Source organism: Sturnira hondurensis, unplaced genomic scaffold (genome assembly GCF_014824575.4).
Source record: "Sturnira hondurensis isolate 20B ecotype Veracruz unplaced genomic scaffold, ASM1482457v3 Scaffold0024805, whole genome shotgun sequence".
Classification (NCBI taxonomy): Eukaryota; Metazoa; Chordata; class Mammalia; order Chiroptera; family Phyllostomidae; genus Sturnira; species Sturnira hondurensis.
Genome location: NW_028097436.1, coordinates 127670 through 199758, shown reverse-complemented (window position 1 = coordinate 199758; position 72089 = coordinate 127670). Strand labels below are relative to the sequence as shown.

Below are 72089 nucleotides of genomic sequence, written 5' to 3'. Positions count from 1 at the left end.
GGCAGCTGAGGCAGAGAGGATATATCACAAGCCAGTGGGTGGCTGGAGGACCAGATGGGTGAGGCAGTAGCTGGTGGTCCTACATTTGCATGCAGATAACCAGGAAGAAAACTGGGAGTGAGACAGACCACACAACCCAGAGTTTCAGCATGAGAAAAGAAAACTTCAAAACCTATGGTTATAAAAACATGTAGTGGTTGCGGCAGTGGGAGAAACTCCCAGCCTCACAGGAGAGTTCCTTAGAGAGACCCAGAGGGTCCTAGAACATACACAAGCCCACCCACCCAGGAATCAGCACCAGAGGGGCCCAATTTGCTTGTGGGTAGCAAGGGCAGTGACTGAAAGCTGGCTGAGAGCTGAGCAAGTGGCACTGCTCCCTCTCAGACCCCTCCCCTCCAGACAGCACTACAATGTAGCAGTGTGGATTGCCCAACCCTGGCAAATACCTTAGGTTCATCCCTTAGAATGTAATGGTGTGCCAAGACAAAAAATGTGGCCCAAACGAAAGAACAGATCAGAGCTCCAAAAATAGAACTAAGTGATGAAGCCAATCTATCAGATGTACAGTTCAAAATCCTGATAATCAGGATGCTCACAGAACTGGTTGAGTATGGCTGAAAAATAGAGGAAAAAGTGAAGGCTGTGCAAAGTGAAATAAAGGAAAATATACAGGGAATCAACAGTGACAGGAAGGAAACCAAGTTCAAATCAATGATTTGGAACATGAGGAAGAAATAAACATTCAACCAGAATAGAATGAAGAAACAAGTATTCAAAAAAAAAGTAGGAAAGGCTTAGGAACCTCTGGGACAACTTAAAACGTTTCAACATCCAAACCATAGGGGTGCCAGAGGGAGAAAAGGAAGAACAAGAACTTGAAAACTTATTTGAACAAAGTGAAGGAGAACTTCTCTAATCTGACAAAGGAAATAGACTTCCAGGAAGACCAGGAAGCTCAGAGTCCCAAAGAAGTCAGACCCAAGGAAGCACACACCAAGGTACATCATACTTACCTTACCCAAGATTAAAGATAAGGAGAGAATCTTTGAAGTAGCAGAAAAAAAGGAGAGTTACCTACACAGGAGTTTCCATAAGACTATCAGCTGATTTCTCAGAAGAAACCTGGCAGACAAGAAAAGGCTGGAGAGAAATATTCCAAGTCATGAAAGGCAAGGAACTACATCCAAGATGACTCTATCCAGCAAAACTATCATTTACAATGGAAGAACAGATAAAGTGCATCCCAGATAAGGTCAAGTTAAAAGAAAGGAGTTTATCATCACCAAGCCCATATTATATGAAATATTAAAGGGACTTATCTAAGAAAAAAAGATGATAAAAAATATGATCAGTAAAAAGACAACAAACTCACAGCAGTCAACAACTGAACCTAAAAAAAAAAAAGCAAAGCAAACAACTAGAACAGAAACAGAATCACAGAAAAGGAGATCACATGGAGGGTTATCAGCAGGTAGGGGGAGAATGGGGGTGAATGTTACATGGAATAAAAAACATAAGTGGTAGGTAGAAAATAGAGAAGGGGAGGTTAAGAACAGTATAGTAAATAAAGAAGCCAAAGAACTTGTATGTACAATCCATGGACATGAACTAAGATGTGGAGGGGAATGTGGGTGGGAGAAGGGGTACAGGGCAGAGAGGAATGAATTGGATAAATAAGCAACTGTAATAACATAATCAATAAAATATATTTTTTAAAAATAAAAAGGTAAAATGTAAAATCAATATGTATATCCTTGCTTGAAGATAAAAATAATAATAATAAAGATAAAAATAAAGTAAAATCCTGCTTCCTGGGTCAATGCTAGAGCAGCAGAACCATTCAAGGGTGAGCAGGGGGCTCTGCCCAATCAGCAGTCTCCCTGGACAGCCACTGTGCTGCCCCTGAGGTTCACTGATGGTGAAGTGCATGGCTCGAGCCCTCTCAGGTGATACGAGAATATAAATTTGTGAAGAGTCCTCACAAAATTAAAAACAGAGTTGCTATATGATTCAGCAATTCTACTTCTGGGTATTTATCCAAAGGAAATGAAAACACTAGCTTGAAAAAATATATACACCCTCAAGTTTATTACAGCATAATTTACTGTAGCTAAGATTTGGGAACAACATAAGGGCTGATGCACATACGAATGCATGGATGAAGATGATGTGAAATACATATACACACACACACAATTTTATATGTATGTGTGTGTATAACTGTAAAATTTCTTTCTTCTTCAAGAAGCAGGTTGAANGGTGAAGTGCATGGCTCGAGCCCTCTCAGGTGATACGAGAATATAAATTTGTGAAGAGTCCTCACAAAATTAAAAACAGAGTTGCTATATGATTCAGCAATTCTACTTCTGGGTATTTATCCAAAGGAAATGAAAACACTAGCTTGAAAATATATATACACCCTCAAGTTTATTACAGCATAATTTACTGTAGCTAAGATTTGGGAACAACATAAGGGCCAATGCACATACGAATGCATGGATGAAGATGATGTGAAATACATATACACACACACACACAATTTTATATGTATGTGTGTGTATAACTGTAAGATTTCTTTCTTCTTCAAGAAGCAGGTTGAATAATGTTAATATATATTCCATTTAACATATAGAAAAGTCATATGTATTAAATAGGATTTATGTATACATGAAACAGAATATTATTCAGCCATAGAAAGAAAGAAATCTAGCAGTTTTTACGTGAATGGACTTTGAGAGCATTATGCTAAGTGAAGTAAGTGAGACAGAAAAAGACAAATCCAGTATAATCTCCATGATATACGAATCTTTAAAAAAAATGCATAGAGACAGAAAACAGCTTGCTTGCTGCAAAAGGCAGGAGTGGAGGTGGCAAAAATGCATGGAAGGGGTCAAAAAATACAACTGTCAGTTATAAACTAACTAAATTGTGAGGCTGGGCTGTAAGATACAGCATAGCAACTAAAGTAAATAATACGGCAATGTATACGTTTTTAATGCATTTTATTGATTATGCTATTACAGTTGTCCCATTCCCCCCCTTCATTCCCCTCCACCCTGCACGCCCTCTCCCACCCACATTCCCCTCCCTTTAGTTCATGTCCATGTGTCATAAATTCTTTAACTTCTACATTTCTCATACTATTTTTGCCCTCCCCGCTGTCTATTTTCTCCCCATGGTCTATGCTACTTATTCTCTGTACCTTTTCTGCTTTTCTCCCCCTCCCACTCTCCTGTTGCTAACCCTCCATGTGATCTTCATTTCTGTGGCTCTGTTCCTGTTCCAGTTGTTATCTTAGTTTACTTTTGTTTTAGGTGTGGTTGTTAATAACTGTGAGTTTGCTGCCTTTTTTATTGTTCATATATTTATCATCTTTTTTCTTAGATAAGTCCCTTTAACATTTCATATAATAAGGGCTTGGTGATGATGAACTCCTTTAACTTGACCTTATGTGAGAAGCACTTTATCTGCCCTTCCAAACTAAATGAAAGCTTTGCTGGCTAGAGCAATCTTGGATGTAGGTCCTTGCCTTTCATGACTTGGAATACTTCTCCCCAACCCCTTCTTGCCTGCAAGGTCTCTTTTGAGAAATCAGCTGACATTCTGATGGGAACTCCTTTGTAGGTGACTGTCTCCTTTTCTCTGTCTACTTTTAAGATTCTCTCAGCTTTAATCTTGGGTAATGTAGTTATGATGTGCCTTACTGTGTCCCTCCTTGGGTCCAACTTCTCTGGGACTCTCTGAGCTTCCTGGACTTCCTAGAAGTCTATTTCCTTTGCCAGATTGGGGAAGTTCTCTTCTATTATTTGTTCAAATAAGTTTTCCACTTGTTGGTCTTCCTTTTCCCCTTCTGGTACCCCTATAATTTGGATGTTGAAACGTTTAAAGATGTCCTGGAGGTTCCTAAGCCTCTCATTTTTTGAATTCTTGTTTCTTCATTCTTTTCAATAGTATTGCATGTAATGTTTGGTTGTTTCTTTCTTTCTTCTGGTCCACTCCATGGATTTGATCTTCAGTTTTCTTCCCATCACTGTTGGTTCCCTGTGTGTTTTTATTTCACTTAGCATAGCCTTCATTTTATCATCTAATTTGTTACCAAATTCAACCAATTCTGTGAGCATCCTGATCACTAGTATTTTGAACTGTGCATTTGATAGATTGGCTATCTCTTGGTTGCTTAGTTGCATTTGTTCCAGGACTTTGATCTGTTCTTCCGTTTGGGCCATTTTTTTGCCTTGTCACACCTGTTATATAGAGAGAGGTGGTGCCTTAGGTGTTCACCAGGGCAGGTCAACCCAGTGGCTGGGTTGTGACGCTGTATATTAGGGAGGGGTCAGAAAGGGAACAATGGCATTTGCTCTGCTCTCTGTTGGATTTCAGTCCCTTCTGCCACTTCCCCCAAGCTAGCTGGTCCCTTCTGGTGCTTATTCCTGTATTGGTGGGCTTGTGTACATTCTAGGATTCTGTGAGTCTCTCCAATGTACTCTGTGAGACTGTACTCCAGCCCCTCTGTGAGGCTGGAGTCTTTTCTAGCACCTCAACCCCCACAAGTGAATTCAATTGGTGTTTTAAGACTTTACTTCCCTGCGCTGGGGTCCTAGATTGCACAGTCTGTCTTGCTCCCCAGTTTTGCCTGGTTTAACTGCACATGAATGTGTGACTGCCCAGTCAGCCTTGCGTGCCTCACTGGGTCTGCCTGCTGCCGCCCCATGCCCGAGGTCTGCCAGCCACCTCCTGCGCACCCAGGGTCCATCAGCTGCTGCCTAGAGCACCCGGGGTCCATAAGCCATTGCTTTTCTTTGCTGAGACCACTCTCTGCCCAGTCATCTGACTCTGTCCTTCCTGGATGAATGTGTCTATTTTAACTCCTTGGTTGTTGGACTTCCATACAGTTCAATTTTCTGTCAGTTCTGGTTGTTTTTTTGTTTCTAAATTTTTGTTGTCCTTATTTTGGTTGTGTGAGGAGGCACAGTGGGTCTACCTACACCTCCATCTTGGCTGGAAGTCTGTAATGTATATTTGAAAGTTAGAGAATAAATCTTTAAAAATACAGATGGTCAACTTCCGCCAAGATGGAGGCATAGGTGGAAACACTGTGCCTTCTCCCACAACCAAGTTTGAATACAACAAAGGTTTGGAGAACAAAGACGCAGCCAAAGAACAGAAAATTGAACTATACGAAAGTCCGACAACAAGAAACCATTCAACTGGGACCGGTAAGAGGGGCAGAGCCAGCAGTGGAGCAGGGTCTGGCAGGAAGGATCCCCCAACCCCAGGCGCCCAGGCAGCCCCGCGTCAGCCAGACCCAGTGAGGGCACAGGGCATCGGGTTGGCTGCGGTCACACATTCACATGCAGATAAACCAGCAGAGTGAGCATGGAGAGGGATCGCGCTGGCCCCAGCGGGCGAGCCCAGCGGCGGAGGGCTGACCACAGTCGCACATTTGCGCACAGTGGGACAGACTGTGCAGATGAAGGCAGTAGTGGGAGGCAGCAGAGGAGGCCACCATTGCTTTCCTTTGACCCCGCCCCCACATACAGCATCACAACCCAGAGACTGAGTGGCCTGGTCCTGGTGAACACCTAGGGCTCTGCTCCTCATACATAACAGGCACGAACAGTCCAAAATAAGGCTCAAGAAGAACTCAAAACCCAAGAGCTGATAACTCTAAGCGAAAAAGATATAGCGAACCTCTCAGATGCACAATTCAAGACACTGGTGATCAGGATGCTCACAGAACTGGTTGATTTTAGCCACAAATTAGAGGAACATATGAAGGTTAAACTAATTGAAATGAAGGGAAATGCACAGGAAACCAATAGTGATGGAAAGGAAACTGGGACTCAAATCAATGGAGTGGACCAGAAAGAAGAACGAAACATCCAACCAGAAAAGAATGAAGAAACAAGAATTCTAAAAAAATGAGGAGAGGCTTAGGAACCTCCAGGACATCTTGAAATGTTCCAACATCCGAATTATAGGGATAACAGAAGGGGAAGAGGAACAGCCATGAGTGGAAAACTTATTTGAACAAATAATAAAGGAGAACTCCCCTAGTCTGGCAAAGGAAATAGACTTCCAGGAAATCCAGGAAGCTCAGAGAGTCCCAAAGAAGTTGGAGCCAAGAAGGAACACACCAAGGCACATCATAATTACATTACCCAAGATTAAAATGAAGGAGAGAATTCTAGAAGCAGCAAGAGACAAGTGAACAGTCACCTACAAAGGAGTTCCCATCAGACTGTCAGCAGATTTCTCAAAAGAGACCTTACAGGCAAGAAGGGGCTGGAAAGAAGTATTCCAAGTCATGAAATCCAAAGACCTACATCCAAGACTGCTCTATCCAGCAAAGCTTTCATTTAGAATGGAAGGGGAGATAAAGTGCTTTTCAGATAAGATCAAATTCAAGTTCATCATCACCAAGCCCTTATTATATGAAATGTTAAAGGGATTTATCTAAGAAAAAGAAGATGAAAAATATGAACAGTGAAAGGACAGCAAACTCACAGTTACTAACAACCACACCTAAAACAAAAGCAAACCAAGAGGACAGCTAGATCAGGAGCGGAACCATAGAAATGAAGAACACATGGAGGGTTAGCAACAGGGGAGTGGGAGGAGGAGAAGGAGGGAGAAGATACAGAAAATAAGTAGCATAGATGGTAGGTAAAAAATAGCCCTGGCTGGTGTAGTTCAGTGGATTGAGTGCGGGCCTGCAAATCAGAGGATCGCGGTTCGATTCCCAGTCAGGGCACATGCCTGGGTTGCAGGCCAGTTGTCTGCAGGCCAACTCCCAGCAGGGGACGCACGAAAGGCAACCATACATTGATGTTTCTCTCCCTCTCTCCTTCCCTTCCCCTCTAAAGATAAATAAATAAAATCTTTAATAAAAAATTGATGGGGGGAGGGCAAGAATAGTAGGGGAAATATAGAATCTAAAGAACTTGAGACACGTGGTCATAAACTAAAGGGGGGGAATGGTGGGGGAGGGGGTATGCAGGGTGGAGGGGAATGAAGAGGGGAGTAGAACAACTGTAATGGTATAATCAATAAAATATTAAATAATAATAATAAATAAAAATAACAGATGGTCAAAAACATATGAAAAGATGCTCAATGTCATTTAATCATCAGAGAGATGCAAATTAAAGCTACAGTGATATATCATCTCATACCAGCCAGAATGGCTGTCATCAATAAATGAACAAAAAGCAAGTGCTGGCAAGGATGTGGAGAAAAGGGAACCCTCGTGCACTGTTGGTGAGAATGGAGATTGGTACAGCCACTGTGAAAAGCAGCATAGAGATATCTCAAAAAATGAAAGATGGAACTGCCTTATGACTCAGAGATTCCACTTCAGAGAATGTATCAAAAGAAACATGAAACACTAACTTGAAAGAATATATGCACTTCTATGTTCACTGCAGTGTTATTTACAATCACCAAAATTTGGAAGCAGCCCAGTGCCCATCAATAAACAAGTAAATAAAAATAATGGGGGAAGGAGGGAAGGGTGTTCAGGAACATCTATAAAGGACACATGGACAAAACCAAAGAAGAGAAGGATCAAGGGTGGGAAGTGGGGATGGCTGGGGTGGGAGAGAGTGTTGGGAGGAAAACGGAGACAACTGTACTTGAACAACAATAAAAAATTAAATTAAATTAAAAAGCTGTGGTATGTATCCAATAGAATATTAGCCATAAAAAAGAATGACAGCATGGATGGGCCTAGAGGGTATTATGCTCAGTGAAATAAGTCCATCAGAGGAAGAAAAATACCATATGATTTGACTTATATGTGGAACCTGAAGAACAAAATAAATAGAGAAAATTTAAGCAGAGAATAAACTAATGGTTGCCAGAAGGAAGGGTGTGGTGGGTGGAAAAGGTGAAGGGATTAGGAAATACAAATTCATATTTATAAAGTATTCACGAGAACATAAAGTACAGCATAGGGAATATATTCAATAATACTCTGATAGCTATGTATGGTGTCAGAAGGGCACTGGCATTATCAAGGGGAACACTCTGTGAAGTATGTGATTGTCTAACCGCTATACTGTACACCTGAAACTAATACAAAATAGTATTGAACGTAAAGTGCAGCTGAAAAATTTAAAAACTTCTAATCACAAGAAGAAAATTATGTAACTGTGTGGTAACTAACATGCACTGGACTTATTGTGGTGGTCATTTTGCAGTATATACTAATATTGAATCAATATGTTACACTCTTGAAACTAATATAATGCCATATCTCAAATACATTTCACTGGAAATCAATCAATTAATTTAAATGCAGTGTTGCTCCTCTAGTATAATGTGGTTTGTGGTTAGTGGTTTTTGTCTTCGCATTGGTAACTAGTAAAAGAAAGAGAAAACCTAGGCATAGACCTACCACATTGATGATGGCCAGCCTTCCACCTTCTCTCCACCTTTAGAAAAATGTACACGGTCGCCTTTGCATGTGTCCTAATGGACACACATATATTAAACCATGACAGTGGCTACTTGCAGGGACATAGGATTGAAGCTGAATGAGGAAGTTAGACCTTCTTATACGTACAATTCTGTATGTATGGATTTTCTCCCATTAGCACACATACAACCTAGAACAAATAATATATGGAGACTTCCAGTCAAGATGGTGGCATAAGTAAACATGGCTCGCCGCCTTGCACAACCCCATCAAAATTACAACGAAAATATAGAACAACCATCACTCAGAACCATCAGAAATCAAGTTGAATGGAAGTCTGACAACTATGGAATCAGAACAGGCTGGTCCCACATCCACATGTATATAAAAATTCAGGAGGGATATCTCAGGAGTGAGAAGTCCCAGCTCCACACCAGGCCCCCTAGCCCAGGGCTCCTGTGCCAGGAAGATAAGTTCCCACAATTTCTGGTTGCAAAGACCAGCAGGGATTGAGTTTATGGAATAGATTTCTGGAATCCCAAGTAGTTCCACTTAAAGAAACCACACACAAACTTACTCAGACCATTTCCTCTGAGCACCAGCACCAGGGTAGCAGCTTGAAAGGCACCAGTGGCACACAGGGAGAAATGGCAGTGTCTGGCGTCAAGGGGAAAGCTAGGGGACAACTTTCTCCCAGACAGAAAGGCGGGCAGAGGCCATTGCCCATTTTCTGAGCCCTCCCCCAACAGAGCCACAGAGACAACAGGCTGGTGCCATATCTGAGACTCCATCAACCTGGCTCACACTCTTTGCTCCATCCTGGAGATCACCTGAGTCTCTGCCCACCCAATTTATAGCTGTTCACAGAGGCTTTTCCATATGAATGGCTGGTCTTGGCTCATACTTCACAACTTCCTAAATCCTTTCAAACAAGCAACAGCTGGCTTCAGTGAGCCCCAGGTCCAGCACTAGTAGCAGGCAGCTCAGATTCACAGCTTGGCTTTGCCTAGGAATCTCCAAGCCCAGCATAAGTAGCAGCCATCTCATATTGCTTTATAGATCAGTCAGGGTGCCCTGGGCAAAGTACAGGTGGGGGCTGACGCTGGCCTGCACCACCAGAGAAACCCCAAGGCCAGCATACCCAGTGGATAGTTACAGACCATGTTGGAGCAGCACCACCCTGACAACGCACAGCTAATCCTCCACAGAGGGTAGAGGTTTATGATCAGTGGTCATAGCCAGTCTTTGAAGCTGATTGGCCTGGGTAAATTTCTCCTATTGATCAGCCAACAGCAACCAAGGCTCAACTACAAGAGGGGAGTTTATTCAGCCCACATGAAGGGCACACCTTGAATACCCAGCTTGGATGATAGGGGAGGCGGTGCCACCGGACATTACAGGACACTTACTACATTAAGCCACACTACCGAGACATGGAATCAAAGAAGCTCAACCTAATACACAGAAACAAACACAGGGAGGCTGCCAAAACAAGGAGACAAAGAAACATGACCCAAATGAAAGAACAGATTAAAACTCCAGAAAAAAAACTAAACAAAATGAAGATAGGCAATCTATCAGATGCAGAGTCTAAAACACTGGTTATAATGATGCTCAAGGAACTTAGTGAGGACCTCAACAGCATAAACGATCCAGTCAGAAATGATTCACTCATTGAAATAAAGAACAATTTACAGGGAAACAACAGTAGAGTGGGTGAAGCCAAGAATCAGATCAGTGATTTGGAACATAAGGACGCAAAAAACAGCCAATCAGAACAAGAAGAAGATAAGAGAATCTAAAAGAAAATGAGGATAGTATAAACTGCCTCTGGGACAACTTCTAGCACTCTAACATTTGTGTCACAGAAGTGCCAGAAAGAGAAGAGAAATAGCCAGAATTTGGAAATGTATTTGAAAAAATAATGAAAGAAAACTTCCCTAATTTGGTGAAGGAAATAGACACGTGGGTCCAGGAAGCACAGAGAGTCCCAAACAAGATGGATACAAAGAGATCCACTCTATGACACATCATAATTAAAATGCCAAAGGTTACAGATAAAGAGAAAATCTTAAAAGCAGCAAGAGAAATGATGTTAGTTACCTACAAGGGATGGGATTTCCAACAACACTGTCAGCTGATTTCTCAAAAGAAATTTTGCAGGCTAGAAGGGATTAGCAAGGAATATTCAATGTCATGAAAAGCAGAGATTTACTATCTAGATTACTCTATGCAGCAAAACTGTCCTCTACAAAGGAAGAGCAGATAAAGAGCGGTCCACACAAGAAAACACTAAAAGAGTGCATCATCATCAAACCATTATTATATGAAATGTTAAAGGGACTTATTTAGGAAAAAGAAGAAGATCAAAACTATGAACAATAAAATGGCAAAAAATACGTATCTATCAACAATTGTATCTACAAAACAAACTAAGCAAACAAGAAGAACAGAGATGGAATCATGGATACGGAGAGTATTTTGATGGTTACCAGATGGGAAGGGGTTTAGGGGAATGGATGAAGAGGTGAGGGGATTAAGAAGTACAAATAGGTAGTTACAGAATAGCCATGGTGATGTAGAGTACAGTATAGGGAATAGAGTAGCCAAAGGACTTATATGCATGACCCATGGGTATGAACAATGAGTGGGGATTGCCTGAGGGAAGGGGTGGTGCTGAGAGGAGGGGGCAAGGGGGAGAAATTCAGGACACCTGTAATAGAATGATCAATAAATATATTTTTTAAAAAGATGCCACAACACAGATAACAAATGATGGCTCCTAAGCTTGGAGTGAAAGGACTGGGTGTTATAACATAAGTCTTGGACCTGAAAGCAGTCATTTTGTTTAGAAATGTAGAAAATTAGAGACTCTAGGCAGAATAAATGCATTTCAAATAAAGCTTGATGATGGACAAAATATAGCTTGTTTGTGGAGCCATTGGGTGTTGACTGATTTCTTCTTAGAATCATAAGTAGGACTGTGACTCCCAGCTCATGACTGTGCTGCTAGAGGCTGCTTCTATCAGAAATGCTGACACTTGCCTATATCATTGCTGGGCTGCAACACAGACTCAGGCAAGTATGTGGAAACACTGAGATCCTGGAAAATACTGCTCAGAAATCGGGTAGTATAGGAAAGAGGGGGAGGAGGTCACCAGAAAGAAAGTTAGCCCACCCTGCTGGGTCCCTGCTGGAGCTTGGCCCTGAAATGGCTTCCGCCTCCCCCTCATTCACAGGGTGCAGCTGGGCAAATGTGCTCTCGATGTGCCTGGGAGCTCCAAGGAGGACACTCCCACCGCCCGAGGTACTCACAGACTGGAGGGTGGTGGGAAAGTGAAGGAAACATGAAATTCTCCTTGAACAAGAGTAATATTAATATTGATACAGAAATGCATCATGAGGATTGTTTGGGGTCAGTGATATCAGCTGGAAAATCACAAGTAGGGAGCAGAAGTTTATATTGGCTTTTTACTGGTTATAATGAGAAGTGCCAGAAAGAGCTACCGCCATCATGTTGGCTTTGCAGAGAGGAAACGGACTGTCAGAACTGGCAATGGTCAGACTTTAGTGTGTGCTCTACTGTGCAAGTCTCCTTGGGGGACGTTGAGATGGATAAAGTGAGATTCCTGCCTCAAGGAACTGAAAATCACATGCACGTTCATCACATCCTCCTTATCCAAAGGGATAAAGATCAACATGTAGGTTTCTCCTGGTCAAAGGCTCTCTGCATTTTGGGAAGCCCAGAAGTCTGAAGACATGGACAGGTGAGAACGCCCCAGAGGAGGCGATGCAGAGGAAAGGCCAGCAAAGGCTGCAGGAGGTATTAGTACAGGACTGACGATGGTGGCAAACCAGGCACCACTCCGCTCTGCCTCCTCTAGATGGTCTTCCATTTGATGTGATGCTCCTTCCTGCTGCTGGATGGACACACCCATGGCACCATCCCATGTGGCTTCATCCTTTTGGACTCTCGGAAAGCATCAGGCTGCAAGTGACCTTGTCTGCAACTGTGTCCATTCTTCACACAGTCACCCTGGTAGGCAACACCACCCCTTATCTTGTGTTCCACCTGGGCCACCCCTCTACAAAACCATGTGCTTCTTCCTCATCCAGCTCCCCTTCTGGGCCTGGGCCTCACCAGCACCTGCACCCCCAGATGCTGGTCAGACTCTGGGACTGCACAAGACTATCAGCTCCACGTTTTCCTGGGACTGGGAGCTGCTGCTGGTCACCACCTCCCAGCACTCTGTGGCCATGTGCTGACCCTGACACTGTGGTTACCATGCACCCACACTGTGCCACAGGCTGGCCTTCTTGGTCTGGGTGAACAGGACTTTTAGCAACTTGGTGCAGTTGCCCGCCACTACGGAGCTGTCCTTCTACCATCACTACCAGGTGGACGACTTTGTGGGGTCCCTGTTCTGATGCACCTGGCCTGTGGGCACACATGCTCAAAAAGCGCCAGATCTCAGGGATCAGGATGGTGTTCCTGGAAGGCTGCTCCTGCTCATCCTTCCCTAAGACATGTGGCGGTGCAGTGCTGGTGTGCGGTCCCCAGGGGCCAGGAACAAGGCTCCCTCAGAACCTGCCCTCCCACCCAGCCCTGAGCTCCTCCACTGCACTCTCCCCACCAGCTGCATGCAGCCCGGAGCCACCTTCCCAGCGGGTGCAGAAATTGCTGACCGCTTTTACACTGCGGTGACCTCCATTCTCACTCTCTTATCTGCTGCACCTTGAGAAACAAGGGCATGAGGGCCTCTCAGGAGGCTCTTAGAACGGAAAGATAGGTTCCGGTGGGCTCAGTGAAGACCCAGCCTCCAAAGACGGCTGCTGTGCGGTTAGTGGCTCCCGGCACTAGGGGGCAGCATCCCACGCGCGGGGTACTCGACCCCAAGCACTGAGGCCGGAGGCGGACCGCAGGGCGACCCACCGTGGACCCTGCGCAGGTGGAGGAGGGTCGTGTGGATCCCCGCGGGGTGCGGGTGGGAAACGCACCACGCCCTTACGTTACAGGAGAATCTACTACAAGGAATTCCGAAGGAGCTGTGGAAGGTGGGCAGGCCGACAGGAGCAGCTGCAGCCTGAGTGTTGGGGAAACACAGGGGAGGACTGGAGCGGCCTGACAACCCTGAGACTTGTAGCTTCCGAGACACGCGTTACTGGGACGCGTGCTGCTGTCTCCGGGAACACCCTCGCCCCCTCCCGCAGAAATCTGACTGGATCTGACTCACTCTGCTGCTGACCCGGTCCACAGCCGGCCAGAAAGAAAAACACTGCTAGGATCAAATAGAAAAAGCATTGCTGGGATCAAATGGGCAAGAGCAGAAAACAGGAAGCAAAGAGGAAAGAGGCAGTCTCCTCCCCAGCACCAGCCAGTGGCCCACCGCTCGCATAACCCCTCCTGGCTGAGGCCCAGCAAGAACACTGCATGCGAAGCAGACCCCAGGTGGCACACTGCTGGCCCTGCCTCACACAAAGCTGACAGGTCCCCGGGCGGGCTTGCAGCTGCGAGACACTGGCTTACCGATTCTCAACACTGCCAAAGGAATCCAGCGTTTGGATTAGAGGAAGGCACGCTGTGGCCGCTTTATGGGTTCCACTCAACGCCATCCCCACATCTCCAGGTGTGGGATAATGAGGAGCAGCAGATATGTGAGTTCTCATTTATGAAACATCCTAAAGAAAACAATAATCTCAAAATGGTTACAATCTTATGACTAAGGCACTGTGTCGCTGTGCTTGCTACACAGGATTTATTTTTAAATAAGCATGGTATTTTGAGATCATTGTAGATGTGCATGCAGCTGTAAGAATTAATGAAGAGATCCGTGAACACATTATCCAGTGTCCACCAATGGTGACACCTTGCAAAATATCATGACCAGCATATTTATATCAATACACAGAAGACACAAAGCATTTCCATTCCAAGAATCCTTTATGTCGCCCTTTACAATCTATTAACCTAAACATATAAGGCCAAAGTGAGCAACAACAAGCATTTATTTGAAATCAAAAAAGAATAGCTATTCAGGAAGCACTGATTCAGGCAGAACCCCAAACGGTTCCAATTAGGGGGTGAAGGCAAGGCATATCTGTGAGAAAGGGAAGGGGAACAGTAACATCATAAAAGGAAAGAATTTCTGCTGTTGCATGTGACGTAACATAATGATGCTATTTAGAAACATTGTTAATTTCAGTCCAGTAATCATGATCCTGTAATCACAACCTCTGCTTTCTGATTATCTTTGCAAACAGGTCTTAGGGACACAATATTACTTAGGCCCCTCCGAAAATTACTTTGCCCTGTTTCAATATCCCAAAGGTCCAAGGCATATGACATGCAAGGGTGTCCTTGTGGGGTGGGAGCTCTGGCTCCATTTTAAAGTGGTTCCATGTACATTCTCTTCTGCAAGCTGCACTGGCTTCCCTCACAGTGCCGTCACTCCCCTCAAAGTCCTGGCAACAACTCGTCTGTTGTGTTTCTACACTTTTGTCAATTCAGGTATTTTCTATAACTAGAATCACAAGGTATGCAACCTTTCAGGGTTGGCTTTTTTCACGCAGCATAATTCCCTGGAGATTCATCCAAGTTGCAGTGTAATCCTTTTATAAATGGTCTGTCCCTTTTACTGCCAAATAGTGTCCCATGGTGGGACACCTGGGTTGCTTTCAGTTTGAGGCCATTATGAATAAAGCTGCTATGAAAACTTATAAATAGGCTTTTGTGTACTTTTAATATATTTTATTGATTATGCTATTACAGCTGTCCCATTTTCCCCCTTCACTCCCCTCCACCCTCCACACCCCCTCCCACCCACATTCCCCCCCTTTAGTTCATGTCCATGCATCATACACACAAGTTCTTTGCCTTTTACTTTTCCCGTACTATTCTTGCCCTCCCCCTGTCTATTTTCTACCTACCACCTATGCTACTTATTCTGTGTATCTTTTCCCCCTTTTCTCCCCTTCCCACTCCCCCATTGCTAACCCTCCATGTGATCTCCATTTCTGTGGTGCTGTTCCTGGTCTAGTTGTTTGCTTAGTTTGCTTTTCTTTTAGGTGTGGTTGTTAATAAATGTGAGTTTGCTGTCAATTTACTGTACATATTTTTATCTTCTTTTCCTTAAATAAATCCCTTTAAGATTTCACATAATAAGGGCTTGGTGATGATAAACTCCTTGAACTTGACCTTGTCTGAGAAGCACTTTATCTGTCCTTCCATTCTAAATGAAAGTTTTGCTGGATAAAGCAATCTTGGCTGTAGGTCTTTGGATTTCATGACTTGGAATACTTCTTTCCAGCCCCTTCTTGCCTGTAAGGTCTCTTTTGAGAAATCCTCTGACAGTCTGATGGGAACTCCTTTGTAGGTGACTGTCCCCGTATCTTTTGTTGCTTCTAGAATCCTCTCCTTTATTTTAATCTTGGCTAATGTAATTATGATGTGCCTTAGTGTGTCCCTGCTTGGGTTCAACTTCTTTGGGACTCTCTGAGCTTCCTGGACTTCCTGGAAGTCTATTTCCTTGGCCAGATTGGGGAAGTTCTCCTGTATTATTTGTTCAAATAACTTTTCCACTTGTTGCTCTTTCTCTTCTCCTTCTGGCACCCCTATGATTTGGATGTTGGAACATTTAAAGATGTTTTGGAGGTTTCTAAGCCTCTCCTCGTTTCTTTTTAAATTCTTGTGTTTTTTTTTCATTCTTTTCTAATTGGATGTTTCTTTCTTCCTTCTGGTTCACTCCATTGATTTGACTTCCAGTTTCCTCCCCATCACTATTGGTTCCATGTACATTTTCCTTTATTTCACTTAGCATAGCCTTCATTTTCTCATCTAATTTGTAACCAAATTCAACCAATTCTGTGTGCATCCTGATTACCAGTGTTTTGAACTGTGCATCTGATAGGTTGGCTACCTCTTCGTCGCTTAGTTGTATTTTTTCTGGAGCTTTGATCTGTTCTTTCATTTGGGCTATTTTTTTTTTTTTTTTGGTCTTGACACACCTGTTAAGTAGTGAGGAGTAGAGCCTTTGGTGTTCACCTGGGTGGGGCAACCCATGTCGCTGTGTTGTGATGCTGTAGGTGGGGAAGTGGTCTGAGAGGGAAAAATGGCGCTTGCTCCACTCTGCAGGATTTCAGTCACTTTCCTCACTTTCCACGAGCAAACTGGGCCCTTCTGGTGCTGATTCTCATGTGGGTAGGTTTGTGTACATTCTAAGACCCTGTGGGTCTCTCCAGTGAACTTTCTTGTTAGGCTGGGAGTTTCTCCTACTGCCTCAACCCCCACAGGTGTTTTCAGTCAGAGGCTTTGAGGATTTATTTCCCTGAGGTAGAGCCCTGGGTTGTGCAGTCTGTCCTGCTCCCCCTTTGTTTCACCTGGTTTATCTGCATGTGAATGTGGGACTGCCCGGTCTGCCAGCTACTGCCTTGCTGAAAGTCCTCTCCACCTTGGCTTTCCAACTCCACCCCTCCTACAGGACTGGATGAATGTTTCTTCTTTCACTCCTTGGTTGTCAGACTTCCATACAGTTGGATTTTCTGCCATTTCTGGTTGTTTTTTGTTTTTAAATTGTTGTTGTCCTTCTTTCAGCTGTGCAAGGAGACACAGTGTGTTTACCTATGCCTCCATCTTGGCCAGAAGTCCTTTTGTGTATTCATTAGGATTGCTGTCTCTGGGATAAATGCTGAGTCATATAGTAAACACAAGTCTAGCTTTGAAAGGACTGATGTATCCTTCCCAAAATGGCTGGACAATTTATTGTCCCCATCAGCAACACATGAGCGATCCCAGTTCTCTGCACCTCCAAGAGCACTTGGTGTTGTCACTATTTTTTTTATTTTAGCCATTCTGACAGATGTACAATGATATCTCACTGTGGTTTTAATTAGAATATTCCTAATGGCTATTAATAATAAACATTTTTCATTGTTTTTAAGCATAACATTTTCAATCATTCTATATTTTGTCTATTTTCTAATTGGCTTTTCTTGATGAGTTAGAGATTTCCTTGTATATTCTAGATATGTCTTTGTCAGACATGTATGTGGTTGAGAAACATTTCCCCGCTGGTATATTGAATTTTCATCATTTTAACAAAAGTCACGCAGTAATGATTTTAAATTTTGATGAAGTCTGATTTACCATTTTTTCCTTTTATGGATCATGCATTCAGTGTCATATTTAAAATCCTTTCACCAAGCTGTAGAAATTTTATTCCATGTTGTTTTTTAAAAGTTTTTTTTTACACTTTAGATGTAACTTCCTGATCCATTTGAAGTTAATTTCTACCCAAAGTTATTGGCTTAAGTAAAGGTTTCTTTATTTAATATCTGGATGTCCAATTGCTCCAGCATTGCTTGTTGAAAAGAGCTTCTTCAGCTTCAAGTCTGTATTTATGCATCCAAAACAAGCAAGCAAACAAACCTGGTGACCTCACTGACATATTGTTCTTGGGTCCTGAGGTCTCCAGCTGGTCTGCCTTCTTCTCTGCTTGGAGTCTTATGCCTGGTTTATATACAATGTGCCCAGTTTTCAGTTGGAAAATTAGGTCATTTTTTTATAAAAGTGTCATTCAACATACAAGGGAGCTCAGAGAGTCCCAAACAAGTTGGACCCAAAGAGGCCCACACCAAGACACATCATAATTAAAATGCCAATGGTTAAAGACAGACGATCTTAAAAGTGGCAAGAGAAAAGCAGTTAGTTACCTACAGGGGAGCTCCCATAAGACTGTCAGCTGATTTCTCAACAGAAACTTTGCAGGCTATAAGGGACTGACAAGAAATATTCAAAGTGTTGAAAAGCAAGGATCTACAACCAAGATTACTCTGCCAGCAAAGCTATCATTTAGAATCAAAAGGCAGATAAAGAACTTCCCAGACAAGAAAAAGCTAATGGAGTTCATCCTTACCAAACCAGTGTTACATAAAATGTTAAAGCATCTTCTTTAAGAAGAAAAAGAAAAGATCATAAATTTGAACAATAAAATGACAATAAATATGTATTTATCAACAATTGAATCTAAAAAACAAAACAAACAAGCACAACCAAAACAGACTGATTGATACAGAAAACAGTCTGATGGTTGCCACATGGGAGGGGGATGGGAGAATGGGTGGAAAAGGTGAAGAGAGTAAGAAGTACAAATTGGTTGTTACAAAATAGTCACAGGGATATAAAGTACAGCATGGAGAGTGTACTCAATAATATTGTAATAACTATGCATTAGATGGGTGCTAGATTTATTGAGATGATCACTTAGTAATACAAATGTCAATCACAAATGTCAACCTGCAACTAATGCAATAATGTATGGCAACTTTAATTGAAAAATAAAATGATTTTTTAAAAAGTAGTTACATTGTGGAATTTTTGTATCTATTTAGATAGTCCTCTGGGTCACTAATGGAGTAAGCCTGGAATCCACCTTGGTTCCTTGTGCCCAGAAGGTTTTTTTTTTCTATTTCAAGCATTGATTTGTTTTTAATACATTTTGTCTGCAGGTTGAAGTGTCTGTACCAGGGAGGCAGTCTGCTGTAGCTCATTTCATGGAGATGCAAAAACCAATATCTAGGTCCAAGTTACTTCCAGTGCTGCCTCTAGACAGGATAAAGAGTTTGCACCCGAATGTGAGTCACATACTGCTTCTTTTACCAAGAAAGCCTTACCTACAAAACAAGAAAAACTGTAAATCAGTGATGTCATTGATTTACATTTTTGTGCAAGCTCCTTCCATCAACAGGCCACACTCTGGGTAGCCGAGGTCTGGTCAGCCATTTGACAGAGGAAGTAGTATTTCCACCTAAGTAGTTAATTCCATGTGGTTGAGTTGCCCCATGTGTAGAGAAGCAATTAGCAATATTTACTGGTGATGTAATGCTATGTAAAGTGTGGTAGATTAAATGCTCCTGGGATGAAGTAAATCCCAGATGATTTCTTATAACTGAAGGCAAACATGCTGGTTCTGCCTCTAAGTGTTAGCTCCATTGATTCTAAAGCCTTCCTTCCTGCAATTTTCAGCCTCCTCTCCAACCACAGCTGACATTTCCACCTTTAGATTTAGGGTAAGCAGACTCCATTTTCCATTCATTATAATCAAATCATTTGGCAAAGAGATTTTTAAATTCATAAAGCAATTTAATTTATCTTTTGTAGTTTAGGTAAATAAGTAAAAAGATCTCTAGGCACTCCTTTTTAAAATCAAAACAAAGAAAACAATTTAATAAATACAACCAGGAACAATAAACATGAATTATTTTATTAGAAAATATCACTCTTACAAAATTAAAAATAAATAAGTTGCTGTCACAAAATTGCAGCATAATATATAGTGAATTCATTCCATTCTGGTCAGTTAAGAAAAAGATGACAGGATGAACAGAACAAAGTAGGGGAACAGACATGAGGGGAAGCAATTTGGAGACAGTGAAAAGAGGAAGAAGAAGATGGACAAAGTGCTTCAGTGAATGAGTTAGTTACACGAAGTCAGCAAGAGGAGCCCATCCTCTAAGTGCTGCACCAAGAGCCACGCCATGGGGACAGTTTTGTGGCTCTTGAGCCTTAGCTTGGGGAAAGGAGAGGCTCCCAGTCTCTCTCAAAGGCACTGGTGGCAAGCGTGCCCTCCCACATGGCTGAGGACTGCAGAGTGCTGGCCTTCCTCCAGGCAGGGCCAGGCTGGAGGCATGCTCCCTCACACTTATGCACCCAGGGCTGGCTGGGCTTGGCCACTGGGGTCTGGCAGCCCCACTGCCAGCACTACCGAGGAGACTCAAAGACAATAGTCAACTCGGGCTTTTCTTCTTGAAGTGTTTCTAATGCGCAGATTGTCTCATAATTGAAATACATTTTACACAACCTGTAAAAGCAAACAGAGAGCCTGGAGTTACACTCTTCAAATGAACACTCTCGGAGCTTTTGCCTTAAACTTCTCAGCTCACTTCCCTTGTTCTTTCACACTTTTCAGTGTTTCAATACTGCACTTCCTACCTAATATGACTTGTGTTCTGTTTGAACCTTCAAGTCTGAAAATGTTTCAACATATGCAATCATAGAGAGAATAGTGTGATGAATCCCCTGTGCCTGTTACACAGGTTTGACAATTAACAGCCAATCCTGTTTCAGTTAAAGACAGTGTGTCACCTATAAATAGCTCATGGAATGACACTAAATGAAGACTTTTTAAACATAACCACAATGCCATCATCACAGCTTAAAACGTTAACAACAATTCTTTAATATCAACATATGTCCAATAGGTTTAAAGTTCTTCAACCTGCCCTGGCTGGTGTAGCTCAGTGGATTGAGCACAGGTCTGTGAACCAAAGGATCGCAGTTCGATTCCCAGTCAGGGCACATGCCTGGGTTGCAGGCCAGTTCCCAGCAGGGCACGCACGAGAGGCAACCATACATTGATATTTCTCTCCCTCTCTCCTTTCCTTCCCCTCTAAAGATAAATAAAATCTTTAGAAAAATAAATAAAATAAAATAAACTCCTTCAACTGTCTGGTCATTTTTTTATATCCTGTTCATTTATCCGGAGCCATATAAAGTCCACACATTGAAATTGCTTGCTATGCTCTCAAGTCTTCTTAAACATAAAATCTTTCTCCCTCTCTTTTTTAAACTTTTCCTTGCCACTTAGCTGAGAAATCATGCTATTTGTCTTGCCTCATTTCTAACAACTGTGACTTGATTTTGTTGTGGATTGAAAGTTTATGTTCCTCCAAAATTTCTATGTTGAAGCCCTAAACTCAATATGCTGGTATTTGAAGATGAGCCTTCAGGAGGTGATTAGGGTTACACAGGTCACTGGGTTGGTCCTCACGATGGAATTAGTGTTCTTCTAGGAGGTGATACAAGTGTTCTCAGTCTCTCTGCCATGAGAGGACACAGCACAAGGGTGCCCACTGCCAGCTCAGAAGAGAGCTTTCCCCAGAAACCAAGCAGGCAGACCCTCGACTGTCCTCCCTCCAGAACTGTGAGAAATGAAGGTCTGTTGCTCAAGGCACCCCATCTGTGCTATTTTTTGTGGCATCCAAGGTGGCAGGACAGGCTGACTGCATCTGTGGATGCCCCAGTCTATCTGGAGCCTGTCCCTTATCCTCAGAGTGACCTTGGGTGCTGGGTCAGTGACCCCATGCAGCAACTGCCTGGTTCATCCTGATCAATCCCTCCCTTTGTTTCTTAGCTCTGGAGCATTTGGCTTTTCCTGTAGCTAAGGTGCTCCACTGTGTTGGACCAAGGATGCAATACTGACTCTAACTTCTGTTCAAACCTGCATTCCAGTCAGTTCTGGCCTTGAGGTCATGGACAAGGTCAGAGGTCCCTGGGTTAATAGAATTTATATTCCTGGGGTAGGACATAGATGACAAACAAAAAAAATGCCTAGTGCACACGACGGTGGTCAACACTGGGCGAAAACAAGAAGGGAAGAAGAAAGTGCACTGGCCTGCTGTTCTCAACAGGATGGCAGGAAATACTTGCTCTGAGGAAGATCATTTGGCAGATCAGTGAGGGGTGTGGGAATGAGGCTCATGGATATCCCAAGGGGAGGGTTCCAGGCAGAGGAAACAGTAGGTGGACGTTCAGGGAGGGCATGTCTGTGTGACAGCACAAGGAGGCCAGTGTGCAAGGAGCAGAAGGAACAGGGCCAGAAGAGGATGAACTTGCAGAACCAGCATGACTAGATCACACAGGTCCTTTGACACTCTCTGTGAATATGACAGGAAGTCCCTGGTACATGTTGGCAGAGGGGACTCCTGTTTCAGATGCACACTCCCTCTTCTGTGGCAAGAAAATAGATGCGGAAGGGTCTGGCAGAAGCCAGCGCAACAATCCAGACAAGAGGTAATGGCAGCCTGAACTGGGGTGAGAACCATGAAGCTGGCACGAGGTGGTCAATGAGTGGGTCTGCTGTGGGAGCAGAGCACACAGGACATGCCTGCAGAGTGGACAAGCAGAAGGGAGGGGGGTATCAAAAGTGGCATCAGCCTTCTCTGGCGTGAGAAGTTCAGACAGTTACCAGACTGAGACTAGGAAGGAGCAGTTTCAGACAGAGTGGAATGGCCCAGATTTGGATCTGAACATTTAAGTCTGGGAGGCTTATCAGACACCCAAGTGGGTGGGGCAGATAAGCATTTGGACATGGTATTCATGGAGATATAAACTGGGGGGGGGGGGGGTATAGCACATGTAGGGTAAAGCCAGAAAACTGGACAATATGTATGAAGGAGAAAATGTAGAGAAGGAAAATGAGATGATGGTTGAGTCCCAGGGAATTCAGCATGTAAATATCAGGACAATGATAAGCAAAAAAGAAGACTGAGCAGAAACAGCTATGAAGTAGGGGGAAATACCAAGGACAGCATGTGGTCTCACCAGCCAAGGAAGGAACCTTGTGCAGTGGGGGTATGGCCTTGGGGATGTGCAGTGGAGGCGTGGCCTTGGGGTGTGCCTTGGGGAGTGTGGCCCAAGGTGCTGACTGTGACACTCATGGAAGCTCTTCCTAGAGAGGTAGGCACCTCTCGAGGGGATCCTGGCACTGAAGGGAGCCAGCGGCTGCCCCACACTGAGCTGGCTGAATGTGATGGAACTTCCTTCCTTGCTGTTTCTGAGGCACTCTCTCTCCTTTAAGAAATCCTCATAAACAAGACCAACAACACCCTCTATGCCAAGACCTTTGCAATCAGGATGAACCGCAGATAGGTCTAGGTCTGCAAAGTCCAAGCCTCTGCAGAGCAACAACTCCATTTGGCTACTTTCTCTGGGCCTCACATTTCTTTCAAGATTGTGAGAGGAAAGTCTTTTCATTCCAACGGACCCTTGAATATTCTCAATGTCTGGATGAAGTAGAATATGTAGTTCATAGCTTCTCTACCCTTTTTATAAAATATCTGCAACAGCTAGCCCAGGCCCAACTTTCACCTGAGTACAAAAAAACCACCTCGGTTTTTGGTAAGTGGCCCTCATACCCTGCAGGGAGCACTTACTGGAGGCTTTTCAGGAGGCAGCTCTGCTGTCTCAGCACTTTGCAGAACAGCATGACCCCAAGATCGCCTAGGTCATTGCTGCCCAGGCTCAGCTGTCTCAGGCTCTGGTTGAAGGTCAGGAGTGTGGAGAGATCCCAACAGCAGTGTGAGGAGAGGCTACAGTTGTCTAGTCTGCAAGAAAGAGAGCAATTCAAAGAAAATGTCCCCTTACCCTCCCCCAGGTCTCCCTGAGCTTGGCCTGTAATGTTTCAAATAAAAAGTGCAGGATGAACTTTTTACAAGCACAGAGTAATTGTATGTGCCATGGTTATTCTTTGCAGATGAGAGTATTTTTTTTCCAGGCTACTGGATTATCCAGATCCAATCAGCAGTAGCAGTTTCTGAATTGATTTTTCCCAAATTTGATGTCCCCCCTGAATTTCCTTAGAGCACAAGATCCACACCATGCACACTGTCTTGTGGTAGAGAGGCTGGTGGTAAGTAGAGCCCCAGACCTCACCATCAGCCACCTGGAGGGAGAGCCCCCCAGCCCCAGCCCCGTGGTTTGGTCACAGCATCACTTCTTAGGTACCGATGATCTCATCATCACTTCCCCAACCCTGACCCCACCATCCTCCCATCATTGTGACAAGCTAAGGAACTTACTCCAACATCTGAAGCTTGCAGTTGGGGTGCAAGAGTCCCTTACACAACAGCTTCACACCCATGTCTCCAAGAGCATTGCCTCGCAGGTAAAGGTGTGTGAGGTTCTGGTTAGCACTGAGCACCGAGGACAGAGCCAGACAACAACCGGATGTAAGGCCCACCTTCACCAGCCTGTAGAGGAAGCAGGACAAGCCCTCAGGGTGCAGCCTTCCTTGGACACCACATGGCTCTTCACCATGGAGCCTCATCTTATCGGAAAAGCTTCATACTTCCTCAGAGAGGTCTGAACCAGCCCCACAGATAACCTGAGGAAGCACAAATCCCTGTCTCTGGTCCCACAAGACACACAAGTGACAGTCTCAGCAGACACTGTGCTGGCGTCGGAAGAAGAGAGAGTAAAAGCAAATTCAGCCAGACACCTCCACAGTCCTCCTCCTCACACAGAGGCCCATAGGCTGGGAATGCTCCTCTTCACTGCTTCTTCCATCTCAGGTAGTTCCATAGCACTGCAGAAACCTGCCTTACTTGATTCTTACATCAGCCAGGCAAGGTGGCCATGCAATAGTCAGTGTTGCATATTTTTTACAGATGAGAAATCTCAGGCTCATAAAATTGTGTGTTTCTCTTAAGGTCAAAGAGCAAGGGTGTGGTGGAGAGGGAGCCCAGATTTAAGCCTTCTAGGGTCACCGCTGCCTGCTGCCCACCTGTCCAGTGTGCTTAGAGCACACTGACTTCGCTATAAGCACCCCTGGAGGCACAAAGGCCTCAGAGTGAATTGCACTCTGTAGCATTAAGGTTTGGATGCACTAGTTGGGTCAAGTGAGCTTGTTTTCTTAGCCAACAAGAGCACGAGGGCCCTGGAATAGAGAGCTGCCACTCCTGCATAGCACTCAGAGGGTGGGACACAGTTACAGAAAGGCACACATGCGAGGCTGGAGACCTTGGTTGAAGAACTTCTCATACAATCACATTTCTTCATACCAGAAGTTTTAATAATCACATGTTGGTGAGCTCTAATGGGTCTGAAAATCAGGAAAAGTGAGAACACAGAAAGAAGTTGTTCAGACCGTGGAGTATGAACAGATTGTCAAGGAAATAAAGTGCTGATCTGCCCCCTGCTCTCCATCTTCCCCTGAGTCAGAGCAAAATAGAAGAGTCAGCAGGATGAAGGAGGAAGTGGACCCAGGAGGGATGAGCAGAAACCAAGCCAGTCACAAGTAGCTTCTAGTAAGCTTTGTCTCCAGCTAAGAAGTTCACCAGAGGTCCTTAGGAAACACGCAGAAGGAATGTGCAGGATTACTAGCTGTTATAGACCTACTGTTTTTATCCCTCTAAAACCCATATGTGAAATTTGTAACTGGCAGTGTGATGGCATTAGGAGGTGGGGCCTTTGGGAGGTTTGATCAGGTCTCCAGTGTGGGGACCTCAACACAGGATAGGTGCCCTTCTAATTAAGACTCCAAGAGCTCCCTCGCCCTACACTGGGAAAGAACCCAGTGGGCAAGTGACTGTGGGCCTGAAGATCCCTCATTTGGAAATGGGTCCTGTGTCAGAGCTGTGATCTTGTGCTTCTGGCCTCCAGAACTGTGAGAAATGAATGTTCACTGGTTAAGCCACCCAGTCTATGGCAGTCTTGTTATGGCAGCTCAAACAGACTAAGAAACCGGCAAAACGGAGAACATCCCAGGATACTGGAGACACACATCAAAAAGGGAAGGAAAGAATATTTTGAAAGTTATAGAATGGCAAATATCACCACTATTTCCAGGAAAAGGACTCAAAGGGACTTTGAAACAGACGTTTGAGGAACATAGTGAAGTGGCAGCAGTCACAAGCAGACGGAGAGGTTGTCGAGAATAACTCACAACTGACTGATCAGAATGTTGGCAATCACTGAAACTGAGGGAAGGCCACACTGCACATAATGAACTGCTGAGAAAACTGAACAAGTGAGTCCTCCCAACCCATCCACTAGGGTCAGAGCATGGCAACCAACACTGTGTATCTTGGTTTCAACTGATCCGTTCAACTGTGCCGCACATTTACTTAGCACAGATATCATTTCATCCACCATATTAAGTTAAAAAATATTGTTTTTCTAAATTTTAATAATGATATACACCTTATGTCAGAAAAAAAAAATCTCACAAAGAAAAACTGAGGAAGATTTTACATTTGTTGAACATTTACTATGTACCTAGTATGGGATGATGACTTTTAATAGAATCAACTCATTGAGTCATTACTAAACCAAGATAGAGGTGCTGTTTTTATTTGTTCTTTTAAGTGGAAAAAAGACAGAGGATGAAAGAAATTACTTCAAGACTGAGAAGAAGGTGCTTCCTAGATGGAAGCTGGGGGTGGGAGAATAAGGGGACCCTCCAGGCCAAGGAAGACAGTGCACAAGGGTGGGGCAGGATGGAAGAGCAGGAAAGGCCCTTAGGACCAAAAATGAATCCATCACTACTAAAAGTAGAGCAGAGGGTGTGGTGGGCAAGAGGGCAGAGCAGCCCACTAGCAGTTGTCAGGGACGGCCTTGCAAGCCCAGGTCAGACACATGCCACCAACTTTAGTCTGACTTTGAAGAAGAACTTGTGAAGAAGGCAGTTTAAGCAAATACTCAAATTTGTCAAATTTGCATTTGAAAGCTTCCTCTGGGGTGTTATGTAAAAGAAACATTACAGGTAGAGGGAAGCAAAAGTTTTTTGTTTCTCATTTTTTTATTTATTAACTAAAATTGTCCTCTTTTTGCTGGCTAATCAGCCTCCTGGATGTCTTGATATTCAACAAGGCGAGGCCTAAGGAACAGGCAGGAACAGGACAAAGGGTGAGGTAGGGAGTGGGTTACAAAGGCTAAAGGATCCTGTAAGTACTCAGTGTAAGACATTTGTATAATGGTGGGGTAAAGAGATAATGGCCTAAAATTCAAGAAGAAAATTTGGAGTTCCAGCCAAGATGGAGGCATAGATAGAAACCCTTCACTTCCTCACACAACCAAAAGAAGAACAACAAACCTAAAATTAATAAACAACCAGAAGTGCCAAAAAGCAAACTGCATGGAACTCTGATAGCCAAGGAATTAAAGATACAGTCAACCAAAACAACCAGACCAGTAAGGCAGCAGACAGAGAGAACCCACAGTGAGGCTTTGGACCATGTGGGCAGAGATGCCTGAACTGGAAACCTGACTCAGAGTTGACTGCAGACTAGGGCTGTTGCACAGTGGGAGAAACTCCCAGTCCCACAGGAGAGTTCATTGGAAAGTGGGGCTAGAGATGAGCAGGGGAGCAGCACTGTTCCCTCTCTGGCCCCTTGCCCACAGGCAGTCTGGCAGTACAGCAAAGAGGGTTGCCCCGCCCTGGTGAATACCTAGGCCCCCCCCCCACTTACAATTTAATAGATGCCCTGAGGCAAAGAAATAGGGCCCAAATGAAAGAAAGAGCAAAACTTCAGAAAAAGAGATAAGGAATGAGGAGATAGCCAACCTATCTGATGGAGACTTTAAAGCCCTGGTAATCAGAATGCTCACAGAACTGATTGAGCTTCATCAAAAAATGAAAGATGCTTAAAATGAAACAAAGCAAAGCACTCAGGGAACCAAGAGTGACAGGAAGGAAAGCAAGACTCAGGTCAATGATTTGGAACAAAAGGAAGAAATAAACATCCAACTGGAACAGAATGAAGAAACAAGAATTCAAAAAAAAAAAAAGAAGAGATACTTAGGAACCTCTGGGACAACTTGAAATGTTCCGATATCTGAATTATAGGGGTGCCAGAAGGAGAATAGCAAGAGCAAGAAATGGAAAACTTATCTGAACAAACAATGAAGAAAAAGTTCCCCAATCTGGTGAAGAAAATAGACTTCCAGGAAGTCAAGGAAGCTCAGGGAGTCCCAAAGAAGTTAGACCCAAAGAGGAACAGATCAAGGCACATCATCATTAAGTTACCTAAGATTAAAATAAAGGGAAAATGTTAAAGGCAGCAAGAGGAAAGGAGAGAGCTACCTACAAAGGAGTCCCCATAAGGCTACCAGCTGATTTCTCCAAAGAAAGATTGCAGGCAAGAAGGGGCTGGAAAGAAGTATCCGAAGTCATGAAAATGACTTGGATAATCCAAGTACATCCAAGATTACTCTATCCAACAAAGCTATCACTTAGAATGGAAGGATAGATAAAGTGCTTCTCAGATAAGGTCAAGTTAAAGGAGTTCATCACCAAGTCCTAATTATATGAAAAATTAAAGAGACTTATTTAAGAAAACAAGATCAAAAATATGATCAGTAAAATGACAACAAACTCACAACTATCAACAAATGAACCTAAAAGAAAAGGAAAACAAAAAATAAGCAACTAGAACAGGAACAGAGTCATAGAAATGGACCTCACATGGAGGGTTTTCAGTGGGGAGGGAGAAGAAAGGAATAGGAGAGAAAAGGTACAGGGAAGAAGAAGCATAATTGGTAGGCATAAAACAGATGGGGAGAGGTAGACTTCCGGCCAAGACTGAGGCATAGGTGGAAACACTGTGCCCCCTCCCACAACCAAATTTAAAGACAGCAAAGTTTTAGAAACAAAAAAGCAGTCAAAAGAGTGAAAATTGAACTGTACAGAAATCTGACAACAACAAACCACTCAGCCAGACTGGTAAGAGGGGCGGAGTCGGCGGAGGAGCAGGGTCGGGCTGGAAAGATCGTTCAGTCCAACCAACCCAGGACCCAGGAATGGAGGCGGAGGTGGTTGGTGGATCCTAGGCGTAGGGTGGTGATGGGCAGACCCAGTGAGGGCACAGGGAGGCTGGCTGACTGTGGTCACACATTTGCATGCAGATAAACCAAGCAAAAGAGTGAACAGTGAGACAGACGGCTCAGGCTAGGGCCCCAGTGGGAACTGGAGCCTTAAAGCACCAACTGGAAAGACTTTCTCAGGGTCGAGGGGCCAGGAGAGGCTCCCAGGCTCACAGAGAGTTCGTTGGAGAGACCCACAGGGTCCTGAAGAGTACACGGACCCCCACACCCAGGAACTAGCACCAGAGGGGCCCAATTTGCTTGTGGGAAGCCACAGAAAGGACAGAAATCTGAGAGAGAGCGGAGCAGAGCAAAGTGCCATTTTTCCCCCTCTCTGACCCCACCCCCACATACAGTGTCACAACCCAGCCACTGGGTCGCCCCGCCCTAGTAAACACCTAGGGTTCTGCCCCTCATAAATAACAGGCTGGAACAAATCAAAACATTATGGCTCAAGAAGAACTCAAAGCCCCAGAGCCTATAATTCTAAGTGACCAAGAAATAGCCAACCTTTCAGATGCACAGTTCAAAACACTGGTGATCAGGATGCTCACAGAATTGGTTGATTTAAGCCACAAATTAGAGGAACATATGAAGGCTAAACTGATTGAAATGAAGGGAAATGCACGGGAAACCAATAGTGATGGAAAGGAAACTGGGACTCAAATCCAGTGAGTGGACCAGAAGGAAGAAGAAAATGACCAAACAGAAAGGTATGAAGAAACAAGAATTCAAAAAAATGAGGAGAGGCTTAGGAACCTCCAGGACATCTTTAAACATTCCAACATCTGAATTATAGGGGTACCAGAAGGGGAAGAGGAACAGCCATGAGTGGAAAACTTATTTGAACAAATAATAAAGGAGAACTTCCCCAGTCTGGCAAAGAAAATAGACTTCTAGGAAATCCAGGAAGCTCAGAGAGTCCCAAAGAAGGTGGACCCAAGAAGGAACACACCAAGGCACATCATAATTACATAGCCAAGATTAAAATGAAGGAGAGAATCCTAGAAGCAGCAAGAGATAAGGGGACACTCACCTACAAAGCAGTTCCCATCAGACTATCAGCTGATTTCTCAAAAGAGACCTTACAGGCAAGAAGGGGCTGGAAAGAAGTATTCCAAGTCATGAAATGCAAGGACCTACATCCAAGATTGCTTTATCCAGCAAAGCTTTCATTTAGAATGGAAGGGCAGATAAAGTGCTTCTCAGATAAGATCAAATTCAAGGAATTCATCATCACCAAGCCCTTATTATATGAAATGTTAAAGGGACTTATCTAAGAATAAGAAGATGAAAAATATGAACAGTGAAAAGACAGCAAACTCACAGTTATTAACAACCACACCTAAAAGAAAAGCAAACTAAGAGGGCAGCTAGATTGGGAGCAGAAACATAGAAATGGAAATCACATGGAGGGTTATCAATAGGGGAGTAGGAGGAAGAGAAGGGGGGAGAAGGTACAGAGAATAAGTAGCATAGACAGTAGGTAGAAAATAGACAGGGGGAGGGCAAGAATAGTATGGGAAATATAGAATCTAAAGAACTTGTGACACATGGACATGAACAAAAGGGGGGAGTGGTGGGGGAGGGGTGTGCAAGGTGGAGGGGAATGAAGGGGGGAATGGGACAGCTGCAATGGCATAATCAATAAAATATATTTAAAAAATAGACGGGGAGAGGTAAAAAAATGGTGTAGGAAACAGAGAACTCAAAGAACTTGGATGTACAACCCATGTACACAAACTAAGCAGGGGGATGCTAGAGGGTTGGGAGATGCAGGGCAGAGGGAGGATAAAGGGAGAAAATTGGGAAACTGTAATAATATAATCAATAAAATATACTTTAAAAAGAAAAAAAATTTGGCTGTACCTAACAAAACATAAATTGCCTGATAGTTTTGCTTCATTAATTCCACTTATGTGAAATCACCTCAAGAGAAATATACATAAAGTTGCATGTACAAATATGCTTTTGTCAGAGTTGTTCGTAATGGTGAAAAACTAGAAACTAATCCAAAGTTTCATCATTCAATAAGTAGCTAAATAAATCACCACAATTGATTCCATGAGATATTTGCCATAGTATTTGCTGGTACGTAGATCAGTACATACCAGCACAGCAATGTAGTCCAATAAAACTAAAAAGCATAACATAAGAAAGCAGTTACATTATGATTCCAGTTTTGACAGAGAGATAGAACATTATGGTTTGAATTGTGCTTCCCCAAAGCTTCATATATTCCTAGCCCCCAGTATTTCAAAATGTGACTTTATTTAGAAATAGTGGCATTGCAGATGTAAATAGTTAAGATGAGGTCATTAAGATGACCCCTATTCCAATGTGAATGGTATTTTTACAAAAAGGGGAAATTCAGACACAAACAGACACAAACCAACTCAGGAGGTACACCATGGAGACATGAAGGCTCAGAGTGGGGTGATGCATCTGGAAGCCAAGGAATGCCAAAGAACACCAGGGAATTGCCAAGAGCTGAAATAGAATCACCAAGCAGGCTCTTCCTCCCAGCCTCAGAAGAAGCCAATGCTGCCAGCACCTTGCACTTTGTCAGCCTTTCACCACTGAGTGACAATAAAATTCAATTGGAACATTCTATACAACAATGGCAAAAACACACATTTTTCTCAAGTGCACATGGAGCATTGATGGGATGAATAATAAGTTAGGCCACATGACAAGTTTTAGCAATTTCAAGAAAACTGAAATTATACCAAGTATCTTCTCTGATTAAAATGATATGAAACTAGAAATGAGTAACAGAAAGAACACTAGAAAATTCAAGAATACAAGAAAATTAAACAACACTCCCAAATAACCAATGGGTCAAAAAAGAAATTATAGGGGTAAAATAGCATCTTGAAACAAACAAAATACTGAAAACACAATATGCCAAAACTTATGGGATGCAGAAAAATTAGTTCTAATAAGAACATCCCTAGCTATAAACATATATATAAAAAACCTAACTTTACACCTCAAATAAATACAAGAGTAGAACAAACTAAGCCCAAACCTACCAAAATTTTTAAATGATTATAGCAAATAAAATAGAGAACAGGAAAACAATAGAAAATTTAACAAAGTAAGAGCAAATTTTTGTAAAGATTAACAAAATTGACAAACCTTTATCTAGACAAACCAAGAAAAATAAGATAGGTGACCCAAATCAACAAAATTATAAATGAAAGAGAAGATATTGCATCTAATACCACAGAAATACAAAAGATCATCAGATGCTACTATGAACAATTATAAGCAACAAATTAGACAACCTAGAAATAAATAGAAAAATTCTTAGAAATATACAACTCACCAATAGTGAATCAAGAAGAAATAGAGAGTCCAAACAGATCAATTTCTAGTAAAAAAAAAACTTAACTAGTAATAAAAAAACTGCCAACATAGAAATGCCCAGAATAAGATGAATGCATTGGTAAATTTTATAAAACATTTAAAGAAGAATTACTGAAATCCTGCCCAAAAAATATCAAAGAGGAAGGAATACTCCCAAATTCATTTTATGAAGCCAGCATTACCCTGGTACTAAATCAGACAAAGACCATAAAACAAAAGAAAACTATAGGTCAATAGCCGTGATGAACATAAATGCAAAAATTCTCAACAAAATACTAGTTAACCAAATTTAAAAGCATTCACCATGATTAAGGAGAATGTATCCCTGGAATGCAAGAATGATTCAAAATATGCAAATAAATGTGATACATCATATTAGTAGAATGCAAGATAAAGATTATGTAGATGAAGAAAAACATTTAACAAAATTCAACATTTATTCATAATAAAAACTTCTAACAAATCAGGTGTAGAAGGAATGTGCCTCAACATCATAAAGTCCATGTATGCCAAGCCCACTGTTAACACCATGCTCAATGGTAAAGGGTTGAAAGGTTTATTTCTAAGATCAAGAACAAGATAAGAGTGTCCACTCTCATCATTTCTATTCAATATATTAGGGGGACCTCCAAAAAACAAAAGTTATTTATTAAAAATTGTGTATTTTTTCTTACATGTTTAAACTTCAGTCACATTCAAAATACCCTCCATTTGATGCAATATACCTCAGAGTCATTTTTTCCACCATTCAAAACAGTTTTTGAAACCCGTCAACTGTGATGCTTTTTACTGCTTCTGCCATTTTTTGCTTCATCTCCTTCATATCAGTAAAACATTTCCCTTTGAGGACTTTATTATCCTGGGGGGAAAAATAATCGCTCCAGGAAATCTGGTGGATAGGGTGGGTGGGGCATGGGAGTCATGCAATTTTTTTAAATCAAAAACTAGTGAACAATTAGCACAGTGGTGGCAAGTGTGCTTGTAAATCATCCATGATGAAACAGGCAAATGTGTTGAAAGAGCCTTCAAAAAAATTTCACTGAAGCTGAACACAGTTTCTCCTGACAATACCAGCTGGTACCCTGATACAGATGAGTTCCTAGAACACTCACCTAGTGGGGAAATCCTGGACTACAACATAATTCCAGTTTTGGGTGATCCCCATCATATTACTGAAAATCCTAGCCAGAGCAATCAGACAAAAAAATAATAATAAAAGACACCAGAATTCAGAGGGAAAGAACTAAATTGCCTCTATTTACAAATGATGTGATATTTTATTTTTAATTGAACTTATTGAGGTGACATTGGTCAGTGAAATTTTATAAGTTTCAGGTATACAATTCTATAATGCATCATCTTTAGTTGGGTCTCATTCCATCACCATTTATCCTCCCTTTACTTTTTTTTCACCTCCCCCCAATACCCTTCCTTCTGACAATCACCACACTGTTATCCACATCCATAAGTCTTTCTCCTTGTTTCTTTGCTTAATCCCTTCACCCATCTCACCCAGTCCCTACCCCCATCCCCTAACAGCAGATGACATGATTTTATCTAGAGAAAATCCTAAAGACTCAACCAAATAACTGGTAGACTTAATCAATGAATCCAGTAAATACAGAATACAAAATCAACATACAAAAGTCAATAACATTTCTATATACTAATAATAAATTATCCAAAAATAAAATAAATGTGAAGACTATCCCATTTATGATAGTATCAAAACCAATAAAATACTTAGGAGTACACTTAACCAAAGAGGTTAAAGATCTCTACACTAAAAACTACAAGACATTGATGAAAGAAATTGAAGATGACACAAGAAATTGAAAGATATTCCTTATTCATAAAGAATTAATATTGTTGTTAAAATGAGTATATTACTTGAAGCCATCTATACACTCAATGCAATTTATATCAAGACTGCAATGCTAATTTTTACAGAAGTTGAAAAAATAATCATAAAATTCTAATGGAACCACAAAGATCCTATGTAGCCAAAGTAATCTTGAGAAAGAATTAAGCTGAAAGCATCATACTTCCTGATTTCAAATTATATAATAAAGCTATAGTCATCAAAACAATATGACACTGGCATAAAAACAGTTACATAGACCAAAGGAACAGAATCAAGAGCCCAGAAATAAACATATGTATTTACAGCAAACTAATGGTTGACAAGGGAGCCAAGAGTAGTCAGTAGAGAAAATACAGTGTCTTCAAAGCTGAACAAGTAGCATTATTCCCTCCTGGACTTCTCCCCCACAGACGGCACCAAAATGTAGTAATGTGAGCTGCCCCAGCCTAGCGGATACCTAAAGCTCTGTCCCTTACTACATAACAGGAATGCTAAGACAAAAAAAAATGGCCCAAATGAAAGAACAGATCAAAGCTCCAGAAAAAAATACAACTAAGTGACAAAGAGGTAGCCAACCTGTCAGATGCACACTTCAAAACACTGGCAATCAAGATGCTCACAGAAAGGGTTGAGTATGGTCATAAAATAGAGGAAAGAGTGAAGGCTACGCAAAGTGAAATAAGGGGGAATGTACGGGGAACCAACAGTTACGAGACGGAAACCTGAACTCAAATCAACAGTGTGGACCAGAAGGAAGAAAGAAACATTCAACCAGAACAAAATGAAGAAACAAGAATTCAAAAAATGAGGAGAGGCTTAGGAACCTCTGGGACGACTTAAAATGTTCCAACATCCAAATCATAGGGGTGCCAGAAGGAGAACAAGAGCAAGAAATCAAAAACTTATTTGAACAAATAATGAAGAAGAACTGCCCCAATCTGGCAAAGGAAATAGACTTCCAGGAAGTCCAGGAAGCTCAGAGAGTCCCAAAGAAGTTGGATCCAAGAAAGCACACACCAAGGCACATCATACTTACATTAAAGATTAAAGATAAAGACAGAATCTTAAAGGCAGCAAGAGAAAAGGAGACAGTTACCTACAAAGGAGTTCCCATAAGGCTATCAGCTGATTTCTCAGAAGAAACCTTGCAGGCAAGAAGGGGCAGGGAAGAAGTATTCCAAGTCAGGAAAGGCAAGGACCTACATCCAAGATTGCTCTATCCAGAAAAGCTATTATTTAGAATGGAGGAGCAGATACAGTGCTTCCCAGATAAAGTCAAGTTAAAGGAGTTCATCATCACCAACCCCTTACTATATGAAAAGTTAAAGGGACTTATCTAAGAAAAAGAAAATGATAAAAAAAACTATGAACCATAAAATGACAAGAAATTTACAACTATCGACAACAAAACCAAAAACAAACTAAGCAAATAACTAGAACAGGAACAGAACCACAGAAATGGAGATCACATGGAGGGTTATAAGCTGGGAATGGGAGGGGGAATGGAAGAAAAGGTACAAAGAATAAGTAACATAAATGGTAGTTAGAAAATAGACAAGGGGAGGTTAAGAATAGTATGGGAAATGTAGAAGCCAAAGAACTTATATGTACCACCCATGAACATGAACTAAGGTGGTGGGAAATGATAGTGGGAGGAGGTATGCAGGGAAAAGTGGAATAAAGGGGGAGAAATGGGACAACTGTAATAGCATAATCAATAAAATATATTTTTTATTTAATTATTGTTCAAGTACAGTTTTCTGTCTTATATTCCCAGCCCTGCCCACCTCCCCAGTGCTCCCCACCTCCCTCCCATTTCCGTCCCCCACCTTAGTTATTGTCCATGTGTCCTTTATACTTGTTCCTGTGAATCCTTCCCCTTTTCCCCTGTGATACTTTCCCCTCTCCCCTCTGGTCACTGTCAGCCTGTTCTGTATTTCAGTGTCTTTGGCCATATTTTGCTTGCTTGTTTGTTTTGTTGTTTAGGTTCCTGTTGAAGGTGATATCATATGGTATTTGTCTTTCACCACCTGGCTTATTTCACTGGGCATAATGCTTTCCAGTTCCATCCATGATGTTGCAAAGGGTAGGAACTGATACCACAGAAATAGAAGGGATTGTAAGAAAGTACTGTGAAGAACTGTATGCCAAGAAATTTGAAAACTTAGGTGAAATGGACAAATTTCTAGAAAAATATAATCTTCCAAAACTCAGTAAAGAAGAAGCAGAAAGCCTGACTAGACCAATAACAGCAAATGAAATTGAAGCAGTAATCAAAAATCTCCCAACACACAAAAGTCCTGGACCAGATGGTTTCACAGGAGAATTCTACAAAGCATTTAAGGAAGAGCTAACTCCTCTTCTTCACAGACTATTCCAAAAAATCCAAAATGATGGAAAACTCCCAAACTCTTTTTATGAAGCCAGCATCATCCTAATTCCAAAACCAGATAGAGACACAACAAAGAAAGAAAACTTCAGGCCAATATCACTGGTGAACATAGACGCTAAAATCCTCAATAAAGTATTGGCAAATCACATTCAACAATACATCAAAAATATCGTACACCATGACCAAGTGGGATTCATCCCAGGGATGCAAGGATGGTTCAATATTCAATAAAATATATTTCAAAAATAAAAATAAATAAACGTTAATTGTGTTTAAAAAATAAAAAAGACAGTCTTTTCAATAAATGGTGCTGGGAAAAGTTGATATTCACATGTAAAAAGAATGAAACTAGACCACTACCTTATACTACTTACAAATATTAACTTAAAATAGACTAAAGACTTAAATGTAAGACCTGAAACCATAAAACCACTAGAAAAAAATAGGAAAAAAAACTCCTTGACCTGACTCTTAGCAATGATTTTTTTACTGTAGCACCTAAGGCACAAGCAACAAAAGGAGCAGGTGACATCAAACTAAAAAGCTTCTGCAGAAAAAAGAAACCACCAACAAAGTTGGAAGACAACCTATGGAATGAGAAATAAGTATTTGCACACCATATATTAGATAAGGAATTCATATCCAAAATATATGAAGAACTCATACAACTAATTAGCAAAAAGAAACAGATAATTTATTTCTAAAATGGGCAAAGGACCTGAATAGACATTTTCCCAAAGAAGATACTCAAAAAGCCAACATGAAAAGGTGCTCAACATCACTAATCATTAGAGAAATTCAAATCAAAATTACAGTAAGATATCACCTCATACCTATTAAAATGAACTGCCACTAAAAAGAAAGGATATAACAAATGCTGGCATAGACATGGAAAAGACAGAACACTTGTGCACTTTTGGTGGGAATGCAGACTGGTGCAGACACTATAGAAAACAGTGTGGACTTTCCTCAAAAAAACTAAAACTAAAACTTCCATATGATCCAGTGATTGCACTTCTAGGAAAAATATCTGAATGAAATAAAATCACTATATTGAAGAGATGTGTACACCTCCACGTTCATTGGTGCACTTTTTACAATAGCCAAGAAATAGAAACAAAATAAGTGTCCATCAATAGATGAATAGATTAAAAATATGGTATAGCAAAAGAACCCATCAACATAATGAAAAGACAACCCACTGAATAAAAGAACATATTCAACAATGATAAGAAATTAATTTCTAAAATACATGAAGAACTTATAAACCTGGCTGAGTAGCTCAGTTGGTTGCAGCATCATTCTGTACACCAAAAGGTTACAGGTTCAACTTCCTCTTGGGGCACAATGCTTCTCTCTCTCTCTCTCTCTCTCTCTCTCTCTCTCTCTCCACCCCCACCCTCTACTCTGTCTCTAAAATCAACAAAAACATATCTTCAGGTGAAGATTTTTAAAAAGAATGGCTACCATCAATAAATCAACAAACGAGCACTGGCGAGGATGTGTAGAAAAGTGAACCCTCCTGCACTATTTGTGGGAATGCAGATTGACACAGCCCATGTGAAATGCAATATGGAGTCACCCCCCCAAAATTTTTTTAAACTTTCTTTTGACCCAGCAATCTTAATTCTGAGAATATATCCTATGAATATGAAACACTACTTTAAACAAATATATGCACCCCTATGATCACTGCAGCATTATTCACCATCACCAAGATCTGAAAATGGCCCAAGTGCCCATTAGCAGATGAGTGGATAAAAAAGCTACTGTACATTTACACAGTGGGACACTGCTTGGCCATAAAAAAGGAAATATTACATTTTGTGACAGCATGGATGGACTGGAGATTATTATGTAAAGTGAAATAAGCCAGGCAGGGAAAGACAAACACCATATGACTTCGTTCATATGTGGAAACTAATAAAAAAATAAACTGATGAACAGAATACAAACAGAGGCATAGAAACATGAAATAATTTCCAGCGAAGATGGAGGTGTAGGTAGATACACTTTGCCTCTTCACACAACCAAAAGACAAAAAAATTAAAAATGAAAACCAACCAGATCTTCCAGACAATCAAAGTGTATGGAAGTCCAACAGCCAAGGAGTTGAAAAAGAAACATTCACCCAGACTGGTAGGAGGGGCATAGATGGGCAATCAGGGCAAAGAGGGCTGCCACACATTCACATGTGGATAAACTAGAAGGAACAACTCGGGAGCTAGACAGACCATGCAACCCAGAGTTCCAGCATTGGCAAAATAAACCCTCAAAACCTCTGGCTGTAAAAACTTGTGGGGGTTGTGGGGGTTATTGTGGTGGGCAAAACTGCCCATCTCTTAAAAGTAGACCAAAAGCCAAGCAAGCAGCATTGTTCCCTTTCTGGCCCCTCCCCCACATACAGTACCACAACACATCAAACTAGGTAGCCCCACCTTGGCGAATAACTAAGGCTCTGCCCCTTACAATGTAACAGGTATGCCAAGACAAAGAAATATGGCCCAAATGAAAGAATAGATCAAAAGTCTAGAAAAAGAACTAAGGGACAAGAAAGCAGCCAACATATCAGACGCAGAGTTCAAAACACTGGTAATCAGGCTGCTCGCAGAAATGGCTGAATATGGTTGCAGAATAAAGGAAGATTTGAAGGCTATACGAAGTGAAATAAAGAAAAATCCAGGGCCAAGACGGAGGCGTAGGTGGAAACACTGTGCCTCCTCGCACAACCAAGTTTAAAGACAACAAAGTTTTACTAACAAAAACTAAACCAAAACACAGAAAATTGAACTATACAAAAGTCCAACAACAACGAACTGTTCAGCCAGCCTGGTAAAAGGGGTGGAGCCAGTGGCTGGTGGAGCAGGGTTGCACAGGAAAACTCCATCCAGGCACGCAGGCAGTGGTTGGCAGATCCCAGGCATGGGGTTGCAACAGGCAGACCCAGTGAGGGCGCAAGGGTGGCAGGCTTACTGCTGTCACACATTCACATGCAGATAAACAAGGTGAAGGAGCAAGCAGTGAGACAGACACACAGACCCCAGTGGTGGGAAGCAGCAGAGGGAACTGCCATTGCCCCTCTTTGACCCCACCCCCACATACAGCATCACAACCCAGCCACTGGGTCACCCCACCCTAGTAAACACCTAGGGCTATGCCCCTCATAAGTAACAGGCTCAAACAAATCAAAACATTATGGCTCAAGAAGAACTCAAAGCCCCAGAGCCAATAACTCTAAGCAACCAAGAAATAGCCAACCTATCAGATGCACAGTTCAAAATACTGGTGATCAGGATGCTCACAAAACTCGTTAATTTCAGTCACAAATTAGAGGAACAAATGAAGGCTAAACTAAGTGAAATGAAGGGAAATGCACAGGAAACCAATAGTGATGCAAAGGAAACTGGGACTCAAATCAAGGGAGCGGACCAGAAGGAAAAAAAATGACGAAACAGAAAGGTATGAAGAAACAAGAATTCAAAAAACTGAGGAGAGGCTTAGGAACCCCCAGGACATCTTTAAACGTTCCAACATCCGAATTATAGGGATAACAGAAGGGGAAGAGGAAGAGAGACAAGTGGAAAACTTATTTGAACAAATAATAAAGGAGAACTTCCCCAATCTGGCAAAGAAAATAGACTTCCAGGAAGTCCAGGAAGCTCAGAGAGTGCCAAAGAAGTTGGACCCAAGAAGGAACACACCAAGGCACATCATAAGTACATTAGCCAAGATTCAAATGAAGGAGAGAATTCTAGAAGCAGCAAGAGATAAGGGGACACTCACCTACAAAGGAGTACCCATCAGACTGTCAGCAGATTTCTCAAAAGAGACATTACAGGCAAGAAGGGGCTGGAAAGAAGTATTCCAAGTCATGAAATCCAAAGACCTACAGCCAAGACTGCTCTATCCAGCAAAGCTTTCATTTAGAATGGAAGGACAGATAAAGTACTTCTCAGATAAGATCAAATTCAAGGAATTCATCATCCCAAGCCCTTATTATATGAAATGTTAAAGGGACTTATCTAAGAAAAAGAAGACAAAAAATATGAACAGTGAAAGGACAGCAAACTTACAGTTACTAACAACCACACCTAAAACAAAAGCAAACCAAGAGGACAGCTAGATCAGGAGTGGAACCATAGAAATGAAGAACACATGGAGGGTTAGCAACAGGGGAATGGGAGGAGGAGAAGGGGGTAGAAGGTACAGAGAATAAGTAGCATAGATGATAGGTAGAAAATAGATAAAGGGTAGGGCAAGAATAGTATGGGAAATATAGAATCTAAAGAACTTGAGACACGTGGACATAAACTAAAGGGGAGGAATGGTGGGAAAGAGGATGTGAAGGGTGGAGGGGAATGAAGGGGGGAAATAGGACAACTGTAATGGAATAATCAATAAAATATATATGTTTAAAAATCCACAGGGCTTCTGGCCAAGATGAAGGCATAGGTGGAAATACTGTACCTCCTCACACAACCAAATTTAAGGACAACAAAGATTTGGAAACAAAAACACAACTGAAACAGACAGAAAATTGAACTGTACCAAACTCCAACAAGAACAAATCATTCATCCAGACTGGTAAGAGGGATGGAGTCAGTGGCCGGTGAAAAGGAGTCATGGCAGAAAAAAGCAGTGGATGCCAAACCAACCCAGACACACAGGCAGCAGTTGGCAGATTCCAGGCATGAGGTGGCAGTGGGCAGACCCAATGAGGGTGCAAGATGGCTGGCTGACTGTGGTCACACATTCATGTGCAGATAAACCAGACAAAAAAAATGAACAGTGACACAGACCACACAACACAGGGCCCCAGCACCAGGAAGTAAAGCCTAAAAGCACCTATTGGGAAAACTTTCGGGGGTTGTGGTGCTGGGAGAGGCTCCCAGCCGCACAAGAGAGTTCGTTGGAGAGACCCACAGGGTCCTAGAATGTGTACAAGTTCACCCACCTGGGAACCAGCACCAGAAGGGCCCAATTTGCTTGTGGGAAGCAGCAGAAGGGACTGAAATCCAAGAGAGAACAGAAAAAATGCCATGGTTCCCTCTCTGACCCCGCCCACACAGACAGTATCACAACCTAGTGACTGAGCTGCACCGCCCTGGTGAACACCTAAGGCTCTGCCCCTCGCTACCTAAGGGGTGAGAACAGACCAAAACATTATGGCTCAAGCAGAAAAACAGATCAAAGCCCCAGAGCCAATACTTCTAAGCAACAAAGAGATAGCCATCTATCAGATGCACAGTTCAAAATATTGGTGATCAGGATGCTCACAGAACTGGTTGATTTTAGTTGCAAATTAGATGAAAAAATGAAGGCTACACTAAGTGGAATGAAGGGAAATGCACAGGGAACCAATAGTGATGCAAAGGAAACTGGGACTCAAATCAAGGGAGTGGACCAGAAGGAAGAAAGAAACAACCAAACAGAAAAGAATGAAGAAATAAGAATTCAAAAAACTGAGGAGAGGCTTAGGAACCTTCAGGATATCTTTAAATGTTCCAACATCCGAATTATAGGGGTACCAGAAGGGGAAGAGGAAGAGCAACAAGTGGAAAACTTCTCTGAACAAATAATAGAGGAGAACTTCACCAATCTGGCAAAGGAAATAGACTTTTGGGAAGTCCAGGAAGCTCAGAGAGTCCCAAAGAAGGTGAACCCAAGGAGGAACACACCAAAGCACATCATAATTACATTAGCCAAGATCCAAATGAAGGAGAGAATCCTAGAAACAGCAAGAGATAGGGGGACAGTCACCTACAAAGGAGTTCCCATCAGACTGTCAGCTGATTTCTCAAAAGAAACCTTGCAGGCAAGAAGAGGCTTGAAAGAAGTATTCCAAGTCATGAAAGGCAAGGACCTACATCCAAGATTGCTCTATCCAGCAAAGCTTTCATTTAGAATGGAAAGGCAGATAAAGTGCTTCTCAGATAAGGTCAAGTTCAAGGAGTTTATCATCACCAAGTCCTTATTATATGAAATGTTAAAGGGACTTATCTAAGAAAAAGAAGATAAAAAACATATATAGTAAAATGACAGCAAACTCACAATTATTAACAATCACACCTAAAACAAAAACAGAAACAAACTAAGAAAACAATAGAACAGGAACAGAACCACAGAAATGGAGATCACATGGAGGGTTAGCAACAGGGAATTGGAGGAGGAGAAGGCGGAAAAGGTACAGGGAATAAGTAGCATAGGTGGTAGGTAGAAAATAGACAGGGGGAGGGTAAGAATAGTATGAGAAATGTAGAAGCTAAAGAACTTATAAGTATGACACATGGACATGAACTAAAGGAGGGGAATGTGGGTGGGGGAGGGTGTTCAGGGTACAGGGGAGTGAAGGGAGGAAATGGAACAACTGTAATAGTATAATCGATAAAATATATTTTAAAAAAAATTTATTTGTGCTTTTAGCAGGAGGAGGGAGAAAAGAACTCCATTCTTCTTAACAGGACTTGTTCACAGGAGAGACTGGTTACCCAAAGCCTGCCCTGCTCGGATATTGTCACAGCTTAGCTGACCTCAGGGAAAGGAGCCCTCAGTATGAGCCCCTGTGGGGCCTGTTTCACTAACAGGACATGGAATTTGAACTCTGAGAGGCTTGCAGGAGCCCCAAGTGCAGAAGCCCAGGGGCACCAAGGACTGAAACCTAATCCTAGGGTGACAGATGCATCCTGCTCCACACCTCGTCACTGTGTAACTAACAGCCTATTTAGAGAATTTCCTTTACCCCATACAGTATGTCTGGCTGTCAAAAAAAAAAATTACAAGACATAGTAAAAGGCAAAAATAGGAGTTCAAAGAGACAGAAAAAAATCAGAACCAGACTCACATATTATAGCACTGTTAAAATGAACAGATCAGAAACTTAAAACAAGTACAATTAATACACTAAGGGTCCTTATGAATAAAGTGGACAACATGCAAGGACTGACAATGTGAGTAGAGAGAAGGAAATTCTATAAAAAGAACCAAAAAGATATGTTAGAGATAAAAATCATTGTAAGAGAAATAAAGAATGCCTTTGATGGGATTAACAGGAGACTGTAAATGACTGAGAAGAAACAATCTCTGTGCTTTAGAATTTGAATACAAATTTCCAAAGCTGAAAAAGTTTGGAAAACAGGAAAGAAAAACACTGAAAATAAAAAGAACAGAATATCCAAGAACTGAGAAACAACAGTAAAAGTCTATGTATGAGTATAACATACACATAATGGGAATTCCAGAAGAAAAAAAAGGACAGAAAGAAGCAGAAGAGACATGTGAAGCAATAATGGCCAAAACTTTGCCCACCATCAGGGTAGAACCCTAAGCACAGATCCACACAGTTCAGAGAATACCAAGCAGCATAAAATGCAAAAGAAACAGACAAAAACCTATAGCCAGGCAGATCATTTTTAGAATATAAAAAATCAAATATAAAAAAATCCTGAGAGAAGCCAGAAGAGAAAAAATCCTTGTCTATTGAGGAGCAAATATAAGAATTACATCTGACTTCTCCTCAGAAATCATGTGAACAAGAAAAGAATGAAGTGAAATATTTAGTGTTGAGAGAGAGAAAAACCCTAAAAGTCTATACCCTGTGAAATTATTCATAAAAAATGAAAAAGAAACAGACTTTCTCAGACAAAAAAATGAGAAAAGCTGTTGCCAATAAACCCATCTTGAAAGAGATATTTTTGAGAGTTTTTTACAAAGAAATAAAATAATATTGGTTAAATGAGCATAAAGAAAGGAAGCATCAGAAACAAATAAAGGGAAGGTAAAATAAAAGCTTTTATCTCTCTTATTTTTAATTGATCAAACAGATAGCATCATGTTCAAAATAATAATAGAAAAATGTATTCGATTATTTATACTGATGTGTAGATATACACTCATAGAGAAGTGAAATTAATGACAGCCATGATACAAGTAACAGGAGGGAGGAACTAGGACTATTTTGTTAATATGAAGTATCCATACTACCTGTGAAGCAATAGAAGATTATTTGAAAGTGGCCCTGGCTGGTGTGGCTCAGTGGACTGAGTGCCAGCCTGGGAACCAAAGGGTTGCCAGTTCAATTCCCAGACAGGGCACAAGCCAGGGTTGACAGCCAAAGACCCCAATAGGGGGTGCATGAGAGGCAACCACACATTGATGTTTCTCCCTCCCTCCCCCTCTGTCTAAAAATAAATAAAATCTTTTTATAAAAAGATTATTTGAAAGTGGACTTAAATTAGTTGTAAATGTATATCAAAAAGTCTAGGGTAGCCACTAAAAAAAAAAGTATAATATATGCTAAGAAAAGGAAGATAGTAAAATCATATAAATACTCAATTAAAACCACGAAAGAAAAAAGAGGAAGACAAAAATAGGATGAAAGGATAAGGGAAACAAATAGAAAACAGGAGTAAATATGATGATATTAATCCAACTATATAGTTACTTTGAGTATCAGTAGTGTAAATACACCAATTAAAAGACAAATATTGTAAAATGAACAAAAAACAAGACCCAACTATGTTATCTACAAGAAACCCACTTTAAATGTAAAGATACAAACAGATTAAAACTGAAGAGATGGAAAAAATAAAAGTAAAGTGATGGAGAAAAATATACCATGTTAACACACACAGACACACACAATGGAGTATTATTCAGCCTTTAAAAAGGAAATTCTGCCATCTGTAACAACATGGATGAACCCAGGGGATACTGTGCTAAATGAGGTAAGTCAGACAAAGTGAGACAAGTGTTGCACAATCACACACACATGTGGAATCCAAAAAGAGAAGGCAAACTCACAGTAACAGAGTTGAGTGGTCATTACTGGGGCTGGTGGGGAGGAAGGGAGACTTCGGTCAAAGGGCAGAAACTCTGGGTTAGAACACCACACTGGAGACATGTGTGCAGCATGATGGCTGTAGTCGATGGCAACACATTGTACACCTGCTATTTGCTAAGAAAGTAGAGCTCAAGTGTTGTTACCACAAAGAAAAAAGGTAAAGATGTGAGGCGATGAACCATTTGTGGAAATTAATTCACGATGTATACATATACATATCAAAACATCATATTGTACTTATTAAGTGTATATGATTTTTATTGATCCATCATACCTCAATAAAGCTTGGAATATTTTTTAAAAATAAAGCAGAAACAGCTACATTAATTTTGGGCAGCACAGCCTTCACAGCAACAAAACTTGTCAGGGATAAAGAGGGACATTACACAACGATACAAGGAGTCAGTTCTCCAAGACAACATAACAATCTCTCCTTTTAGCTGTTCTAACACCTCATTTCTAACATAGGGGAGGGGTACCCACATCAACAAACAGTTCTCAGATATAAGCAGGGTATCCAAAAATTCAGCTTAGTTCTGACACTATCTGCCCAGAGACAATATCAGATTCCACAGGCTGGGGTTCAGTACTGCACGCCTGCACGCCGCCAGGCTCCCTTCAGGTGCCAGCTGCATCAACACCTCTGACCGACCACTTGTAAATCAGAGGGTCCCACAACTTCTCCTTGGGTTTAATTAATGTGCTGGACTGGCCACAGAACTCAGAGAAACGTGTTACTTACTAGATCGCCAGTTCATTATAAAGGGATAATGTTAGTGTCGGCAGCTACGAAGGTATTAACAAAAGAGAAGGGAGAAAACTGGCTTAGCCTGATGAAATTGAGAAAATACAGTTTCACAGACACTCCAGGGAATACCTGGAATTGCTCCATCAAATGGATTAACCTGAGTGGGCAGAAAACACTAGGTTTCCCAGCAGAAGCAGAAATCAAGAAAAAAAATCCCATTCAATAGCAAAAAGAAAAATAAAATATCTGGGAATAAATCTAACTAAGGAGGTAAAAGACCTGTATGCAGAAAACTACACAACACTGAAGAAAGAAATCAAGGAAGACACAAACTAATGGAAACATATACTGTGTTCATGGATTGGAAGAATTATCATCATCAAAATGTCCATACTACCCAAAGCAATTTACAGATTCAATGCAATACCTATTAAAGTAACAATGGCATATTTCACATAGAACAAACACTTCAAAAATTTATATGGAACCATAAAAGACCCCAAATAGCAGCTGCAATTTTGAGAAAGAAGAACAAAGCAGGAAGGATCACAATACCTGATACCAAACTGTATTACAGGGCCACTGTAATCAAAACAGCCTGGTACTGGCATAAAAACAGACACATAGACCAATGGAATAGAACAGAGAGCCCAGAAATAAACCCAAGTTTCTACAGGCGATTAATATTTGACAAAGGGGGCAGCAACATAAAATGGAGTAAAAATAGCCTCTTCAACAAATGGTGTTGGGAGAACTGGACAGCTATGTGCAAAAAAATGAAACTTGAGCACCAACTTACACCATACACCAAAATAAATTCAAGGTGGATAAAAAACTTAAATATAAGCCATGACACCATTAAAGTCCTAGAGGAGAACATCGGCAGGAATATATCAGATATTTCACGCAGCAACATTTTTACTGATATGTCCCCTAGAGCAAGGGACATAAAGGAAAGAATAAACAAATGGGATCTCATCAAAATTAAAAGCTTTTGCACGGCTAAAGAAAACAGTATTAAGATAAAAAGAGAACCAACTGTAAGGGGAAACATATTTGCCAATGATATCTTAGACAAAGGTTTAATCTCCAAAACATACAAAGAACTAACACAACTCCGCTCTAAGAAGACAAGCAACCCAATTAAAAAGTGGGCAAAGGACTTGAACAGACATTTCTCCAAGGAGGACATACAGAGGATCCAGAGACACATGAAAATATGCTCAATATCACTAGCTATCAGAGACATGAAAATTAAAACCACAGTGAGATACCACTTCATGCCAGTCAGAATGGCTATCATAAAAAAAGCAACAAACAACAAATGTTGGCAAGGTTGTGGGGAAAAGGGGACCCTAGTTCACTGTTGGTGGGATTGCAGACTGGTACAACCACTATGGAAAACAGTATGGAATTTTCTAAGAAAACTAAAAATGAATATGCCTTTTGACCCAGCCATTCCACTGTTAGTATATCCTAAGAACCCCGAAACACCAATCCAAAAGAACCTATGCACCCCGATGTTCATAGCAGCACAATTTACAATAGCCAAGAGTTGGAAGCAACCTAGGTGCCTGTCAGTAAATGAATGGATCAAAAAACTATGGTACATTTACACAATGGAATTCTATGCAGCAGAAAGGAAGAAGGAGCTCCTTCTCTTTGCAACAGCATGGATGGAACTGGAAAGCATTATGCTGAGTGAAATGAGCCAGGCGGTGAAAGACAAATACCACATGATCTCACCTTTAACAGGAATCTGAACAACAAAACAAATAAACGAGTAAAATATAACCAAAGACACAGGCTGACAGTGTCCAGAAGGGAGAGGGGAGAGAATTTCAGGGGAATTTCAGGGGGAAAGGGGAAGGGTTTACAGGAACAAGTATAAAAGATGCATGGACAAAAAGTGGGGGGTGAAAATGGGAGGGAGTAGGGAGGGTTGGGTGGGGTGGGATGGGATGGGAGTAAAAGACAGAAAACTGTACTTGAACAATAATTAAATTTAAAAATGCTTTTTAAAGTATTATTGTTTAGAATATTATTAAAAAATTAAAAATAAAAATTCTCAAAAAAAAAGAAAGAAAACACTAGGTTTCCAATCATCCCAGGAAACAAGTGGCCAGTTCCCCCAGATCAGGAGGGGGAAGGAAGAGATGCATGAGGAGGTCCTTCTGCTCTGAGGGAGGCACAGTAACAGCCAAGATGGCAACCATAAAGGATAGGAGACACACCTGAGAAAATCTGGGAAAAAGATTGGATAGGCTTGGATAAGATAAGGATGCAAGCCCAGGAAAAGCCAAAAAAGAGATTGGACAATTGGAAAGAAAGCCTGCTCTCTCCCAAGCCCAAGGAAATACAAGGAAGCCTGAAAAAGGCCCCAGTCTCTTTAGCAGCTGCACAGGCTAAAGCACAGCACCCATCAAGGGCTGGACGCAGACAGAGGCTGAACTAGATTACTGGAGCCTCAGATGCCAGGGTAATGGCACAGCAGCCCTGGGCCCTAGCCCTCCTTCTGGGCTTGGTGGGGACAAGTGTGAACCTGCAGCCCTGGGCATTGGGACCAGCACCCCCCCAACCCCCGGCAGCAGAACCCTCAGGAGCAGAACCAATGCACAGAACCCAACATAGTAGCCTCGTCAGGATAAGAACTCCCTCCTGCTGCAGTGGCCACATCGTACAGCAGTGGCCACATTGTGCAGCAGTAGCTGACTTGCATGGAAGTGTTCACACATAAAACAGGTGACTATCCCCACAAATGTTTTAAAAGCAAGTAGAGAATTAGGAGGCACAATCTCTTGGATTTCTTTGGACTCTGAGTCTCCAACCCTATAGTCATAAATACCTTACTAGTAGTAGGTAGTATCTTCAAACCCTTTCAGAAATTGTCTCCTTTGTCCTCTCACTTCTACCTGAGTAACCCCCACATTTCCCAATAATGGAACTTTGGANGGGCTGGACGCAGACAGAGGCTGAACTAGATTACTGGAGCCTCAGATGCCAGGGTAATGGCACAGCAGCCCTGGGCCCTAGCCCTCCTTCTGGGCTTGGTGGGGACAAGTGTGAACCTGCAGCCCTGGGCATTGGGACCAGCACCCCCCCAACCCCCGGCAGCAGAACCCTCAGGAGCAGAACCAATGCACAGAACCCAACATAGTAGCCTCGTCAGGGTAAGAACTCCCTCCTGCTGCAGTGGCCACATCGTACTGCAGTAGCTGACTTGCATGGAAGTGTTCACACATAAAACAGGTGACTATCCCCACAAATGTTTTAAAAGCAAGTAGAGAATTGGGAGGCACAATCTCTTGGATTTCTTTGGACTCTGAGTCTCCAACCCTATAGTCATAAATACCTTACTAGTAGTAGGTAGTATCTTCAAACCCTTCCAGAAATTGTCTCCTTTGTTCTCTCACTTCTACCTGAGTAACCCCCACATTTCCCAATAATGGAACTTTAGTTGCTTTTCTACTGAGATACCATGAACACTTACCCGAGTTTCTGCAGCTTACATTGTGGATGCTTGGCTTTTTCACATAGCATTCTAACTCCTGAGTCGCCCAGGGCATTTTCCCCCACGTAGAGTCTGGTCAGGGACTGGCTGGTGGTCAGGATGGAAGCGAGATCTACACAGCAGTCTGACGTGAGACAGCAGTTGATCAACCTTCAGCAGAGATGGCAGAATGTCAACATACCTGTCACCCACTCTGCTGTGAACCCAGAAGCATGTGTCCTGCCCCCATCTCTAGTCCAAGACACACACAGGGAGAGTACATCCAAGCTCTACACTAGCTTTTGGTTTCCTTTTCTGCTTGTGACCTTCTAAGCCCAAGAAGCTTCTTCAACATCTCCTCAGCTCCCAACATTTATTATTGTGCTGAATATGTACAACATACAGCTTGTCGTCATGACCCTTTTTAACCGTACAGCTCAGTGGCATTAAGCATATTCACATTGTTATGCAACCATCCCCATAGTCCGTCTCCAGAACTTCTCCATCTTCCCAAACTGACCCTGGCCCCTTGAAACAAGAATCCCCAGTTCTCCTCCCCAGCCCCTGGCACCCACCCCTCTGCTTTCTGTCTCTATGACTCACACCACTTTAGGGGCCTCATTTGTGTAAGTGGGTCATACAGAATTTGTCCTGTTGTGTCTGGCTTATTTTACTTAGTATAATGTCCTCAAGGTTTTCCCGTGTTGTACCATGTGTCAGAATTCCTTTTAAGACTGTATTTGTGTATATATCACATTTTAAAAATCTATTTATCCATCTATGGGCACTTGGGTTGCCTTCACCCTTTGGCTATTGCAAATAACACTGCTGTGGACATGGGTGTACAAATACCTGTTTGAATGCCTCATTTCAAGTCCTTGGGATAGATCCCCAGACTTGAAATGGCTAAATCATTTGGTAATTCTATGTTTAATTTTTTTAAGGAACTGACACACTGTTTCCCACAGCAGCTGGGCCATTTAACATTCCCACCAGCTACATGTAAGGTTTCTAATTTCCCCACCAGCACATGTTGTTTTCTGATTTGGTTTGGTTTATAATAACCATCCTAATGGATGTAAATCAACCCAATCATTTTTAAGTGCTTTATTTTCTACTTTGAAATACAAGTTGCGAAGGGCCACAGACAATCAGGTGTCTGTGTTGCTTCAGCATCACCTGTCCTGGTCAGTGCAGAGGCCAGGGGCCTGTCTCTGCTCTGGAAGAGTCCCAAGACCCTTCTAGAGCAGTGCTTACACTGGCTGTGTATTTTCAGTGGGGCTGTGAATACTTTTAAAGCAACATAATTCCTTTGACTGAGTTTCCCATCCAGGGCTCAGTATGTGGCCTTTCCCCCAGCAACACTACCTGACTAACACCCAGAGGTGAGCCAAGGCCGACCGTCTGCCCACAAGCGCCCAACCTGAAGCTCACTGAAGCCTCAGCTCACTCACCACAGTTTCTCCAGGGGGCAGGAGGCACACCGCAGTCCCACACACAGGAGCCGCAGCCCACGCCGCGTCAGGGCGTTGTGGCTCAGGTCCAGCTCCAACAGCGTCAGGGAGCCACTCAGCGCGGTGGCAAGGTGGGTGCAGCAGAGGTGGGAAAGGTGGCACCGCCTCAACCTGGGCCAAGCACACGAGCAAACATGTCAGAACGCAGATCGCACATCCCCTGTGCTGCCTTCCGTCTGCGTGAGTGTTTGGAGCCTAAACAGGCCCTGTGTTCTCATGTTACAAAGGGAAAATAATCATGAATTTAAGTGTCATCTTATCAGAACCTGAATATGGCCCAAGACATACAGGGAAGGGACACGCTGCTGAGCCCCTGGCAGTGAACTCTCTTCCTCAACAATGGTCAGGTGTCGAATGCGTAAGCGGCACGTTCCTGTTCTATAGATAAAAAGGGCAGTGAACTCCCTCACACAAACGCTGAGCTTCCTAGGGGCCATCGCCTTCTCTCTGCCCACCTCATCCTGCTGTTCTGCTTAGTGCTTCCATCCCAGATCCCATCCACACAGAGGGAGCAAGAGGCTGCTTCTTGATTTGTTTTACACCGACACATGTGCACACACTCACATACATGCTCACACTCACATGTGTGCATGCGTGGACACACGCACTACAACAATAACAATGATTTGTGCTTGTTGTAGGAACAAGAACAATAAACAGCTCAGCTCCTTTCCACGCCAGCAGTGCAGCTGTCCCAGAACTTTCTGGACCCCCTACCTTCTTTCCCACCTCCACACCAGCTCCAGGAGCAAGTGGACAGTTAAACCTGTATTTACCTGCAAAGCACCTCATCACCACCCATGTGTCCCTGCTCATGTCTCTGTCCCTGGAATCCCACAGGGACACCCACAGGGGCAGTGGGGATAGAAGCAGCGGCAGGGGGTGGGGAGCAGAGAGTCAGGGAAGTGCCAAACCCAGCCAGGGCCTTCAAAGCCAAAATTACAAAGATTTGTAATTTATCAAAAGAGCAAAGTGCAAAAGCATTTAAGAGAGTGGAATGTCATGATGAAGGTAGAATCACCTCTCTGATTTCTGCCCTGACAAGGGTTGGAGGGAGAGCAAACAGCTGGTCTCCCTTCAGTGCATACTTCTGAGCAGAAACATGCACCCAGACGCCACTCAGTCACTGCGAGGAAAGGGCCAGACCCACACAAACCCTGCCTGGGAAGCCGCTGGTCTCGGAAGCCATCACACTGTCCAGGCAAGTGGCTGTGGTTGTTGGGCCTGAGCTGATGGAGTGAGGATGAGGAAAGGGGACCATGGCTGGTAAAGGAGGTAAAACTGAGAAGACTGGGGATGGGGTGGGTATGATGAGCAAGAAAGAAGGAAGGCATTTGAGTGCTGGGCTGGTCACCATGCGGATGTATCATGGAGCAGAGCTGCAGGGACGGCCCAAACACCACGCGCTCCACTCGGGTGCACAAGCCTGATCTGTGGGTGGGCTCAAAGCACACACTCAGAACAAAGCTACCAGGGGTTTCTGAGGACAAGTCAATCCACAAAAAATGTGCTCAGGGGCTCCAGCCTTCTCTGTATGTGATGAAACTCTCAGATTCCCACCCATAAGCATGACCTGTGAGGAAACGGAAGACACCGGAGATCATACCTTTTTATCACCTGTTTTCAGTTATCTGATGCTTCCTAAGTAACCAGACTCCAATCCATTCTGCCTTCTCCCTTGTCATGTGCTGAACTGTGTCCCCCACAAAAAAATTCACACAGTGATGTCTTAACCTCTAGGACCTCAGAATGTGGCTGCATTTGGAGATTGGGCCTTTAAAGAGGCAAGGGAGTTAACACAAGGTTACTAGAGTAGGCTCTAATCTGACACACCTGGCATCCTCTTAATGCCCGGAGGAAGACACCAGCCACACCCGAGGAGACAGGCCTCGGAGGGAGGTGGCCCTCCACACACCTTCGCCTCACACTTCCAGCCTCCAGGGCTGTGGGAAATAAGTGTCTGTTGTTTAAGCCCCGGGCCTGTGGCACATGTGATGGAGGCCCTAAGAAACCAAGAACCACTGATCCGGCCCCTGACATCTTCGTCCAGCCCTCTCTCTCGCTGACACACACACACACACACACACACACGCACACGCGCGCACACACACACGCGCACACACGCACGCACACACAGGTCCTTACCATAATCTCTGAATGTTACAGCCAGGATTCTGGAGCATTTCACACAATATCTTCACCCCTGCATCCCCCAGAGGATTGTCACTGAGGTTCAGGTCCGTGAGGTTCTGCTTTGTGCTCAGGACGGAGAAGAGGCCCTGGCAAAAACTGGAAGGGAGACAGCAGTTTGCCACCCTAGAAATTGGAAGGAAGGAGTAAAGTGAGAAGAAAATCAGCCTGTAAGGACAGCAAACAAGCTAAGGGGCCAGGAGTGGCTGGCACCCGCTGAGACAATGGCCTCCCAGTGATGAGAAATGAGTCAGCGAACCACAGGCTGTCCACCGAGGAGGAGAAGGGGCAGGGACCTGGGTTGAGACTGCTCTGCGCATAACACAGAGATAGTGTGAGCCGGTGACTCTGGCTGACTGCAAACCCCCTGTGGCCCTCCTTCAGGTGCCCCCCTCACCCCATCCACTGCCAGCCCCCGTGACTGAACTGTCCCTCTGCTAAGTGACGCAGAGACCAGTTCTCACCCCAGCCACACGAGGGTGGCAGAGTGTTCTCAAAGGTCCCTAGGCCAGGCAACACCCTGGGAATAATGTGGACCAGACTCATCAGTATTTCTAAGACTTCCTGGTGACTCCAATGTACAGTCTCATTCAAATACAGACTCTGACTCCATGGGAGTCAGAGGATTGGACCCTCTAGGACTGGACCAGCACTTCTAACTGGCACTGGGTGGGTGCCTCTGCCGTGGTCCCTAGAAGGTTCTAGGACACACGAAGCAAGTACCTGCCCTCAGAGGAAGGGAGCTGGAATCTGGAGAAACAATGGCAGGCTTTCCACCCTGCGCATCTCTATGGGTCTTTATGAGCTTCCTCACAGCCGTGCAGGCTTGGTCAGGCCTCTTGTTTTCTCAGCCTTGCTTTTAGGCCTCCAGTGAGTGGGTCTCCTTCTCTCACTCCCTCTCTCCACCTTCCCTATATTCTTTCTAGCTACTCAAAACTACTTGCCACCATGGCAATGTATCTTGCTTTCCCACCTCCCACCCTCTGAGCCTTCTCACACCCCATCCTTCAGGCGCAGCCAGCTGGGGGCTCCTCTTGGAACCTCAGGTGCGTTCTTGCCATAGCCCAACTTCCTCAGTCTGCCTGAGACTCCCAACTGTCCCCACACGGGAACCTTAAGTTGCTGTGAGCAGGACCTGGGTCTTAGCCACTGCTGAAGCCCCAGGGGGTTGGCCCTTGGAAACCAAACAGTAAAGGTGCTGGAGAGGCAGAGAAAAGGAGTTGAAAATTTATTGCTGCTGATGGAAGGGTCCAGCCTCCATTCTCCTTCATTTTGTCCCGTGTCTAGTGTCTCCTACAGAGGTCACACCCATGCCCTCACAGAGCAGCCACTTCCCACAGCTTCTGGGGCTGTGGCAGTCCCTGGGGGGACTTCAGAAGTCAGGTAACAGCTGCTCCACTGCCCGCCAGTGCAGCCTTGGGTGCCCAACCCCCGCACATGGGCAAACACCCTGAAGGGGGCACTGCTGGTGGCCGCTGCCTGGTTGCAAGCACAGTGTGGGGCCTTGGAGCGCTCTCTCCCCTCTAGCCCTGTTTTCCTCAGTTTCCCCTTGTCACATTTGTGCAATGAAGCCCTGTCCCTCCCCATTGCCTCCTGCCCACACTCTTCCTCAGAACACATTCACGTGTTGTTCTCCCCAGACCCACTGCCCAAATCCCTCTCCCTCCTCTCCACTCACCCCCACCCATCCCCCATCTGTCAAGCCACAGACTTCACCCAGAGAGACCTCCCCCGGTGTCCAGCGTGGGAGGGCCCTCTGTCCTCTGTGACCCTGGGGCAGAGTCGCTGGGCTGCATTTGCCTTTTTGGTATTGACTGGCTATTATCACACTAGACTCCAAGTGGACTGCAAGCAACTTGAGACTATAAACATTTTTACTCAGTTCCCTATTGCTTCCTTGGCTTTTTCTCACCCCACTTATCCAGCTACCCTTGTTCTACTGGTCAGTCTCTACCAATGAAGGGATCTACTGGAGATGGTGGTGGCTGCAGTATTGCAGAGCTGTGGCAACTGCATTTGAAAGACAATTGAGAAGCAGGAAGAAGGAGAAAGTGCCAAGAGAAAGGTGGTGGGAAAGTGGAGGGCGGGCTCTACCGCCTGCCTGAATCCAGTCTCCTTACCGATGAGAGGAGGTGGAATGAGGGCCTGGGATGACACACGGGTCCATGTTGGAGTGTCGAGCTGCCTCCTCCTCCTCCTCCTCTTCCTCCTCTTTGGGCGAGTTATGGAGCCACCTCAGGGAAAGGAATTGCACACTAGGACAGTTCTTGATGCAGAAAGAAGAAACCACGTGATCCATCCTGGTGGAGAGACTGATCTCCATTCTGGGGAAGTAGCACATGGCCTTGCGCACGAAGTCTGCCTCTTGCATCTCGTACAAGCAGTAGAACAGCTCCAGCTGGCTGGGCTGCATCCGAAGGGTTGGGGCCTTGGCTTGGACCTCGATCCACCTCAGCAGCTCCAGCCTGATGTGCTGGGAGATCTTACAACTCAGCTTCCTCTCCAAGTAGGAGGTTCTCTCCTGGTTTATGAGGCCAAAGAGGAAACGAACAACAAAAATCAGATACCCCTTTTCAAACTTGCCATAGTTTTCAAGAAGGACTCTCACATCTCGGCTGGGGAGCTCACAAGGACTCTGTGGTGTGTTCTTGGTCCCCCACTGCTCCTCCTCCTCCAGCAAGTAGTACATGGCAGCAAAGAACTCCTGGAAAGTCATGTGTATGAAGCTGTAGAACTTCTCACAGTCTACCTCCTTCTGGAATAGGTTCACCCTCAGGAACGCAGACACATCGGCCTTCTGCAGGCCGTGATTCCTGAGGTCACCCTCCTCAAACAGGATCTTCTGGTTCCATATTCCATCTGCAGCCAATGAGCAGAGGCCCCGAAGATTGGCAGAGACATGCTGCCTCTGGTTCCCTGCTCGTGACTGCAACAGGCTGGAGAGGAAGAAGATGTATACTGCGGTGGTGGTCTTAGAGGTCTGGGTGACACTCTTGCCACTGTCCATCTGCTGTTTCAGCCCAGTGCACACAATCCAGCAGACCAGGGGGATGAAGCACATGGTGAAAAGGACGTCATTCTCCTGGATCAGCCTAAAGGCTTCCCAGGCCTGCTGCTCATCAGAGAAGTATTTAAAGAAATATTCCTTCTTCTTGGCCTCTGAGAAACCCAGAATCTCCACATGCCGTGGACGGTCCAGCAGGTGGTGCAGCTTCTCCAGAGCCACAGGCCTCGTGGTGATGAGCAGTGAGGCCTCGGGGAGCAGCTTCTTTCTGATGAGGCTGCTTAGGACAATGTCCACACGCTGCACCTCCTGCCAGTCTGCACAGAGCACCTCTGCACGCTCATCAAAGGCTCCCTGCAGCTCGTCGAAGCCATCCATAAGGAAAAGGATCCTGGCCGGCTTCCTCATGATCTTGCATAGGGGAGGGTTGGGGTCAGGGCAGCAGCTGGCCATCAGGTCCCCCAGGCTCCTGCATGTCCCCAGGCTCACCTCCCGGCAGTGGATATAGAACAGGTAGTCAAACCTGTCCTGGTACAGTTTCTCTGACGCCCAGTCTAGCATGATCTTCCTGGCCAGAATTGTCTTGCCGATGCCCGCTGAGCCCTGGAATACCACTGTGTGCACAGGCTCTGAGTGAGGGTCCTCAGGCTCAAACAGCAACTCCAAGTTTATGGAACTAAGAGGGCTGTCCTGCATCTGGGCCACAGTCCTGCCAATGGCCATGAATTCCTGCTCCCGTTCCTGCTGGCTTGGGTACTCCTTGACAAGCCGCAGCCTGGTATAGCGCTTATAGAGGTTCACACTCTCCCCCAGACGGGCATTCCTGTCTTTGATGCACTGGAATCTGCTTCTCACATGATTTCTGTATTTCTTACAGTAATCTATGGCAGAGACAGAAAGTGAGACTCTGGGAGAAGCCCAAGCACATCCCCCTGAGATGAGCTCTCTAGAGAGGCCTGTCATTCCTAGGGAGTGGTGGCTGGAGCTAAGAAATGGGGGTGCAGTTCCTCTCCACAACCGGGTATAATTCTGGGGTGTCAACATTTTTCTATACACAGTTAAGCAGAAGAACAGCCAAAAGCCTGGGTGCTGCCCCCAACCAGAATATCATTTTTTTAAAGATTTTATTTATTTATTTTTAGAAAGAGGGGAAGGGAAGGAGAAGGAGATGGAAACATCAATGCGTTGTTGCCTCTCACACACCTCCTGCTGGGGACTTGGCCTGCAACCCAGGCATGTGCCCTGACTGGGAGTTGAACTGGCGACCCCTTGGTTCACCGGCCATCACTCAAGCCACTGAGCTACACCAGCCATGGCCAGAAAGTCATTTTTATGTAATGTTACTCCCTTAGCTAGTCCAAAGCCCATGCCTTTTAAAATCCAAAACTCTCAATGGTCTCCCCTTGGTTTGGGTACTGCATTGGGTACAATGAGGACATTGTACCATACCCTCAGCTATCAGGATTTCCTGAACAGGGCCTTTGCACCTCAAGGAGCAGAAGCCCTCCAGGCAACCTGCCCCCCAGCTTCCCAAGGCCTCCCAGATGAAATCTTCAAACCCAGTGAAAAACACCACCCCCATGGTTACCTTTCTTTTTTTTGCAAATAGAGATTCTGGAAAGGTACCCCAGTAGGCCCATCCATTCCTCTTCAAGGCTGTCTTCCCGGCATACCACAGACACCTGGGCACTATCTGAAAACAAAGGAAAAACATGCCAACTGTCAAAAACTAGGACTCCTGACTAGGATGATGTCACTGAGACCCCACACCAGGCACAAGTCAAAGGCCCCTGCCAGGACATCAGTCAAACCAAAACACAGCTCAGAGTTGCAGGCAGCAGGTGTGCTGGCCAGGGGACATGCCCGTGGTCCTAACTTCAAAGCCAGGGCACTGATCCACCCTCTAAGCATCATGTGCCCACAGAATCCAGTCTCTGAATCTCCCTCCCAGGCCCAGAAAGCAACCAGTACACATGTGCAGCAGCAGGTTTCTCTGTTCCTCGCGTGTCTGTGGCTGTCTCCCCTACCCCCAGTGGTCTGGTGTGGGGGTCTCTTCATGCTCACCAGTATCCCCAAGGTGGCCAAGGGCCAGCAGGATCACCCTTCCCTGACCCCAAATGCCTGAAATCCATTGTACCCACATTCTGGGTCTTCAAGAGGGAGAGTTACCAATGTGGTTTGTGTCTAACTTGGTGGTATAGAATTCTGGCTGCCTTTAGATTCACCTATGAAGCTTTAAAAATACTGTATCCATGGCTTCACTCCCATGACTCTTTTTCAGGCACCATTATATTCTTGAACTCCAACCTGCACCTGCAGTTGGGAATCACAGATCTGAACAGTGACTAAATGACGCATTTCAAAGAGGCGTTTCCCAGGAGAAACTTAGACACAGTAGAGTGAGAGCAAGGCACCAGGGGAAGCACGCAGGGTAGATGCCTGTGGGTGGGCAGGAGCCCATGGGCGCAGGAGGGAGTGCTAATAGACCTCTCCTTGTCCTGAGGGCAAATGCTACTGGTAGCCTGGTCACAAAACAAAATCCGCATTAACTCAAAGCAAAACCACAGCTTACCTCTTACCTAAAGCCTGACTCTAGCCACTCTTCCCACCCCCAAAAAAGTTCTGACCCTGGTCATAATCCTTCCACCTCAAAAACCACATGTGGGAGCCAAGATGTCCCAGTGGTTATGAGCCAGGCTTGGGCCACAGATTCACCTGGCCTAGGCCCTGATGAGGACACAGCCCTGGGCAACAAGCATTTCTTACAGGCTCACTTCACATTGCTAGGCAGCCAATTTCAGGATTCTTGCAAAAACTAAAAATCTGTGCCCATTGAATAATGGTTTTCCACTCCCCTCTCCCTGGAGCCCTTGCAACAACCTCTTTCTGTGTCTGCGAACTTGACTCCTCTGTGTGTCTCTTATACATGAATCATATCGTTGTTTCCGTGAGGCTGGCATATTGCATTTAGTGCAATAAAATGGAAAATTCATTTGAAAGTGCTGGCCTCATGGGGTTCTTGTGAGAAATTATCAAAATCCATAAAAACTGCAAGTAGGATTCACTTGAATTTGGTTACTAAACATGTGATTACAATTGTGTCATCACATGCACTTTGTAACACCCACTGCTATGTACCCTCCTCACATTCTCCAGCGTTTTCTCTTCCTTGTCACACCCATGTTGCTTCGCCACCTCACCTCGCTTCCTCTGACCTGCTGCATCATTGAAATGCCCCCTTTCTACTAGCTCAACACCAGCAGTCTGTGACTTTCTAGATTTCTCTGAGACCGCCTTGTGCCCTTCCCTTGTTGAGGAAACCAAGCTGCTCCCGCCCTGTCTACACTCCCAAAGGAGCATCCTGAGAGGCTTCTCACACACTTTGCACACTCTGCAAGTGGGCAGACTGTGCCAGAGGTTCCAGCTGGTGGGCCATGCGAGCAGACACAGAAGGAGCTGCAGGCAGAGTTGCAGCAAGTTTCAGATGCAGGAGAGATGTAGATAAAGTGGGACTAATCAGGGAAGCTTCCTAGGAGTATGTGAACCCTGACCTGGGTTTCTAAAGGAGTTAGATAAAAGCAAACTGCTTTCTTCCACCTTCTCATAGCACAATCATGAGAGGAAAAAAGAGAATGAAACTGAGAAAAATAAAAGAAATGATTAAAAACAAACACATCAACTTTGATGCATCAAAAGCTACCATTAACATGAAATAGAGAACAGGCTGACAGTGACCAGAGGGGAAAGGGGAGGGAATTTCAGGGGAAATAGGGGAGGGATTTAAAAGAACATATATAAAGGATACATGGACAACAACTGAGAAGGGTGGAAATGGGAGGGAGCGGGGGAGCACGGGGGGTGGGATGGGATGGGAGTAATAGACAGAAAACTGTGCTTGAAAAATAATTAAATTTTAAAAAATTGGGGGGGGGAAGCTACCATTAACAGAGTAAAAAGGCAACACATGGATGAAATGGGAGAAATTATTTGCAAATCATATGTCTGATAGGGGCTTAGTATCCAGAATATATAAAGAGCTTCTTCAAGCCAACAACAAAAAATAAGCAACTCAATTAAAACACGGGAAAGGGGATTGAATAGACTTTTCTTCAAAGATAAATGGCCAAGAAGCTCATGAAAAGGCACTCCATATCTCCAGTCAATAGGGAAATGCAAATCAAACACCTTTGCAATATCATCTCACACCAACTAGGAAAGCTACAACAACAACAACAACAAAAAACAATACATAAAATGAGTGTTGGCAAGGATGTGGAGAAATTAGAACCTTAGTGCACTGTTGGTGGGAATGTAAAATGGTGCAGTCACTGTGGAAAACAGTGTAACAGTTCCTCAAAAAAAATGAAACATAGAATTACCATGTAATTCAATAATTCCACTTCTGGGCATACACCTAAAAGAACTAAAAGCAGGGTCTCAAAGAAATGTGTACACCCATGTTCATAGCATCGTTATTCACAATAATGAAAAGCTAGAAGCAGCCTGAATGTCCACTGATAGGTGAATATATAAAGAATATGTGGTATATACTTACCGTGGAATATTACTCTGACTTAAAAAGGAATGAAATCTTGTCCTATATGACAACATGAATGAAGATTGAAGACTTTATGCTAAATGAAATAAGCCAGCCACACTAAAAGGCAAGTCCTATACGATTCCACTTACATGATGTCCCTAGAGGAGTCAAATTCATAGAGAGACAAAGAGTAGATGTTGGGTGCTAGGGGTTGGGGGAAGGGGCTGGGGAATTGTTGTTTCGTGGAGACAGAGCTTTGCCAGGTGGAAAAGCATTCTGGTGATGGATTGTATAGCAACATGAATGTGTTGAACACTCCTGAAACATACACTTAACGATGGCTAAGATGGTAAATTTTATGTTATGTATATCTTATCGAATTAAAACAAACTCTTTTTTCCTTGTACTCACCCCACTCTGGCTCATCCCTCTTGGCTTTCTCATAAAGGTCTCTCCTGTTGATCGCAGCAAAAATCCAGACTGCCATGCCCCATGCCTTCTGCTCCCCATTGAAGTCGATCATGAGGGTGGCTAGATCCACGGGGTCTGCTTTCTCTGTCTGGCCCCGGGGGAGCGCAGTGCAGCCCTTCTGAGGGGGATAGTCTTCTAAGTGCATCTTGAATTTCTTCAAGTCCATGTCCTCCAGGTCCTCCAGGTAGTGGGCCAGCTTGCAGCGGACACTTGCCATGCCTATCTGCAGCCCTGGTCAGGGCCTTAGGGCATAGGTCCAGCTGGGAAGTGGGGGTGGAAACAGCCTATGGGTAAGGAGAGTAAAAGGACAAAAAGGCCCCTTTCAGGCCCCCTTTACCAGAGCTAGCTATCTCTTCCTTGAGCCCATCTGGCATAATTAACTGTTGTTTCTCTGAGCTCCTATTCTCAGGACTGGAGAGAATACTAAAAGCATCCCCCATGCAGGTGCTTTGAAACTGACACAAACAGGACATGCCAGACCAGAGCATCCAGACCCCGAACCCAAAGATAACAGCAGAACAAACTGAAGCCTGCATGATCAGCCTGAAACCTCCTGATTTACAACTAATCGCCATGAATACCCAGCTGCAGCCCCCTCCCCCTTTATCACCCAATAAAAGCCCACAGTGCTAACTTTTTGCTGCTGGTGTACCTCTCCACACCAAGCCCCTTTCCCCTCTGGGAAAGTCAATAAAACTTTGCTCTCTGCATTTCTTCTCTTTGTGAATTCTTCCATAGCCCACGTCACCAGCCACCCCAACAAAGAGTCTCTTTCAAAGTCTATCCTCAGAGAGAACTACATGATCAAAAAGTCAGAAGACTGAAAGGAAATACATCACTGAACTGTAGTGAACTTCATCTGCAGTTCTGAAAAGTGAGCCCAATGCCTATCAGACAGTTGTTCTCTCGGCTCAACTCAGGAGTGTCCTGAGCCAAGAAGGAAGACATCCCTGGTGGGAGAAATAATAATTAACCCAGAGACAGTCACACCAGCAGGGTAGTGGGTACCCAGGACACTGCATGGTGTCACCTCTGAGGGTCCCAGGACACTGCTGACTGGGCAACAATCTTGGGCAAACATGTCACTGTCCCTCAACTTTAGTTTCCTTGTCTATAAAATGACAGAGTAGAAAAAATGGTTATTAAGTTCCTTCCAACTGAAAGACTCCAGTTCCTTGTTTCTCTGTTGGCCCCAGAAAAGGAGATTGGGGAACAAAGGAGGAGAGCAGGAAGTGAGTAACTGTGATGATCCTGGAGAGATGGGTGAAAGGGGAGAGTCCTAGATGCCCTCCAACAGCCCTCTGCAGGAGAGAGACTGCAGTGAGGCAGGACTTGGGTGCACAGGGGAACAAGGAACACACATCTTTCTAATGTGTCCTGTAAAATGTGTGATTGTGATCACTAGAGTATGTCACACTGACTGAAAGTGTCTCAGGAGCTAGGCATGGCTGATGCTTCCTCCCCCCTCACCTGCACAAGGCCCCCTGCATGAGGTGGATGAGCACCTCACCTACTACATGATGCAAGTGTAGACCAAGTCAGAGAGATAAGCCAGCAAGGGACAAAGCCAGGATGGAGACCAGACTCCTTGGTTTCTGAGTTCAGGCCCCTAACCCGTGCTTTTCACAGCCTGAAAAGGTGTGAGACTATTGGTTCCACCACTTAACTAGTTACCTCAGCCAGATTGGAACAGAAACGATCGAAAAAAATAAACAGTAGTTAAAAGGCAAAGACGCTCTCCCAGACTTTATCGCATGAAGACTCATTATCATATTCAACAACTCAGGCTTCCTAATTAGACTTCAAGTTGCACAAAGGCTAGAAATCAGCTCTTTCATTCTCTCACATCTCCTAGGTTTTGGATGGAGGGATGGACACATGACTTTGTTTGGGATCTATCCGTTCATATTACTGAGCTGAGAAAAGCTTATCCACCAAAGCCACAGACAACAACAGAGGGAATGGCCAGATGGCAATTCATGGTGCCCACCATTTGGTGCACGCCAACATGCTCATCACTCTGTCTTCTAGCTCCACTCTTGCCTCTCCACTTCTAACCTCCCATGTCTGTCCAAGTCCACCCCCTTATGTATTTGAGTGAGGGAGTGTTTTATCTTCACATAGACCCACTTGCTCACCAACCACTCCATCCACATCAGGACTCCAGCTCTCCTCCGGACTCCCCCACCGCAGACTCTTCCCTCTTCTGTCTCTTAGTTTGTGAGGATGCCCATCTCAGCCCTCCACTTGGCTAATCTGCAGGAGTCCAGAACACAAGCTGTGACACTGCTCCTGTCCCCACCCCATACCACAGAGGCACATAGAGCCCGCATAATGATAACAATACAAGAACATTCCAGAAATGGTGTTAAAAGACACACAGGAGGCTGACGGAAGAAATCCCTTGCAAGCTCTGGCCCTGGAAATACTCTCCCTATTCCTCCCCAGGCCCATGTGGCTACCCTGTTCCACAGAACTGGACTCACCCAGATGCTGGCATCAGGAACAGCCCAAGAGGAAGCTTGGTGAATTTATAGTCTAAGACGAAACTTAGCGAACTGTAGTTATTACAGCCCAGCAAGGTCAGGAAGGATGTGGTCTCAGCGTGGACTGAACAAGATTGCACCACAGGCAAAGGCAGAGACTAACTGACAGTTACTCACATCTCATGGGTTTTCCAGCCCAAGAGAACAGTGTTCTCCAAGTGGGGCCTGGATACAGCCACTGAAGTCTGGCCTCTCTCGACAGCCACCAGATGGTGGGATGGGTGAAGCAGGGCGGGAAGGTTCAGCACCTGTGTGAGTGTTGTAAGGACAGAGGAATGCAATGCGGATCCCCCCAGAGCTAATGAACAGGGGGTCCTGGGCTCTCTAAGATGTCACATGGTGGCTGTGGCAGGCAGTAGGGGTTCTCTCCATTGCCTGTTAATGTTTAACCATTTTATTGAGGTAAGTGTACCATGAAACCATCACCGTCAAGGCCAGAAACACATTTATCACCTCCCAAAGTGTCCTCTCTGATGATGATGACGACGACAATGACATATAAGTGTGATAAGGACACTGAACATAAGGTCTATCCTTTTAGCAAATGGTAATACACAATGCAGTATTATTCACTACAGGCACTATGCTGTGTAGTAGACCTCTGGGACTTTGACATCTTGTACAACAGAAACTTAAACTACCCTTTAACTAAAATGCCTTTTCTGGGCCCTGGCTGGTGTAGCTCTGTGGATTGAGCACAGACCTATGAAGCAAAGCGTCCCCGGTTTGGTTCCCAGGCAGGGCACATGCTTGGGTTGCAGGCCAGGCCCCCAGTAAGGGACACATGAGAGGCAACCACACATTGATGTTTCTCTCCCACTTTTTCTCCTTCCATTCCCCTCTCTGTAAAAATAAATAAATAAAATTTAAAAAATAATAAAATGCCTTCTCTGCCTCCTCCCAATGCTGGCAACTGCCATTCTACTCTATGTTTGGCTATTTCAGATTTCGTATATAAGAGTATTTGTCTTATTATTTTAGTTGGCATAATGCTCTCTAGGTCCATTCATGCTGTCACAAATGGCAAGATTTTATTCTTCTCATGCCTGTTTTTATGTCTTGGCTATTGCGAATAAGCTGCAATAAACATAGGAGCACAGATACCTCTCCAAAATCCTGATTTTATTTTTTTGGATAGGCACAGACTCCACTCCCCGAATCACCGACTCACTTATTTGGCTGACATTCATGGAGCACCTAGTGTGAGCCAGGCACTCTCACAAAGCTGGACAGCTCTGTGCTTCACCCAGGGAGCTGGGGGAGTAGCCCAGAGGCTGGTGTCCTGGCTCTCACAGTGGCTTCAGGACCACAGTCTGACAGTAGGATGAGTTCAAGAGAGTAGGGGGGTGTGGGGTACTGAGCACCCCAAGTGAGTTGATGGACTCTGGAGCAAAACCAAGTGTCCAAGTATAGCACAGCAGCAATTGGCAATTGACTCTGTCTCTTTATGCCTCGGTCTCCTCATCTATCAAATGGGACAAAAGTAACTGCCCTAAGGATTGAGCAAATAGATAAATATGAGGCCTTGGAAATGGACATGTCTGTCCAAGTCCTGGGCTCTCTAAGATGTCACATGGTGGCTGTGGCAGGCAGTAGGGGTTCTCTCCATTGCCTGTTAATTTTTTACCATTTTATTGAGGTAAGTGTACCATGAATCAGTGTACCTGATTCAGAGAAGCCAATCTGAGTGGCCAACTCCCCGTACTGCCGCTGTTGGAACTCCACATGGCTCGGGGATATGGGAGGGAGGCCTCTGCTTCTCCTGTGGCTGGGGTGGGAGAACAGCCAGGTCCCTCTCCTCCATGTCACTGGGGCCAGGTCCTGTGGGGGCAGTGAGAACCTTGGAGGCTGAGGCAGAGACAGCAGTAAGATCAACTTCCTAAGGGAAAGGGGTGCCTCATGCACCAGGAACAATGGGTTTTCTTTTTAGGAATGAGGGAACTTTCCCTTTCTCCTTCGTACCCTTCTATATAGTTAAATCTTTATTTTGTTGCCATGAACTTGCACTATTCAAACCAAACTAAAACAGTAAATGAAAACAACAAACTAAACAAGTGAAATTAACTAACACTGCTCCTTCAACATAAGCCCTAAAAGAAGTCCTCCCATTAAATGGTTATCAGGCCCCAACTGGTGTGGCTCAGTTGTTTGGGCGCTATCTTGCAAACTGAGATGTCACCAGTTCAATTCCCAGTCGGGACACATGCCTGGGTTGCAGGTTTGATCCCCAGCTGGGAACAATAGATGCTTCTCTCACACAGCAGTGTTTTCTCTCTCTTTCTCCATCCCTTCCCCTCTCTCTAAAAATAAATTTAAAAAATATTTTTATAAAACAACAAATGCTTATCAGAACCTGCCTGTGAAGGAGGCATGCTGTGCTACATGCATTTGTACAAATAAAGAAAGAGAAATTGAGTCAATTTAGGAGTTTTTAAGGATGCAGTCAACTAGTTAATGGTGAAATTGATACTTAAATTTGAGGGGTCTAACTTCTAGGATGAGATTTAATTTTTTGTTGTTGAATAATCAAAACAAATTGTGAATTATTTTTCCCTCTAGAACAATTATGTACTTTTCATGCTGTTCTAGTAATACGAGGTCTATCCAGAAGGTATCCAGCCATACACTATGGAAAATAGAGACATTTAGTGAAGAAGATCCAAGATACAAGAAACATTCTACATAAAACAATGACACTTCAGTCCCCTTCAGAGTAGGAACCTTGAAACCTCCCACAGCTCTCCTAATTGCCATCAGCTGTCCCATGTATTTTCCTGAATCTCATCAATGGTCTGAAATCTCTTCCCTTTCAAAAGGTGATTTAAGTTTCGGGAAAAGAGGGGACTTTCAGCCAAGATGGAGGCATAGGTAGACACAGTGTGCCTCCTCACACAACCAAAACAAGGACCGAAACAAATTTAAAAACAAAAAAAAACAGCCAGAACTGCCAGAAAATCGAACTGCATGGAAGTCTGACACACAAGGACTTAAAGAAGAAACATTCATCCAGACCATTAGGAGGGGCAGAGATGGGCAGCCAGGCAGAGAGGACTCAGGGCAAGGCAGCAGCTGGTGGACCCAGGAATGTGGTGGCTTGCAGACTGGGTGGTCCCACATTTGCGTGCAGTTTAACCAGGAGGAACAACTGGGAAGTGAGACAGACTGCACAACCCAGAGTTCTACCATGGGGAAATAAAGCCTCAAAGCCTCTGACTGAAAACACCTGTGGGTGTTGAGGCTGTAGCAGTAGGAGAAACTCCCAGCCTCACAGGAGAGTTTGTTGGAGAGACCCACGGTGTCCTAGAACGTACACAAGCCCACCCACCCAGGAATCAGCACCAGAAGGGCCCAATTTACTAGTGAGTAGTAGAGGAAGTGACTGAAAACCAGCAGAGAGCAGAGCAAGCGGCATTGTTCCCTCTTGGACCCCTCCCCCACATAGAGCATCACAACACATTGACGTGTGTTGCCCCACCCTGGTAAACACTTAAGGCTCCATCCCTTACTACATAACAGGCACACCAAGACAAAAAAAAATGTCCCAAATGAAAGAACAGATGAAAGCTCCAGGAAAAATACAACTAAGCGACAAAGAGATAGCCAGCCTATCAGATGCAAAGTTCAAAACACTAGTAATCAGGATGCTCCAGGAATTGGCTGGGTACTACAATAGCATAAAAAAAGACCCAGGTAGCAATGAAGGTTGCATTATGTGAAATAAAGAAAAGTCTGCAGGGAAACAACAGTGATAGGAAGGAAACCAGGACTCAAATCAATGGTTTGGAGCAGAAGGAAGAAACATTCAACCAGAACAAAATGAAGAAATGAGAATTCAAAAAATGAGGAGAGGCTTAGAACCTCCAGGACAACTTTAAACATTCCAATATCTGAATCATAGGGATGCCAGAAGAAGAACAAGAGCAAAAAAATGGAAACTTATTTGAACAAATAATGAAACAGAACTTCCTCAATCTGGCAAAGGAAATACACTTTCAGAAAGTCCAGGAAGCACAGAGAGTCCCAAAGAAGTTGAACCCAAGAAGGAACACACCAAGGCACATCATAATTACATTAGCCAAGACTAAAATGAAGGAGAGAATCCTAGAAGCATCAAGGGATAAGGGGACAGTCACCTACAAAGGAGTTCCCATCAGACTGTCAGCGGATTTCTCAAAAGAGACCTTACAGGCAAGAAGGGGCTGGAAAGAAGTATTCCAAGTCATGAAAGGCAAGGACCTACATCCAAGATTGCTCTATCCAGCAAAGCTTTCATTTAGAATGGAAGGGCAGATAAAGTGCTTCTGAGATAAGGTCAAATTCAAGGAGTTCATCATCACCAAGCCCTTATTATATGAAATGTTAAAGGGGCTTATCTAAGAAAAAGATCAAAAGTATGAACAGTAAAATGACAATAAACTCACAGCTATTAACAACTGAACCTAAGAAAAATAACTAAGCAAACACCTAGAACAGTAATAGACTCACAGAAATGGAAATCACTTGGAGGGTTATCAGTAAGGGAGTGGGGGGGAGTGGGAGGGGTGAGGGAGGAAAAGGTACAGAGAAGAAGTAGCATAAATGGTAGGTAGAAAATAAACAGGGGGAGGTTAAGAATCACATAGAAAAAGTAGAAACCAAAGGACTTATATGTATGACTCATAGACATGAACTAAAGAGGGAAATGCAGGTAGAAGGGGGCATGCAGGGTGGAGGGGAATAAAGGGGGAAGAAATGGGACAACTGTATTAGTATAATCAATAAAATATATTAAAAGAAAAAAAGTTTGGGGAAAAGCCAGAAGTTGCAGGGCACCAAATCTGGGCTGAAGTGGGGCTGAGTCACCTGGGTTGATATGATGTTTCACCAAAAGAAAAACTGCACAAAACATGATGCATGAGCTGGTGTGTGCAATAAAGCTGCCAATCACTAGTTGCCCATAGCCTTCTGAAGCATCCAAGTAGTTTCCACAGAGGAATGCCCAAGCTTCGTGCAAAACTGAATGCTGATTTTTGCTGTACTTGCTCAGTCATTTTGAATGTGATGGCCACACAGTACACACACTCACTCAATGGCATCTACTGCCCCCACAGACTAGTACAGTGAAGTTGTCATTATTCACACATGAGCATTCCAGTCCACTTACATCGAAGGCTGCCAGGTTACATCAATGTCACACAAACTGTTCTTGTTATACTAACAATGGCTGGCCTTTTTCTGAACAGACCGCATACGTATATATATATTCTAATGAAATGGTTGGGCTCCACTGAGTTGCAGTTTATCCTTTAGTTCTCTTGATAGGGGTCTTTTGTTTGTTTTTATTTGGGTGAATTGAGTAAATGAGATTACTAGACATGCAGTAAAAATCCAGGCCTTTTTCATGCACAGGTGTTTGAGTTCTCACAAGCATATACGGCCACACAACCACCACCACAGTGGAGAGACAGGACATTTCTATCACCTGCCAGTCTCTCCATGGACCACTTCATAATCAATCTCTGTCCCTACCCATGGACCCTGGCAACCATGGGCCTGGCTTTTCTAGCTAAAGTTGTCCATTTTCCAGAGCATCACAAGCAAAATGCTGTGGTGTGTGGCCTTTTAGACCCAGGTTGGCATAATCAATAAAATAAAATTTAAAAAAGAAAAAGTGCTATTAAATTGCTTGAACACTGAGGCATGCATGGTGATCACTTCAGTGGACTTGCCATTTCCGGCTCTGCCATCTTCAGAGTGTTTTAACGTCCTCCATAGTCACAAAATGCCATGGTCATTCCAGGTGTCTTCCTTTGATCGATCACATGTATTGATAGCAAAATACCAAATATTATAAAAATTCCTTCTCAGGAGCATGAGCTATTTCCCTGTGAAGTTTCAGTCCTGTAACCAGGATTTGCCTGCCAGCCCACTCCTTACACTACCATTACTAGGTCCCCAGAAGCCTACAATGGAGTTGGAGAAATGAGTTGATTCTTACAGAATCCTACAGGGAAGGGGTGGACACTTGCACAGGTTTGGGGTCCTTTTAGCAAGGAAGAAGTCAGCCAGTTTTTGTTGGTCAGACCACCTGTGGGATCTGCTCCCCTCCTGGGCAATGCACACTCCTCATGCTTAGTGTTTTTGCAGTTTGTGACTTGACATGGATTAGAAGGCATAGGAAAGAGAATCAGCACCTATCGGGGGAGGAGAAACAAAGGGCCTTTTCAGACAGAAGACTGCTGTGCTGATGAGGGCTGGAAAAAGAGGCAAGCCCAACTTTCAGGAACATCCTATTTCTTAAAAAAAAAAAAACATTTTATTTATTTTCAGAGAGAGGAGGAGGGAAGGAGAAAGAGAGAGAGAAACATCAGTTGGCTGACCCCACTCACCTCTAGCCAGGGACCCGCCTGCAGTCCAGGCCCCCAGGCACGTGCCTGACAGGGAATCAAACTGACGACCTTCTGGTTTGTGGCCCATTCCACTAAGCCACAGCAGCCAGGGCAGGAACATCCAAAGCCACCAAAGCCACCAAATTCCTGTGCTAGGTAACACTTACTCTTTTTCTTTTTCTGTTTTAATTACAAAGTTGGAAAAAAGGTCAATAAAAATGTATAATGTAGAAAATAAAAATCCTCTGTACGCTCCCACTTCTTATTTCTAATTTCAGATATAGTTCTTCCAGATTTGTCTAAACAGTACCGACACATGCATACATATATATACTAAAAAATTAGTAATACTATACATATCTTCAATAACTTGCCTAATATCTGACAGAATAATGTCTGCAGGAAATCCTTCCAGGTTTCCAAGCAGGAGGCATTTAGTTTCAGGAAGCCTTCCCGGTGATGAGAGGAGTCAGACCGGGGCTGGCCAGTAAAACTGCAGTGGTGCAGTCCCCTATTTCGTGCTGCTGTCCCCACAGGGGGCCACTGAGCCCTTAGAATGCTACTAGAGCACCTAGCACTGGATGGTGAATTTTGACTCATTGTGTTTGAATTTCAGTAGCCTCATGGGGCTAGTGGCCACTGCGTTGATGAGTGCAGGTTGACAAATGGCAAGTACCAACAGCCAAAGAGAGTCTCTCTGCCAGAGAAGCCATGTGCTTTCTCATGCACACACAGGAAAAGTGACAGCACCCCCAGCCCAGAGGCACGACCACCAGTGGGGTGGGGCTTAGGCTGAGGATGTGGAGGCATTTGGGCCCAGGGACATGCACGGAATTCTGGGTGTCCAGCTGTGATCACTGCTTTGCTTTGGGCTTTCTGATAGAAGCTTGACTTGAAATGATTTGGGTCTTTGACTCCACGCCAATACTTTAATGTTTACTGCCTGGATTTGGGCATTTAGGAAACCCCTATGGTGTTTCCTCACTCTGTTCCTACCCATAGAACAAGCACTTGAATTAGTCACATGTATTTGGAAGTGGGTGAGGAAATGTGTCCATCCTAGCCTTAGGCAGGTTGTGTTTTTTAAAAAATATATTTTCTCAATTATGCTATTACAGTTGCCCCATTTTCCCACATTTATTCCCCTCTGCCCTGCAACCCACTCTCGCCTGCATCCCACCTCCCTAGCTCATGTCTATGGGTCATACATATAAGTTCTTCTGCGTCTCTATTTCCCATACTAAGTTTCTTTAACATTTCATGTAATAAGGGCTTGGTGATGATGAACTCCTCTAACTTGACCTTATCTGGGAAGCACTTTATCTGCCCTTCCATTCTAAATGATAGCTGTGCTGGATAAAGTCGTCTTGGATGTAGGTCCTTGCCTTTCCTGAACTTCAAATATTTCTTTCCAGCCCCTTCTTGCCTGTAAGGTTTCTTCTGAGAAATCAGCTGATAGCCTTATGGGAACTCCTTTGTATGTAACTGTCTCCTTTTCTCTTGCTGCCTTTAAGATTCTCTCCTTATCTTTAATCTTGGCTAATGTAAGTATGATGTGCCTTGGTGTGTGCTTCCTTGGGTCCAACTTCTTTGGGACTCTCTGAGCTTCTGGGACTTCCTGAAAATGCATTTCCTTTGCCAGATTGGGGAAGTTCTCCTTCATTATTTGTTTAAATAAGTTTTCAATTTTTTGCTCTTCCTCTTCTCCTTCTGGCACCTCTATGATTTGGATGTTGGAACATTATAAGTTGCCCAGAGGTTCCTCAGCCTCTCCTCATATTTTTGAACTATTGTTTCTTTATTTTGTTCTGGTTGAATCTTTCTTTCTTTCTTTCTTCTGGTCCAAACCATTGATTTGAGTCCAGGTTTCCTTCCTGTCACTGTTCCCTGTACATTTCCCTTTATTTCACTTGCAT

General features: G+C 43.7%; 1 protein-coding gene across 1 annotated transcript; it reads right to left on the bottom strand.

Moving 5' to 3' along the window:
* Positions 1-19698: 19698 nt before the first annotated feature.
* Positions 19699-63823, bottom strand: NLRP3 (NLR family pyrin domain containing 3). The gene is made up of 10 exons (XM_037038683.1): positions 63746-63823; positions 61200-61519; positions 57837-57941; positions 55365-57129; positions 53200-53370; positions 50995-51165; positions 49541-49711; positions 24053-24223; positions 23408-23578; positions 19699-20274 (listed from the first exon to the last, which is right to left on the bottom strand). The coding sequence occupies exons 2-10, from the start codon at positions 61474-61476 to the stop codon at positions 20175-20177; spliced, it is 3102 nt and encodes a 1033-aa protein (XP_036894578.1). The 5' UTR covers positions 61477-61519; positions 63746-63823; the 3' UTR covers positions 19699-20174.
* Positions 63824-72089: the final 8266 nt, after the last annotated feature.

Excerpts from the sequence above, each read along its gene's own strand:
- NLRP3 (XM_037038683.1), bottom strand. The coding sequence starts at position 61,476 with ATGGCAAGTGTCCGCTGCAAGCTGGCCCACTACCTGGAGGACCTGGAG. Across the intron at positions 53,371-55,364 it reads CATTCCACCTCCTCTCATCG|GGTGGCAAACTGCTGTCTCC; the intron begins GTAAGGAGACTG and ends TCCAATTTCTAG. Across the intron at positions 51,166-53,199 it reads TGTAACATTCAGAGATTATG|GTTGAGGCGGTGCCACCTTT; the intron begins GTAAGGACCTGT and ends TGCTTGGCCCAG.